The sequence below is a fragment of the Sminthopsis crassicaudata genome, chromosome 3 (assembly GCF_048593235.1).
Source record: "Sminthopsis crassicaudata isolate SCR6 chromosome 3, ASM4859323v1, whole genome shotgun sequence".
Lineage (NCBI taxonomy): Eukaryota > Metazoa > Chordata > Mammalia > Dasyuromorphia > Dasyuridae > Sminthopsis > Sminthopsis crassicaudata.
Genome location: NC_133619.1, coordinates 132,668,736 through 132,740,824, shown reverse-complemented (window position 1 = coordinate 132,740,824; position 72,089 = coordinate 132,668,736). Strand labels below are relative to the sequence as shown.

The 72,089-nt window shown below is 33.3% G+C and overlaps 1 long non-coding RNA gene across 2 annotated transcripts; it reads right to left on the bottom strand.

The window, feature by feature from the left end:
• Nucleotides 1-29,621: 29,621 nt before the first annotated feature.
• On the bottom strand, nt 29,622-49,293 carry LOC141564916 (uncharacterized). 2 transcript variants are annotated; one of them, XR_012488802.1, is made up of 5 exons: nt 49,026-49,293; nt 34,515-34,578; nt 32,914-33,082; nt 30,411-30,479; nt 29,622-29,720 (listed from the first exon to the last, which is right to left on the bottom strand). It is a non-coding gene; the product is annotated as an uncharacterized LOC141564916 (long non-coding RNA). The 2 variants fall into 2 exon arrangements; XR_012488803.1 differs by having other exon boundaries at nt 32,914-32,989.
• Nucleotides 49,294-72,089: the final 22,796 nt, after the last annotated feature.

Here is a 72,089-nt window from a genome sequence, read left to right as displayed (position 1 = left end):
CTTTTACTTATATCTTTGAATATTTTGCCTGGCATATAGACATTCATTTTATTCATTCATTATAATAATACTTCCATCTTTTGGTACTTTTAGCTTCTGAGTCAGACTTTGGGCTGATTTATATAATTAAAAAAAATTTTATTCCTTCTCTTCAGGGTGATTAATCACCAAAATTTTCCTAATATTCCTGATCCCTTATTATATTCTTCCTATTTATAGGGAATAGAGTAAGGAAAGGTTGGGATATTCCCATTTTCCATAATATCTAGCCAATTAGAAGGTGTCCATACATAAGGTATAACATATATATGTAAGTATGTTTATATAATGAGTCAAAATACGTTCTTTTGTATATAGGAGATTTTGTATTATATGGCTTTCTACATGTACCAGTAATTTCATTAATAATTCCAGCTGGAGATATTTTGATATTATTTAAGGGAGAGAAAATATGAAATGATTAAGCAGTTCAATTTTTGTTTAAGTAGTTATAAGAAAGAACTTTATTAATTAACAATTCCACTTTTACCCTCAATTAAAGAACAGCAAAATAGCTCAGTATGTAATTGAAAACCTTATGTACAACATTACCATACACTAATTTTGAATATCTTTGTCATTAAGATCCTCAATTGATTAAAGGGGCAAAAAAAAGCCCATAATAATTTAAGAGTCGCATGCAAGAAACAAAATATGTAAGAATTCAAGGGAGAAGAATTTAAGTTTATATATGATACTTGAACATAACATGATAGTTTTAACAAGATGAAGTAAGTTTTCTGTCTCAAATTTTTATTATTAGTCAATCATCAAAAAATATATTCATTATAACATGAATATTTTTAATCCTAAAATATTCATTAGCATCTGGGTGAGTTTAGTTGGCCTCGTGGGTAGAAATATTCATTTCCAATTCTCTAAGTCACATAACAGATGTCATATGTTGCACCTTAAATTTCAAAAATATCAAAATGATTTACTGTAAAACTCCATAGGCAGATTTATCCCAACACATATGCAAACTAAAAACTTATAAAATTTAAATAATTATGGTACATTTCTGACATAATTGATTTTGGGCCTGTATCTATTCCCTTAAAAAATTCAAGGAAGTGAAAAAGACAAAATTCTTTGATTTTGAATTTTGAATTTTTGATTTTGAAGCTGATTTTAGTTTCTACTTGATTGTTTCCCTTATTGTGAGAACAAATAAATAAAGTGCCAAATTTGATAATCATATATATCACAGAAATATATATTTGATAACAAAAATTATTGAAACATGTTATAACTCTTGTTCCATCAAAAAAAACCCTATTTTTATAAATCTGTAATGGTGGAATATGTGTATTGTCATTTGGTATGGAAGCAGAATACTTTAAAGTCTTTCTTGCCTAAATGCAAAGGTTTCTAACAAGATCTTTGAATCAATATTCCTGAGATTCATTAAATTCAGGGAGACTCATTACTAAATGATGGAATTTTTTGGCCATGGTAATTCTCGGGATAGTTTACTGACATGAAAGAGCCCATAGATTACATCAATGGTCAAAGCATCACAGTGAATGAAATATCAAATCTGTGAAGTGATGAAGGAACATAAAAATATTCAATTATCCTCATAGTTTTGATAATAGTTTATCAACTGTTTTCAAATATACTATTCATGAATGAATGAAAGATTTAAGTTTGTTTTTCATTTTATTGACATAATTACTAGTTCAGACTCCAAAGTTTCATCTTTATTTGGAAGAAGTAATGTAAACTTAAGTAGTTAATAAGTATACACTGTAAATACAAAGTGATGTTTTCTAAATATTTGTCAGTGACACATGCGTTTGGAATTTAAGTTGTTCTACCACCTACATGGAGGGAAAAAAAACATAAAAGGAAAAACAAGTCTTCAAAAGGAAACATTATGTTTCATTTGAAAAGAAATAATCCAGGCAGTGCCTAAAATCCTACACTATTACATAATAAAAATTAAAATTGTATTCCATTTCTAAAGGAAGAAAAAAAGGATTATATGCAAAGAAATAAATGTTTAACCCTTATCATTTCAAAACATCAGGATTTGTAATTATTTGGATGTTAGTACATGTACATAAATAGTAACCCCTTTATAAGATAGTAGATGACTTTACAATTGTAACAAAGATTCAAAGATATCATGATTGATAGGTACAGTCTTTGTCCTACTGCAATTGCCATCGAATGCTCAAACAGTATAAAATCAGTGCTGTTATTTATTTTACTCATAATATTTATGTGACTAAGTAGTATTGTTGAGCATAATGAGTTATTAGCATATTGAAATACATGACATATGCACCTTCAGTCTACAATAATAAGGAAATTTAAAATCACTACCAATATGTAGTAAATAATGACCTTATGGAAACCGGATCAAGGGAACTCTGGCTTATGAAGAGATTTTTATTGTACCTCAGAGTATTCACAGCATTACATTCACATAGGGACATACACAAAATATACTTCCTCCATACAATGAACCAATTTTAGTCATTTGTGTGTATCTTTACTTATAAATAGTTTATCATTTTACCTTCACTTTACTTGCTGGATTTTTATATGTAACAGAACAGAACAGAATGGAAGCATTTATATAGAACTATAAAAAAGAATCTGTCCATAATTGTATTAAAGCTAAAAAACAGAGTGGAACAACATTCTTTTAAAGCAACCATAATGTAGAAAATAAATTTAGTTGCTAAAGTATGTAAATCTAAATCTACTGTCATGCTATTAGATTTAAAAGGCTTTGATCTCTCTTAAGCATTCATGAAACAATGGAATTGCCTTAAAGATACTAACATATAGCCTGACAACCACTCCATGCCCTAAGCAACACTAATTTTATTCTTGTAAGGTTACTTTACTATCACTACTACAAACACATCTATTCAAAAGTATATGATGTATAGTTCTTGACTTTTAAAACTATTTATGTAATATATATAATTCCATTCAAGAGGATATACATATGACACAGCTGCAAAATTATCTTGGATTTCTCAGACACTCAGACATGCCATCAAACAGATTGTACATGGCCCCAGTCTACAAGGATTTCTAGCCACACAGAATGTTTCATAATTAACTGACCTTTAATGAGCTACAAAATGTTTTAAGATATTTTTCCAACCCAAACATGTTCTGAAAAAAAAAAAAAAAAATCAATGTCATTTTCAGTGTTTTTTAAATATTGGTTTATTGCAAAAATCATAGAAAGTTTCGTTTGGTATGAATAAGGAGATAGTTTGAAAATAGGCAGATAAGAAGTAAAAAAATCAAAACAAAACCTACTTTTTCAACACACAGCACATACTGACATGCCCAGAACTGGAATTCCTTTCAATGATGTTATTGTCTGTCAAATCAAAGCCTGCACTTATTTCATTTGTTTAACATGGCTTCCTTAAGTGAATTATGGTTTATATGATTTCATATGTAACAGATAATAATGAACAGATTACTTATATCATTTGCAAATCTATAAGCTAGTCACTTTGGAGATTTGTAATATATGGCATTTTCTCTCCTCACTAAATGAAACTGAGAATTAAAATTCATAAGTGGCATTTATCTTGATTTACATGTTCTACTTTTTCAGACAAAATAACAAGTTCTGAATTTTTCAAATAGAAGTATTACATGGGTGTTTTTCTTAGGTGGATCAAGTTCTCTTTAACCCCAAATAAAATAGTAAATATATAAATACATACATATATATGTATATATATATATATATATATATATACATATATTAAAAATAGAATTTTGAAATATCTTCTATTACAAGGGATGGAAAATCAGAGTAAGGAAATTTTAGGAAGAACAAAACCTGATATATATAAAAAGATATACAATGAACTAAAGGCATCAATGAAAATAGTCAATATTTTTATGATGTTTTTAAAGTTTGCAAAACATTTTTTTCACATTTCTATAAATTAAATCATTCAAATATCAATATCTACATTCTGTTTATGAAGAAACCGAGGCTGAAAGAATTTAAAACAGCCTTAATTGCCAAAATGTTCAGTTTCCATGCTGGACAGAGATTAAATATTCATCCTATTAATTAATTTTTATACTTAATCTAGATAAATCAGGTAAATGGTTGTTATTTGTAGAATTGCCCAGATTGTCTTTGAAAACAGTTTGAATAAATCAAGAAACTATTTTTTACTAAAGTATAAATATTTATAACAACATAGAATTCATCTCAATCTTGGCATTAGATGTTGTAAGCTGTGCATTGAATTCAATTAAACTAAAGCTAAGTTAAAGCCAGTTAAAGACATGACACAATCTCATGGGCTGCTACATTTCTACTGGGTAATTGTGAGTTCTACTGAGACACTTGTCTTTCATAGGCTCTCCCAACTCTATTTCATATTTACCATTCCCATTGTCTATTATATCCCTTCATTTTGTCTATGACTTTTTTCCCTAAATAAATCTACTTTTTTATATAGAGAATTGACTCTAATTTTTAAGAAATACCATTCTACAATGGATAAATGTTCAAAGAATATGAACATAGAATTTTCAGATGACAAAATTAAAATTATTTCTAACTATATGAAAAGATGCTCCAAAACATTATTAATCAGAGAAATGCAAATTAAGAGAACTCTGAGATACTACTACACACCTCTCAGATTGGCTACGATGACCAGGAAAAGATAATACTTAATGTTGGAGGGGATGTGGGAAAACTGGGACACTGATACATTGTTGGTGGAACTGAGAATACATCCAGCCATTCTGGAGAGCAATTTGGAACTGTGCTCAAAAAGTTATCAAACTTTGCATACCCTTTTATCCAGCAGTGTTACTATTGGGCTTGTATCCCAAAGAGATCTTAAAGAAGGGAAAGTGACCTGTATGTGCAAGAATGTTTGTGGCAGTTTGTGGCCAGAAGTTGGAAACTGAGTGGATGCCCATCAATTGGAGAATGGCTGAATAAATTGTGGTATATGAATGTTATAGAATATTATTATTCTGTAAGAAATAACCAACAGGATGGTTTCAGAAAGGCCTGGAGAGACTTACATGAACTGATGCTGAGTGAAATGAGCAGAAAGAGGAGATCATTATATACTTCAACAACAATACTATATGATGATCAATTCTGATGGACGTGGCTCTCTTCAACAATGAGATGAGCCAAATCAGTCCTATTTGTTCAGTAATGTCTAGAACCAGCTTCACCCAGTGAAAGAACTCTGGGAAATGAGTATGAATTACTACATAGCATTTCCAATCCCTCTGTTTTTGTCTGCCTGAATTTTTATTTCCTTCACAGATTAATTGTACATTATTTCAAAGTCTAATTCTTCTTGTGCAGCAAAATAATTATATAGATATGTATACATATCTTGTATTTAACATATTTAACATGTATTGGTCTACCTATCTTTTGGGGGAGGGGATGGGGAAAAGGAGGGGAAACTTTGGAACAAAAGGTTTTGCAATTGTCAATGCTGAAAAATTACTCATGCATATATCTTGTTAATAAAAAGCTATAATGAAAAATAATAATAAAGAAATACTTTTTGCCAAAGAGAATGATCATTGTGAATTCTTCACATGACCAAATACCAACTTTTGGTAAAATCTGTCATCTGGGTCTACATCATCCACAACAATAAAACAAAATCATTTTATCAGAAGATTGGCTACATAGTAATTATGTATTTTGACCAAAAAATTTCACAAGGCCCATATAGAGGACTTCCAGAAAGCTAGCCTGGGTATTACATGAAACAATTGAGGGAAGTATTATTTTTGCCTATGATAGCAGGGAAGATTCCATAGGTAACATATGAGCTGAATATTTATTTATTTTTGATGAGGCAATTGGGTTAAATGACTTGCCCAGGGTCACACAGCTAAGAAATGTTAAGTGTCTGAGGCCAGATTTTTTTAACTCAGTTCCTCCTGACTTCAGGCCTGGTGCTCTATCCACTGCACCACCTAGCTGCCTCAGGAGCTGAATATTTTTAAAAGTAAGAGATTTCCGTAAATAAAAGCTGGAAACTGCAGTGTTACATTTCATTGCAATATAAAACACAGGAAGAGAAATGTTGTAAAGTAAGGCCTGGAAGAGAAATTAGCGATAGATGGCTGAAGTCTTTAAATGTTAGTATATGGAGTTTATAGTTTATTTTATAGGCAGTGAGAGACCATTAGAGGATCTAAGGACAAAAATTATCACAATGGTGTTTTAGAAAGACTAATATGAACATTAAAAATAATTTTACAAAAGCCACAAACATATTGAGTTATCTAAATATATTTTCACCTTTGAATCAATCTTTCACCTGGAACATTTCTTAATTTCCTAGAACTTCATATATTTCTTGTTAACACCCCATTGGTAATATTAAAAAAAAAAAAAAAAAAAAAAAAGATAGATAAATGATTGATAATGACATTGTATGACTACATTCAAATATCAATATTATGATTTAGTTTAATAAATAAATTTATAGCCAGAAGGAAATTTAGAAGCAAACTAATCTAATCCCCTTACTTTAGATATGAATAAATTCAAACCCAGAGGTTTTAAGAGACTATCCCAAAATTGAATATGCAATAAAAGCATCAGAATTGCTTCAAAACAAACCAAAGTGGATGAATCACCCACTCAAAAAATGCAGCTGAGGTCAGTGCCTGACTCTGGAGCCAAATTCCAATTCAAGAACTAAAACTATAAGGGAAGATTCTGGGTTGATAGCAAAGTAGGTTGGTAAATTTCAAATTCTAGATTTCTCCCCCAAATAGAGCAAATTTATACCTCAGGATGAAGATAGACTGGTAAAAAATCAAGAAGACTTGGGGCAGGACAGGGGTCCTCCTGGTACAAGGGGAGTAGATGTGAAGATCTGAAGAGAGATCCTAGCCTTGGATTAATCCATGTGCAATGAAAACACTTCTGGTCTAGTTCTGCAGAAACACCAAGTGGGAACCTCTTAGGCTAGCTTCTGTAGGAAAGAGATTTCCATCTCCTTGACTTTGTGGAGTTGAGGAATAGAGTCGGGGGAGACTGAGTGAATCTCAGTTAATTGTTAACACCAGGCCTACCTGTGCTGCTGAGATGCCACCCTGAGCAAGAAGAAACAAGCATCCGGGTGACAACAAAATCTGTGGGAACATGAACATTTCTGGCTGTGGGCACTTGCTGGAGGGAGGAATCTCTTGGTCTGAGGTTCCCAAACATAGGGGATAGCTGAAGGGAAGCTTGAGCCATCATCTTCCCACCACAAAATTAGAAGTACTGACACTAATACCTCTTAAAAAAAAAAAAAAAATTAGAAAAGAAGAAAGAACCCCACCATAGAACCTACTACAGGAACAGGGAAGACCAGGGTTTAATCTTCAAAGGAGGACACTAAAGCAAAATAAAGATTATACTCCAATGAGTAATATCTCTCCCAGAGATCACCCCTCCCAGAAAGAATGTATAAAAGAACTCAAAAAAGTATTTAAAAATCAAATGAGAAACATTGAGAAAAAAAAAATTTAAAAATAAAAACCATCCAAGAAAAACAAGAAGATTATGGAAAAAATGTGAAACAACAAGAAAAGAAGGTAAAGAACCTTACTTCTTTCCTTTTCTTTTGGTATTTCCCCCCCTTTTTTTTACTTTTATGCTTGAATTCTGCTCCTGAAGTAAAGGGGAGTGCTGCCCCAAGTTCCTGTGTATCTCTGAGTCTTGACTCTGACTTAGGATCCCCTTGTGCTTGCAGTGGGTAGCTTGACTGCTCTCTACAGGAAAAACCTAATTTCCCAGAGTTTGCCTTCTGAGCTAAGACTAGAGACTGTCTCAGTGATCTGCTCCTCTTCTGAGCCAGAACTGAAGATCTTACTTTTTTTTTTTTTGCTTTTATTAAGACGCTCTTACCAACTTTCCCAGTCTCTCTGAGCTAGGCTGAACATCCTTTTCATCCCAATGAGACTGATCTTTCTTGAAATTTTTCAAGTCTGTCTTGATCTGGAGAATTGTTTCATTCAGTTAGACTATGTTCAGAGGCTTGGCTTCATGTGATTTTTGAGGGAAATGGAGAATTCAAGTAGTTTTCTGACTTTACTCCACCATCTTCTCAAAGAAGAAAATCTTGAAAATTAGAATTGACTAAAGGGAAGCCAGTGAAGCTATGTAAGACAAAACAGATTATAAAGAATGAGAAAATAGAACAAAATGTGAAACAACTTATAAGAAAAATGATTTGTTGTATAGCTCTGCAAAGATTCAGAGTTCAGAGTTGTCTTTTGTTAGCTTGGGGTTTAATTCAATTCAAAATTGAATGAGATTACTTAACTGAGAGTTTGAGTCACTGAGAGCAGTTCAAGGGACTAATCTCCAATTCAATAAAGGGTGGTGATTATGCTCCTGGCCAAGATCTCCAATTGAATAAGACCACTTAATTTAAGGGTGTTGTCTGGAAAAGATGTGATTTTCCCAGGGAAGAGCTTGAGACTCCCGAATCACCCTTCCCCCACAGATTAAAGGGGACATAGTTTCAGGGCCCCTCCAAAAGGTTAAATGAGACACAATTTACATTACTAACATATATTTATACTTTCTTAATCTGTGAAATTTTTGTTATATATTTTGAGTTCTCCCTGATGAACACTCCCTGTGTACATAACAATTTTGTTTTGTTTTGTTTTATTTTGTATTCCTTTTCTTTCTTTTTTCTTGTTCCTTTTTTTTAATAAAATAAATTTTTTAAAAAAATTAAAAAGAATTAAAACTGTACAGATAGGCAAACCAAAGACAGCAAAAAGTATTGAAAATGATCAGAAGTATAGGGATTTTGAAGGAAAACAAAAGAGAAAGTATCCTCATAATATTAATTAAAATCTTAAGGTAGAAAAAATGATTTTCCACAATGATTATATGAATGCCAAAAAGTCAAGCAAATAGTATTATTTATCCTTTTAGTGAAAATTTTAGGAATAGAAAGTGTATATATGTGTGGAAGAAGAATAACAACAAAATGAAAATGGTAAAATTTACCCAAGAAATATACTCTAAACAAATTAGACAAGACTAAATGGAAACCTGTGGAAAAATAACAAAGGGAACAAAAACAAAAAATAGAAAAAAAAAAAAAAAAAAGTAAATGTAATATAGCAAGCTATATTACCTTGCATTAATAAAAATCAAAAAAACAAACAAACAAAAAAAGAAAGTATGGCCCTAAAAACCTACAAATTTAACTTGGAAGAGAAATCAAATTATGTAATTCAAAATTCCTAAATGAAAAGTTACTGTATCTTTTAAGATTGGAGTAAAAAGTTAAAAATGATTGCCACTTGAAAAGAACCACAATAATAATAATAATAATAATAATAATAATAATAATAATAATAATAATAATAATAAATATTATAGCCAAAATCTAGAACTCTCATTTCAAAATAAAATGCTTTTACCATAAGCATCTGGAAAAAAATGACTTAAGTGATGATCAAAAACCACAATCAGGATCCAAACCCAACTGATTCAACTTTTAAAAAATGAGATTTTTGGAATCCAATAAGTAAGGAAAAAAAAAAAAAAAAAAAAAAAAAAAAAAATATATATATATATATATATATACACATTATATATGATTAATATATATATATATATACATATATATGATTAATATATATATTAAAATTTAATATATGTATATATGTATAGACGAGACTAAATGGAAACCTATGAAAAAATAACAAAGGGAACAAAAACAAAAAAATAGAAAAAATTAAAAATAAATGTAATATAGCAAGCTATATTACCTTGCATTAAAAAAAAAAAAAAAATTATGACCCTAAAAATCTACAAATTTGACTTGGAAGAGAAATCAAATTATGTAATTCAAAATTCCTAAATGAAAAGTTACTGTATCTTTTAGGAATGGAGTAAAAAGTTAAAAATGATTGCCACTTGAAAAGAACCACAATAATAATAATAATAATAATAATAATAATAATAATAATAATAATAATAAAATATTATAGCCAAAATCTAGAACTCTCATTTCAAAATAAAATGCTTTTACAATAAGCATCTGGGAAAAAATGAATTAAGTGATGATCAAAAACCACAATCAGGATCCAAATCCAACTGATTCAACTTTTAAAAAATGAGATTTTGGAATCCAATAAGTAAGGGAAAAAAAAAAAATATATATATATATATAATTTTAATATATACATATATTTTAAATATATATACATATTTTTTTTTACTTATTGGATTCCAAAATATATATGTACAACCAATAATAATATTTTCTAAAGTTCATTATAAGCCTTTATAAAGAATGGATTGAGAGAATGAACCTTTAAAGGAATGTAGAACTTTTATAACTTTTTATGAAAGATGAAAACTAAAAAAGGAATTCTGAAATTCAAACACTAAAGTCAATAGAAATCAAGAAATATAAATTAATTTCAACATTACAAAGGTATATGATAATGTAGTGCTAATATTTTAATAGAGGAAGGAAAAGAAAGAAGTATCCCTTCAAAAAATTCATGTTTACAAAGGCTATTAAGAGAAATAAAAAACAAAGCAAAATAAACAAAGGACTTAAAGACAAGATTGAATTGGTTTGGTTCTATTCTTTTGGACTAAAGGAAAGAAAAAAAAAAAAAAGGAACATGAAACTTCTTATTTCTCATATTTGGTATATATAAAAAGATTGTAACTCTGAGAATGAGTTGTGGGAATGGCCTTCAAAAGAACCTCATCCTTACCTGAAATGTACAATGGAGAATGTGATATGCACATAGTTTCAGAGTTTGATGTACACACATAACAAACTAAACAACAACAAAGTGGGAATGAGAGGGTAGTTAAGAAAAAGAGAAGGAATAGTCACAAACAAAATATACTTCTTCATCCTGAAGGGCCCTTGAAGGCCCCTGAAGGGCAAATTAAGAAGGAGTACTCATTTTGATGATAAGGCCCATCAACTGGGGAATGACTGAACAAATTGTGATATAAATTAGTTTAGATGTAGCAGAAGAGGTAGAGTTGATAATGCTTATGAAAAAAAGAAAGAAAACATAGCCATCTTAATATGTATAGATATGCATAAAGGAGAACAGAAGGAAGGTTAGAGAGGCAGAATAGTTTTGAAAACAATGGTTGGAATTTTTACATACTTAAAAATCAAGCAGAAATTATGAAATGGAGACATAATTTCATAAACTATCTCCTCATTTTGATTTGCTGCATTCAGGTAAATGATATTTTAGAAGAAGTAGGGCTTAAAAAAACATGATAAATTGTCTTCAAATATCCTACATAGGACTCTGTATAAAAGCAAAGACTTTTTTATGCTCTATCCTGTAATATATAAACTCTTTGTTTAGTAATTATTTTATTCTACAACTGTGTCTGGCACACATTATTTAGTTATTAAAAACTCACTGTTGCTATATTGTATTGTATTACTTCCCTTGTCAAATATTATGTGATAGCACTTATAAGACTTGTAGATGTTTATGATAGGACAAAGAATTTTTTCTTTCTGAATTATGTGCCTTGGTTTAAGAATTTAGAAGAATCCAAGCATGAATATGTATGAAGAAAGTAGATATTCTAACAATGATTTGTAGAATCAAATGCCTATTTTAATAATTGTGCACATATATTGTAGTTCTTTATTAAAGTACTGCTTCTAATAGTTTCAGAATAAATGCACTTCCAAAATGCAGTAGTGTTTTTTTGTTTTGTTTTGTTTTGTTTTTTTCCCTTAAGTAATCCAATGACATTTATTGAGTAGGGTGCTTTGTAAAGAATTTAATGTGGAAGCACTCAAATACTGGTAAAAGAATGTGAAGACAAAGATGACATCTTCTAGGAGGTCAAAATCTAGTCAGGAAGAAAGGGAAGGGATACTAAAACACAAGCCTTAGATGAATAATCACTTTTACAGAAAATTAAAGATTTTCAAAAAAGGCAATTCATTCAATGTTGTATATTAATTTCATACTAGATCCAGGACCTTATTCAAAATCCCATGCCAATACTTCATCAGTTCTTGAAGGGGACATTAGCATCTCAAAGATTATTCCAGTAGAGTATAAGCTCAGGCAGGTTGTCCTTTGTAAGAAAAGCCTTTGGGTAAAGAGCAAGTATGAAAACCAATCCAGTTAAAACATTTTTTCAGATAGATGCTACTAGATAATGAATTCTTCAACTCCTTCAACCACGAACTTAAGAAAAAAAAAGTTTTTTGTTGCTGTTTAGTCATGTCCAAGTTATTTTGACTCTGAATTATATTATTTGAGGTATTTTCATGGAAAAGATACTAGTATAGTTTGTTATTTGCTCCTCCAATTAATTAAGGCAAATTAAGATTAAGGCAAACAAGAGTTAAGTGACTTGCTTAGGGTAATACAGCTATTACATGATTAAGAGAGGATTTGAACTCAAGTCTTGAGTCCAGTCAGGTCCAAGGCTATATTCATTTCAGTCTTTGTTTCTCCTCTTTTTGCTTCCATCACTAAATTCAGCAAAAGAAGCAACAAAATACTAAGAAATGCAACATTTTTGGACCATTTTTAAAAATTTAACTTAATTGTTGGAACTGTGTCCAATGACCAATGATTTTTTTTAAGTTATTGGAAGAATAAATTCACAGCACACACACACAAATAAATATAGAAGGCAAAAAGAAGTAATAGCTAAATGGAAAGATTGTTCACAATAAGTAGGCTAGGTGATTCAAATACAATATATGAAAAGGAATGAATATAGAATTGTAAGGTACATATAGCCTATGAGGAGTTTTAAAAGCCAAGTAGAAGAGATATGTTTGTTCACCTTCCCTCCAAGACAACTGGGTTTAATTGAGTTGCCCCTGTCACAAAGCTAACAAGTATCAAGTGTTTGTGGCCAGATTTGACTCTAGCTCTCCTGATTCCAGGACTGTTGCTCTAACCACTGTGCTACCTAGCTGGCCACCAAGTAGAAGAATTTATATAAATTCTAGTTGAAAGATATGGAAGCAATATGGAATTTTGGCTATGGACAGGGGGGTGAAACAGACTAATACTTTAGGATACTTACATTTACCTTTAATCTGTATAGCCTTTTAGGATCCTCTAGCTTTATCACTTTGGTTTAATTTTTTTCTTAAAGTGTTCTCTGATCTAAAATGAAAAATTTTCTATTCTTCCTCAAGTTCCCCTGAAGAACTTTTAATTTTTTTTTTATTCCTATCACATCTTAACCTATACCTCCCTGTTTATACCTTTTTTAAAATATCTTTTTACACATGGTATAGCTCCCAAGTAGAATCCAAACTCCTTGAAGGTGGGTACTTTGTTATCTGTTGTCCAAATGCCTCACATGATGAATAATACACAGTAGGTATTTAATAAATATTTGTTGAATTGAATTGAAATATAGAATATGATAAAATTGAAGATGGCATGGTAGAAAATAAATGGAGATTGAGATTTGGGAAATTAATTAAAAATATAGATTTGAAAATAACGAAAGAGTAAGAGCTGCTTAAGAGTGTGGGAAATAATTTGCACAGAAAATGCAATTAAACCAATGAGGGATTATATATTTACAAAGAAAAAAAGACTTTGGATAAAGGAGAGATTGTGACAGAGAGACAGAGAGATTATTTTAGGGAAAAAATCATGTTGATAATATTTTGTCAACTGAAAATAGCAGTAGAAAATTTTCAGGAAATTGGCTTTACTCCTTTATTATATAGACACAGTTCAAGATATAGGGAACACTTGGCAAATGTTGTTCCTCTAATGGTGATCACAAATAACTTTCTTTTGTATGTTTCCCAAGAAGTAGGTGCCTGGGTACCTACAAATAATTACCCTAAAAGAAAAAACATATCAGGCGACTAAATTCTATCTAGCCTCTAGGTAATGGAGAATTCAAGCAACTTTAAGAGACTAATTAAAGAGAACTAAATGTTACCTTATTGCTATAATTGTGTTATTATTTTTCTAATGAAAATAGCATATTTTGCAAAAGAATATTGTTTAAAATGCACTGTTACACATCTAGCATCACTGAAGTTTTTAAGGCCTCTCTCTCCATTAACCATCATCAAACTAATGGAGATCTCGAAAAGTTACTATTGCACTTTGGCACAACTGTAATCTAACCACTTAAGGTCCAATTCTATTCCAGGTTATTTAAAGGGAATTCTCAGAGACTTTGTTCCATGCCCCTCATATGTTTCTTAAGGCAAGATCTGGCAAGTCTTACTCTATGGTATGTTGCATTTTGTATGTGTTTATTCATTGCCAAGGAAGAAAAATGGAAAAGATGTATTCCATCCGCTTTGGATGTCTGAAAGAACAAAGCCAGTTTGTCTCATCTTGTTAGGGCTGGCTAAGGAAGCCTGACTTTGTTGATTCTTTAAGCTTATGTCAGCTAATCTTTTGTGATTAAAGTGATTGTTTGGAGGAAAATTGCAGGGAAAGCAGAAGTCAAGGCATGTCTGAAACACTGTTAGAATAAAATGCTTGTAAGCATAGGGGGAAAAAAAGTAAATTGAAACAGTGTCAGAATAGCTATGAAAAGCTTAGCAATTTTAAACAAGTTTAAAAAAAAAAAAACCAAAGACATTCCTCTCTTAGAAATTTATGAATTGGAATGAAGACTTAGCAATTTTGTGATTATTGTAGTTTGATCAGTGTAAACAGTAAACTTCATAATTCAGGCCAAATGATAGAAGAATCATTTTTAGATGTGACTTCTCAGACTTTTCCCATTATCAAATAGATTAGATAAGTTTTAAGTCTATCCTGTAAATATGTAACCCTATGTAACCCTTTACACTTTTAAGACTCAGGAAAATGGGAATAGAAATACCTGTTTTATCTAACTCTCAGGGTTGTTGGAGAAGCACTTTAAAAAAACATTTTGAATCCTAAAATAAAAAACAAACAAACAAACAAAAAAACCTAGACCTAAGTTCATATATATAAAGAACAAGAGAACTCCTTCTAGTAGTGAAGATGGGCAACTTTTCTGCAGCTTAAAGAATTATCTTAGAGAAGTAGCTGGGGAATACAGTTGGGTATACAAATGTATCTAGTCCTATAAAGAAGTAGGAGGAAGAGGGAAGAGAATTATTTGAGGTCAAAGAGATTAAGTGGCTGACTATAGTCTCACACCACTTTAAAAATAAAGCATTATATAAAATTTAAGGTACTAAGTAAATGTGAAGTAGTGGGAGATGGAGAAGGAGGAAGAAGAAGGGGAGGAAGTAGAAGAAAATGTGGAGAGAAGGGGGAAGAGAAAAAGAAGTGCTAATAGTATTGATAATAGTAGTGGTAGTAATAAAGCAGTCAGTAATATTTAGCACAACTGTAAGTATAAATACATGTTTTTAAATTCTGTAATTGATCTTGTGGTGTAGTAGTTCAGAAGACTTTCTGGTTTTTTGTTTTTTTTTTTTTTGGTTTAATATTTCTCCTTAGGATAGATTACCACTTCTATAGTCATTTCTCTTACTTTCGTCAGATATACTCTCCTTTTTGCCCTTACCTATTTTTAAAAGAATTCCTATATATCCAGCATATTTGCTATGCCTGAAACCTTCTAAGATACAAACTTTGATCCTCTGCTTATGGCCTCAGGGGAAGGAAATTAACTAGATGTCCCTCCTTGTAAAATACTTGATACTCTTCATAAACTTCCTTAATCTGCCTTGAGCTTAGATTTAAGAATGAGGAAGGGAGGGAATAAGAATTTATTAAGTATTTACTATGTGCCAGCTGCTATTCTGGATTTTTTTATTAAAAAAACAAAACAAAACAAAACCCTAATCTGAACTCTGGGAGTTAAGTAATATTAATGTTTTTATTTTATAGTTGAGGAAACTCAGGTAATCAGAGGATAAATGACTTGTCCAGATTCACAATACAATGTTATCTAAAACTAAATGCCTCTGGTCAAATTTGAACTTGTGTCTTTCTGAATATAGGCTCCGGATTCTACTCATTGCTATCTAGCTTTCACTGATAGGCAAACATCACAATCATACTTATCAACTTGGTAAGATTTTCTTGACCTAAAGAACATTGTGCTAATAGTTAGGCTTTTTAATAGGCTTTGGAGTAAGGGTCTTTCTTGTTTTTCTTCCCTGCCCTTCCTTTTCTTCCATTGTAGGGATCAGTCCCAGCAGTAAGATAAGACACTTTGTGGACTACCATAGTTTTGGAGATGTCAACTGCAAAAATGATTTGGGGTGAAGGAGATGCCACTTTAAATATCCTCCTCTTTTTTGTTCCTGCTTCTACCTCTGTGATCTTTTCAGATCTCTCCAGTTAAGCCAACCCTTATTTAGGCTAAAAGAATTATTTTTGTCTGGTTCATCTGCTTCTTCAGTAAAGCTCCTTTAAGTCTTAGCAACAGATCTCAAACTGTGGTTTAATTATATGAATAATTGATCTTAGAGATAACAAAATAAAGAGAATTACTCTAACATGTTAGAAACTCATTTACTAAAAATCAAATCAAGTTTTTTTCTATGAATTCTATATATTTTTCCTACCCATAGAATAGAAACTCCTTGAGGCTGAATACTGTTTACTTTTAATGATTGTTCAGTATACTATGATGCATGTCACTCCTCAAGAGGATCTGGGTGCTCAATCATGTCTAGTATAAAGGTGGTAGATTAGGCAGTGCAAGAGAGTAGTGGATGAATATCAGGATGATTTGAGTTTAAGTAATACTTCTGACATATATGACCCTTTTTAAACTGTTCAGTGGTTCAAATAACTTTAAGGTTGTAAAATGGAGGAAAATTGTTTATCATATCTGATAATATCTTGTACTTTTGTTACTCAAAATGTTTAAAAATATTGTACTTGTGTTCATGTCATATCAAAACAGTGTGCATGCGTGCATGCAGACACACATTTACATGCATACAAACATATTTATTTTGACTGAATTTACCCAAACATTTGAATATTAATAAGAACAAGGGAAAGTTTGAATTTTTAAAACAAATCTTACTATTAGTATGGGTTTAAAAATCAGATTATTAAAGTGATATCTTTCTATCCAATTATTAGAATAAATTGAATGGTTCATCAAATCTATTAAAGGTGAATTCCAAAAGAGTTGAAAGTTTTACATATTGCCATAGTCTACATAATACAAGATTATACAGTCAATCAATATTTGAGGTCCAAAAAATAATTAAATTTCTTAAAGCCATAAACAGATTTTTGCTATTAAATAAACTTTATTGTATAGCCTTCAATCAATATACCAAAATGATCATGCCAACATTTATTATACTTCTTTCTTCTTCTAACTGACATGATTGGATATGCCATTTTAATAACTATTTGTAAATCAATTAAAATTGAACCCCAGGGTAAAAAAAGAGTGCTGAACATGAATTTGAGTCTGACTAATACTTCTTATGCTTACTACCTGTCTGACCTGCACTAGTCTGTAACATCTAAAGATCTGTGTATCCTCAGGACCTAGTTCAACACCCTTCTTCTTTATGAAGCCTTCTTTATTCCTCTACAAAAGCAATATTTTTTTCTTTAGAAATTTAATAGCCCTTTTTAAAATGCCTGCCTTAGGCATTTGTATTTTTTTATATTATAGTTATTTTTGTTCATATGTCTTACTAGATTTTTTGTTCTGCAAGAACTATATTTTATCTTTTTTTTTTCTTTATCAATTTCTGTCATTTATATTCCTTAGACACTTATAAATGCTAGATGCATTTGGAGAATTTACTTAAAAAGAGCAATTCAATTAACAATAATATTATCTAAAATCTCTTCGTTTATGCTTTTCCCACACCCTAGCCTCAAATTTCACAATTGCCAAGCCAAAAAATAAAGCTGAAAGACTTAGTCTGTGAAACATGTCAGAACTATGAAGAAATTAGGAGCTCAAACTCTAAGAGTATGTTGCTTTCAATCTATGATTATTATTATTATTATATTTTTAATAAGGGTGGGTAACTTCCAATGTGGAAACTTCTGGAAAGCAGATCCACTATTTGTCCTGAATTGATGGCTTTTTGGAGTTGCCTAGGACACTGAATGGTTAAATGATTATCCTTCTTAATGCAAGCTAAAGGCCAGAGTTAAACCCAAGTTTTCCTAATTATGACAACCCTCCATCTGCCATACAATTTAGTCTCTTATCTCAGGTAAATAATAACTCATAATAACTGATATGATACAGTGTCCAGTAGAAGGTAGTCAAAGGTTGTCAGAAAAGCAAATGTTTAGTACACTTGGAAGTTAAAAATATAAAATAACAAACTATCAATCTAGCAACAATTTTTTTTTTTTTTTTTTTTAGGTGATTGGTTGGAGATTTTTTGGCAGGGTGGCAGAGGGAGGACAAAAGGAGGAATTGTTGGCTTTCTTAGCCAGAAATATGTTTATCAAAACTTAACTAAGAAAATGGAAAATATTTTCAGATTGAATAAGAGGAGCAAGGTCAAGGAGACTACCATTAAATAATAATAATGAATGCTTAATGTTTTTTGTTTTTTTTTTTTTTACCAGGTATGAAAATTAAAATGTCAACAAACATTACTGATAAAGTACTCAGGAGAATAACAGCATCAGTAGGAAAAAAGTACAAAGAGCCTGGGAGTCAGCAAGCCTCTTGAGAAAAGCTTGATTTATTTGTGACATGTTTGCAAAGTAGCCAAATCAAAACAGATCAAGGGAAATCTTTTATGGAACATCCTGAATCCAGATAAGTTTTTAATTAACCAAATGAATGTGCCAATGGCACTAATTCCTTAACAATGAGGATAGGAGTGGATTAACCCTAAAACTTACTGTAACTACATATTTAATTAAACATCTGTAACCTACATAAAGTGAAACTAATGCACAGGAAGTGGTTTTATATATATATATATATATATATATATATATATATATATATATATATATATATATTAAATAGCAATAAATAAAGAAGACAAAGCAGATATAAAAGTAAAAGAAAAACTCCTGTCAACTTCATCTCTTGTGATAATTCAGGTCGACAAAAATATGACAAAAGAGGAACTTTGAAGGATTTCACTTGACTTGGCAGTGGAATTTTGATAACATTATGTGTGACACAGCATTACTGAAATGTACTTTGAAAGCAAAAGTGAATATAGAGTATGGCAGTGGTAGTGGAGAATTTTCTATCATAAAACATTTCAGATCCATTCATACATTTTTCACAAATTTCCCATATCTGTTAATCATTAATGAGATCTTGGTTAAAGCAAAGTTCCTACCTCAGCTCATCCTTCTATAGATGATTGCTCAGAACTAATGTTATGTGAGTCATGTTATATAAAGACTAATTTAAATTTAAGGTTATGTTTAAGGTTGGTTGGAAATAAAAGCCTTCAAGAAATTATAACTTCAGGATTCCAAGGTCTCCAAGAAACATCACAGTAAGACTTTAGTGGAAGAAAATATCATAAGGTGGATATGTAGCACACATGAAAAATGTCAGACAGTTAATGTTTATGTTTTACCCCATTTATTTATTTCAAAAGAAATAAGAGAAAGAAGATTGACATCATTTCATGTTACTAATTTATGATAAGGGATAAACATTAGCTGGATAACTGAGAAGTTTGAATGAAGTAAATTTTCATGGAGGAGTGATTGAGTTGAGATAGGAGGAATAATAATCTAGAAATTCATTTGAAAATATGAGAATGGGATCATTTCAAATGAAATGATCCCTTAAGAGCTAGGTTTCTTCTCATTGTAAGTCCTCAAGAAAAGTCAGATATATTAATTGTAGAAGGTAGATAGAAGTAGAACTAAATGGTCCCTGAGGTACCTTACAAGTAACTTTAAAAAGGTTATATAATCATTTATACAAAGTTGATGAAAATTATTATTATATATATAAATGCTGTATTACATAACATTATTTGATTAATAATACGAAAATATGTCTTTTTACTTTTTTTAAACAAACCTGTGACTTAATTAGTGTAGAGAAATACCAGTATGAAAAATTCCTTCCCTAATGCTGCCCCCAAGTTATCTTAAACTTGGAGAGTTGCTCAAGATAATGTAAGGCCAGTTATCTATTAAAACTAGCTGATAGAGTGGATAGATAAGATTAAGTCAGGAAGACATGAGTTCAAAAATGTCTCAAATATTTTTCAGATATGAGTACCTGAGCAAGTCACTGAGTTTCTCTATTTCCTAATTTATAAATAGTGATAATAGCTCTCTTCCAATGTTGTGGTAAGGATCAAATAAATTAAAGTATATAAAATATTTTGTAAATCTTAAATCACTACATAAATATTAGCTATTACCACATGTTACTATGTATATGTGATATACAGCAGCATAGATATATGCAGAATTATCTGTTTTTCTCTCAGTATTTGTATTTTTTGTAAACACAAATGCTATCTCACCATTGATATGAAAATGAATTCTTCAATATTGAAAACATGATTGAAGCATTATTATAGTACTTCCTAAAGCTGCCACCCAGTTATAACCTTTTTTTTTTTTTTTAATAGGAGGCATGATAATAATAAGTTGAGGTACATAGCATTAAAAAAATTAACCAGAGATGACAGGAAAACATAATACAAATGTTGGAGTGGATGTTAGAACACTGGGATATTGATGCATTGTTGGTGGAGTTGTGAACGGATTCAACCATTCTGGAGAGCAATTTGGAACTATGCTCAAAAAGTTATGAAACTGTGCATACCCTTTGATCCAGTAGTGTTACTACTGGGCTTATATCCCAGAGAGACATTAAAGAAGAGAAAGGGACCTGTCTGTGCAAAATGTTTGTGGCAGCTCTTTTCATAGTGGCTAGAAACTGGAAAATGAATGGATGTCCATCAATTGAAGAATGACTGAGTAAATTGTGATATATGAATGTTATGGAATAGTATTGTTCTGTAAGAAATGGCCAGCAGGATGAATGCAGAGAGGCTTGGAGAGACTTACATGAACTGATGCTGAGTGAAATGAGCAGCATCAGGAGATCATTATACACTTCAACAACAATACTATATGAGGATGTATTCTGATGGAAGTGGCTATCTTAGATCATGAGAAGATCCAAATCACTTCCAATTGATCAGTGATGAACAGAACCAGCTATACCCAGCAAAAGAACACTGGGAAATGAATCTAGGAGAGGGGGTGGAGGGAAGGAGAGGAAAAGTTGAAACAGAAGTATTTGCATGGGTCAATGTTGAAAAATTACCCATGCATATGTTTTGTCGCTAAAAAGTTATAATTAAAATTAGTCAGTGAGATATATATATATATATATATATATATATATATATATATAATATACATAAGAGTAAATTAGCAAATGTTTTATGAGGAAAATCCTTGTATCAATGTAAATCATTAAAAATAAGTAACAATTCTGCATTTTATATGCATAGAAAATTTCCTTGATACTTAGAAGTTAAGTAACTTGTTTATGTGTCAGGGATGGAAATAGAAAATAATCTTTTCTGTGCAGAAGGGTATTTTTCTATTAAATGCCTTACTGGCTTTTGCAACATAGGTGTGACATATACAATGATTATAAAGTTTTTTTAGCCTTTATGCTATCACAAACTCTATTATTTGAACTATTATCCAGAATAGTTACATTGAAATGACCATTGAAGAAGAATTTATTCTCATTATATGTGGCAGCAGCTGTCTTTAAATCAGATGACAATAAGACTGCATCTCCCTGTGGCTGTCAACCAATGTAGAATTAATCAGTAATGTAAGGAACCCATGAGAGTTTTTATCTTTATTGTCAAATAATCCTTTAATAAATCTGAAACTGATCTGATATTCACCATAATATGAGAATATTTCTTGTGGTTTAAATTGACTATTAAGAATAATGATCTCATTTATCAGTGCAGAATAACTATTTTGATAAGAAAAAAAATATATATATATATCAGAAAAACTTAAATATTATTTAAGAAAAATGTGTTTCTAAAGTCATCCAATACAAATTAATACCTAAAGCCATCCATTACAGATTATTTTGTATCACTTCATTTTCCACTAAATCTTTTTTTTACTAATGTTATATATTGTATCTGTATACAAGCTGGAGAAAGAATGATTATACACCAAGGAAAAATTATGATAAAATTATTTTATTCCTTTTTATTTCTTTTTTCAGAAACACCATGTATATAAATATATAACATGTAGATAAATACATAGAAAACCACAACAGTTATCTCACTACAGCTTTTAATATGAAATTCACTTTGAAAATTATGAGGCAGTTTCTGTCAAGTAAAACTCATTTTTGATTTGCTCTGTCAGCATCAGGACTCCTAAAAAAAAAATGTCTCTTTTGGAAAATCCACACCAGCCAAAGAGTCAGGAGAAAAATTCATGATCTTTTACAAGATACAAAATCTTATTAGAATAAATGCACTTCCAATAAATAACAGTTAATAAGCTGATTCCTTCTGTACTTAAATTATATATTTCAAATATATTTGGTTCTCTATAAATAAAATCATTGTTCATTAACAGATTGGAAACTTGATCCAAACTAGATGCAAAAATATGCTGAAATACTGTATATATCAAATTCCATAAAATGAGTATAAAAATAAATAAATAAAATGTTGTGTTCAGCCAGAGAGGAAAAGTATAAATATAGAGTTAGAAAACATGCATATGTCTCCTTGTGTGTTTTTGTATTTAGGTGTATTGTAATTTTGTTGTTAGGCAAGTGACTTTAACTATCTGAGCCCCAATCTCCTCAAATTATACTTTGTAGTCTGCAAATTTCAATGTACTATATAAAATTGAAGTATTTTCATTATCATAATTATCATGATCAACAGCAACAGCAGTGGTAGTAACCATAATGTGGTTCTTGAAAGGGCTAATTTAGCTAATCAGTTTCCATTACTAATTAAACATAAAAACAATCTTCTTATTTTGAATACATGACTTGCAATCACCACCAAAATATAAAATTAGTTCTTTAAGAAAGTTTGAAGAAAATTAATGGTGCTTGGCATCAAAAGGATATATACACACACACACCATACACACACACACATATAAACATAGCAGTCAAAAGTTTTATTTGTTTTAGAAGCATCCACTGTAAGCATGAGGAAGAGATTAGTAGTCTCTTAATTATCTGGATCCTTATTCAATTTTCTTCTGGGAAACACCTTCAACGGGTGATTCTAAGGTTGTGATACTTCTAGAAAGAACACCCAAATTCACACCCATATACACACTCACACACACACACACACACACACACACACACACACACACACACACACACTTTATTTAGCAAAGATTAAAGGTCTCTACTTTGAGTAAATGTTCCAAATAATCAAAACTTACCTGCTTGAATCATTTCTATTTGTTTGTTTTTTAATAATTCAGGAAAGAACTTTTTCAAGACCTTTTATTCTCCTTCTATAAAGCTTTATTCTCCCATATACTGCCTCATTTTTTCCTCCTTCCTTTTGTTGAGGTGTGAGAAATGAGGGGAGAGGGCTCCCCAAGCCAGTGTCTCAGGTTTTTTGTGTGAAAGCATTAACAATCCCAATCTGTAGGAGAGAATTTTGGCAAAAAATGGGTTTATTATACTGAGAAACAAATTCTCAGTGGGCCTTCCTTTTTTTTTTTTTTTTTTTTTTTTTTTTAATTAATTTTATAATTATACATTTTTTTGACAGTATATATGCATGAGAAAAAAATTTTTATAACATTATCCCTTGTATTCATTTTTCCAGATTTTCCCCTCTTTCCCTCTACTCCCTCCCCTAGATGACAGGCAATCTCATACATTTTACATGTGTTACAGTATAACCTAGATATAATATATGTGTGTAAATCCAGTTTTCTTGTTGCACGTTAAGTATTGGATTCCGAAGGTATAAGTAACCTGGATAGATAGACAGTAGTGCTAATATTTTACATTCAATTGCCAGTGTTCCTTCTCTGGGTATAGTTGTTTCTGTTCATCATTGATCAGCCTGGAAGTGAGTTGGATCTTCTTTATGTTGAAGATATCCACTTCCATCAGAATATATCCTCATGCAGTATTGTTATTGAAGTGTATAATGATCTCCTAGTTCTGCTCATTTCACTCAGCATCAGTTTATGTAAGTCTCTCCAAGCCTCTCAGTATTCCTCCTGTTGGTCATTTCTTACAGAGCAATAATATTCCATAGCCTTCATATGCCATAATTTACTCCAACCATTTTCCAATTGATGGATCATCCATTCAACTTCCAGTTTCTAGCTTACAACAAAAAGAGCTGCCACCAAACATTTTGGCACATACAGGTCCGCTTTCCCCTCCTCAGTATTTTCTTTGGGATATAAGCCCATGTAGTAGCACTGCTGGATCAAAGGGTATGCACAGTTTGATAACTTTTGGCGGCATAGTTCCAGATTGCTCTCCAAAATGGCCGGATTCTTTCACAACTCCATCAAAAATGTATTAGTGTCCCAGTGTTCCCACATCCCCTCCAACATTCATCATTATTTGTTCCTGTCATCTTAGCCAATCTGACAGGTGTGTAGTGGTATCTCAGAATGGTCTTAATTTGCATTTCTCTGATCAGTAGTGATTTGAAACACTCTTTCATATGAGTGGATATAGTTTCAATTTCATTATCTGAGAATTGTCTGTTCATATCCTTTGACCATTTATCAATTGGAGAATGGTTTGATTTCTTATACATTAGGATCGATTCTCTATGTATTTTGGAAATGAGACCTTTATCAGAACCTTTAACTATAAAAATATTTTCCCAATTTGTTACTTCCCTTCTAATCTTGTTTGAATTAGTATTGTTTGTATAGAAACTTTTTAGTTTGATGTAATCAAAATCTTCTATTTTGTGATCAATAATGATCTCTATTTCTCCTCTGGTCATACATTCCTTCCTCCTCCACAGGTCCTGAGAGGTAGACTATCCTCTGTTCCCCTAATCTATTTATGATTTCATTCTTTATGCCTAAATCATGGGACCCATTTTGATCTTATCTTGGTACATGGTGATAAGTGTGGATCCATATCTAATTTCTACCATACTAATTTCCAGTTTTCCCAACAGTTTTTTTTTTTTTTTTTCAAATAATGATTTTTTTATCCCTAATGTTGGTATCTTTGGGTTTGTCAAAGACTAGATTGCTATAGTTGTACCCTATTTTTTCCTGTGCACCTAATCTGTTCCAATGATGTACTTGGTCTATTTCTTAGGCAATACCAAATGGATTTGGTGACTGCTGCTATATAATATAGTTTTAGATCAGGTATACCTAAACAACCTTCATCTGACTTTTTTTTCATTAATTCCCTTGAAATTCTCGACTTTTTATTCTTCCATATGAACTTTGTTGTTTTTTTTTTCTAGGTCACTAAAATAGTTTTTTGGGAGTCTAATTGGTATAGCATCATTGGGCCTTCCTGATAAGGAATTAGCAAAGGAAGGTTTTTAGCAAAGATGGGTTTACACTGAGAAACAAAGAATTAGGAAAGGTTTGGGATACAGCTTTTGATTATATTTGGTTTCTAGGGCCTGGGGTAGGGAGATAATTTTTAATTCAATAAAGGGTGGTGATTGTTTCCCAGACCAGTGATTATCAGATCAATTGGGAGTGGGAGATTCTGAAGGGAACCAAATAGTTTTGCCAAGGGAGATTCAGGAGGGAGGGGATCATTTTAGGAATTACCCTAGGCCAGGTGGCTCACCCTTCACAAATATCAGGGAGACTGAGTCCTTATTGCATCACTTTGAACACTCTGAATATTTTATTATTTTTCCAACTTGCATTTCCACTCCCCAATTTGGCTCTTAGCACATGTTATCTTTTGTAAAACCCTTCTCCCCATCTAAATTTTAAATTCCTCAATGATCAGAATTGTCTCTTATATTGTCTTTTTCTATTTCAAAGCATCTAACATAATGTCTAAATATATTAGGTAGAAAATAAATCATAGTGTTCAAAGGAACTATATAAATCCTTGGCTTCTTAAACAGAATCCTATCAATATATTTCTCTCTTACTTTGGTAGCTCAGATTCATCACTGCAAATATTAATCATTGTATTATGGTATTATGTATTTATTTTTCCTAAGAGACATTGAAGTGTGTGAGTCTCTTTTTTTTTTTAGAGTGAATGACCTTATACTTCTGTCTCTTCAGAATTTCACTTTGTTTAAATAATTTACATTGTTAGGTAACAGATTCCATTTCTTTCTATCAGAGTACTTTCAAATATATTGTCATTTGACCCATCAAATACATTGGCGGACTTTGACTTATTGTTGTGGAAGTTAAAGAAAGGAAATACTTTTTGCCATTTTGTGTAAAATAAGAGTAAATAAAAATTTGACCACTGAGCTGAGCTAATCTATGAGTAAAATACATAAATTGAGTTGAGCTTTAATATATAGCCTTTGCAACATTATCTTTATTCTTTGGTACTAATTTTCTTATAGATATGTGTATACATATGCATTTCTCTCTCTCTTTATATATATATATATATATATATATGTGTGTGTGTGTGTGTGTGCATAGATATATGTATATATGTGTGTGTGTGTGTGTATATATATATATATATATATATATATATATATATACATATACATATATATATATACAAAAAAAAAAAAAGAAATTGAATTTGAGGATAGCCCTCATATTACTAAACCACCTCGCTTTTTTTTTTTTTTTTTTGTAAGGTCTGTTGTTCTTTTTCCTTCCTTCTCCATGAGGACCTTGACATCAGGGAGGTAATGCCATGACATGCAAAGGAATTGGATTTAAATGAGAGAAGACTGTGCAAGGTCAGCTGCCTCACTTTCCTTTCAAGAACCATCTTGGTCCAATGGCCAGATATAGATCAAGAGGACTGGAGATGGCCCTGAAGGAAATGGAAGACTTGGCCTTTTCAAACTAAGGTCTTCAACAGGTCTCAGTTTGACTGTGGTTTTACCCAGTCAGTGCCTAAGGCTAGGTAGTAATTGAAGCAAAGAACTTCCTCTTTCAGCTAGTCCAGAAGAACCTAAATAATAAATAAACTAATGAATGAATCTAGGAGGGAAAGATCAAAAGAAAACCTTTTGGTTTCTGACCAAAGCAAAAAGGACTGCTATTTAAATTCAATCTGAGTGAATCAAGAACCAAACAATGACCAAAAGAGGATTGACCTAGGACCTAATGGTGCAAATAGAATTTAGAATCAATTAGATTGACACTGATTTTGGTTTAGGGCCTGGTCCTCAAGACAGAAATCTAGCCAGTAACCCCAAGATATTATAGAAGAGTACAGAGGTGCAAAAGAAAAAAAGTCTACCCTATGTAGACAGAGGGAGGGAAAGAGAAAAGGGATGGAAGAAGGGAAAGAAGGAAGAAAGGAAAGAAGGAAGGAAGGAAGGAAGGAAGGAAGGAAGGAAGGAAGGAAGGAAGGAAGGAAGGAAGGAAGGAAGGAAGGAAGGAAGGAAGGAAGGAAGGAAGGAAAGAAAGGTATGGGACAGTATCATTCACAAAAACAATCAGAGAATTTTTGTGCCACAGTTTCCTTTTATTGTTCTGCCTCAGTTTCTTGAATTGTTCTGTCTGAATCCCCCTGGTGGTTACCTCGTTCCTATTCATTAGGACTAAGATAATTAGGGCTCTGAAGATCTGGCCACTTTGGCAATCCAAAAGATAAAACTCCAGATGTCCTATTTCAGAAACCTAATTTACATCATTTATTGTCTCTACTTGAATACCTCCTTCACTTCCAGTTTGTAAGAATTTGTGGTCCTCACCCCACAACATGTCAAAACCCTTTTTATGGTCAGTTCCTGGAAATTCTTGCTCACCCATGCTCTACCCTCTCTGCCCCTGTCTTGTGCCTCCTTATCACTAGAACCCCATAAAAATCATTGGAATCTCACATTCCATGCAGAAATCTTTGAGATAAAAGTCCAATTCAGCCCTGAGGGCAAAATGGATTCTGCTCTGCTCCCAGATAATCTCTCTCTCTCAGAAATTCAAATAAAATATTAAAAACTCTCTGATCTCTATCTTTCCTCAGTTTCTCCAGCAATACAGAATCTCAGAGGAAGAAAAAGCAAAAGTTATAATCTCAAGAAAAAGGGCATCTTCCATTTGACAAGGTGTTTGTCAGTAAAAAAGTGCAAAACAAACTGCAAAACACAAAATTAAAGAAGTCCCTGAATACAGAAGCCCTCAAAGCCCCCATCCCCAAGTCTGACTTTTTCTCCACTTGTTTACGTGAGTACAGGTTTACATTCTAATCTAGAAAACAAAAGAATACAATTCAATAATAATAAACTTCTCAGAAAAAAGAATTCAAAGTCATCATCACTTTTAAAAGAAGTACTCAAATGCTAATTAAGAGGACATGGGAAAACTGGAGAGGACAAATACCTGCAATTTTTAGCTATAGCTCTATTTGTTATTATAAAGTTTCAAGTCATAAAGTTATTTTCCTATGAGGGTGTCTTCACTCAATTAATTCTTCACAATCCTTCTCCTTTTATTTATTTTTTGAAGACTTCTCATACCATTTTTTGATACATTTACTCAACTAGCTTATTCTCAGTCTCCAATCCTTCTAGATTTGGCTTGTCTTCTTACTCTGCTGGGGTCCAAACTTGTCTAACTGAACCTTCCTCTCCAGGTTGCTCAATCTTTACAAACTAGGGTTCTGTACACCCAACCATCTATTACCCCAATCATTTGGGTACCCAGGAATTAGAGTAAAAATGTCTATCACTAACGTCAGCAACAACAAAAATGTTAAACAAAAGACAGATTGCAAACTTCCTACATATATTCTCAAGAATCATATATCCACCCAGTGGGATTTTACCAGAATGGTTTGAATCCACAATCCACTCAGTGGGAAAAGTAACTAATCTCTTAGTCTGAGTGTGGTAAGTCCAGCTTTTCTCCTTGGTTCTCTTAGTGGTATCTGGCATCAGCAAGATTTGGAAAGATCCCTTCCAGGAAGGAGGACATTTTTCTTCTTTCCATGTCTAGATTAGCATCCAATCCTGAGGCTGAAATTTGTGTACAGGAAATCCTAGTGGTGGAGTCTGAGCAAATTAACTATTTTGTAACACAATCAAATGTTTTGCCAGAGAACCACATCTAATGCTATTGAGCTACTACTTGATCTCCTGGTTCATTCTTTCCATCTTTCCAGAGGAAGGAGGGTGCCAAAGAGTATGAAACTCCCAGGTAATATTCAAGGCCTTTGCTAGGGGTTGGAGAACCTTAGAGGTAAAATGATCTAATGGTCCAAGCCTATACCCTTCACTATCCCATATCTGGGAATATTTTTTTTTTTCCAATAAGATCTGACTAATAGCCTAAGCAGTAGTTTGAGTCACTGGGAAGGCCTCTAGCCATGAAACAAGATGGTCTCTTACAACAAGCAGGTATCTGAGGTTGATGTGGTTAGTGGCAGTGCAGAGTTGAGGTGTGAGAATCCCCTTTTGGTCAGGCAGGTTCAACATGAAAGAATTCACAAACCCAAAATATTAGACTGGCAAAAAAGGAAGTTTATTGGCACTGCAGAAGTAAACTTTCCTAGGAGGCTGACTTTCTCAGTGGCAAGGTCTTGGCAGAGAGATCAAGGTCCTAGCAGTGAAATCCTGGCAGAGAGATAAACAGAGATGTTAACAATGAGAAGAGGGTCTCTCTTCACAGTGGACAGGGGTCCTGTAGGCAGCTATGCCACTTCAGATCTTCAAATTATGAGTTTAAAATTTCCCTTTTTTATAAGAGATCAATTGAATGAAATTCCTTCAGTGTTGTCACTGCTCCCAGGCCTAGATTTCCAATTGAATGAGACCATTTAATGTTGTGCTAAGTAGGAGTGGTCCTGGACTCAAATCAATGGAAGGTGCAGCTAGTCCTACCAAGATAACAGAATGAAACTACTTTATCTTGATTCCCTAAGGTGGGCCTCTCCCAAAGGAGAGTTTCTCAAGAGTTTCCCCATGGCTTCCCGCCCAAAGTCAGAGGAGAATTTCAAGGTTCCCCCCCATTAAGGTGACCTATCAAAGGCAGCTCAGTTAAGTCCACCTGTATGCTCTGAAAAGTTTTAATTCCAGGAGACTTCCTTCTGCTAGTGCCTGATATAGAGCAAACATATTTGTCCTTTAGACAAATAAACCAGTCATCCACTAGGTGACATGCAAGGGTATACAGGCCAGGAAATACGAACCAGGTAAAGACTGCAGTGGACAGGTTTTGGATGTCCCAGTGGCTTCCCTGCAGTAAAATCTGCCTCATACTTGCCTTATTCAGCACTTCTCATCCTTCAGGGAGGTACCATTTACCTTTACATTCCATCTGGGCTCCTAACTCTCAGGCAAGGCATTTCTCTTCTTCTGACAAAGTTGTAACAGCTAGACTTGGGGGAAAGGAGGGGATCAAAACAAAAAGGTGGTCAGCCTATTCAGGCTCCTCATTCCCTGCCCTTCTTACTTCCTCATCTGCAAGACGGTTTCCTCTTGCTTCAAAGGACTGAACAGGTTGATGCCCATTCACATGGACAATAGCAATGGTCTCAGGCAGTAAAAGGTTTTTCAAGGTTTGTACTAACAATATAGTGTAGGCTAATTCCTTATCCTTCTTTTCCAATAACTTCAGGGCTTGATTTAGCATAAATGTTTACTCCTCTTACTAATTAAGTGCCCCAGTGTTTTACTTCCCTTTCCAGAAATTGTAGCTTTCTTTTTGAAATTCTGAGCCCCTTCCTTTTTATGTAGTTTAGCAATTCAATAAAGGCCTCACTGATCTTTCTCTCTCTTTTTTTTTTCTCTAGTGATCAATAAATCATCAACATATTGCAAGATCTAGGTACCCAGGGAAGTTCTAAATTTCCCCAAAATAGTTTCTAGCACTTGTCCAAACAGATTAGGGGATTCTGTATATCCCTGTGATAGAACATATAACCTATACTGCTATTTTCTTTCCATATCTGGATCTTCCAATTCAAAGGCAAAAATATCCCTGCCTTGGGGATCTAGTGGACAAGCCGAGAAGGAATCTAAGTCTACAACACTAAACCACTTATTGGTTTCATAATTCTTTTCCATTATTGCATATGAATCTTATACTACTGGATGAAAAGAAAGGAATTTTATTAATTTCTTTAAAATCTTTCATTCCAGCTTGTCCTAAATCTAAAACCTCAGAAAGAGCTACAATATGGGTCTAGAATCTATCTATCAAGAAACCAATTCCTCTTTGTCTGATCCCACCCTTAAATTTATCAAGAACTCTGGGATGGGTTCTTTCAGTGAGCCCCTGACACTCCTCTTTTTCTATGAGGGAGTAAATCTTTTGTTCCCTCATCCTATAGACAATCCTTCTGTATGTGCCTTGTAGTCCCACAATTGAAACAAGTTAGTGCAGTTCAAACTGGGCTGCCCATTCCCCTTCCTTTTTCTGACTCTACTGGCTGGGATGCAGGGCAAAAAACCTCTCCTTCCCCCGCCTCTACCAGTTTGTCCTTGATTTTTCATTACAAATTTAGCAATTGTTTGTACCATCTGAAGCATAAATTTAGTCTGTTCTTCCTGTTATGAGGGTCTGTACCATAATTTTTCTTTCTTCTCCTCAGTCCCTCTGTCTACATATATCTTCTGGGTCATTCTTAATAATTCATTTAAGGGCTTGGTCTGCCACCCGTCTTGCTTTTGGAGCTTTTTATTCATATCTGGCCATGAACTATTGACAGCCCTAAGCAGACTTTATACTGTGATATAATTTTCTCCTAACCCTGAATACTTCCTCATACTTTCCTTGAGTCTATTTAAAAAGGCTGAGGGGGAGTCTCTTCCTTTTCTTGCTTAATTTCTGTAACTTGGTTCATTATTTTGACTTTGAGGGACCACATTTCCACTACCCTGAACAATCATCAGTCTTAGATCCCTCATACTTTCTCTATGAGCTGGATTGTTATGATCTCAATTGGGATCCTGAAGGGAGAATTTTTGTTGTCTCCTGGGGTTTCTCTGTGCAAGCAGATGGGCATTATCCCAAGTCCTTATTGCAGCTCTCCTAGTCTGCCACTGCTCTTCTCCAATGAAGAGAATTCCTAAGATTGACATAAATTCTGGTATAGATAGTAGTGATGGGGGTTGAGGTCCCTTTAAGATTCCTTTCTGATTGCCCAACCCCCATGGCTGACCTTGATTCACAAATCCTGGTCAAAAGCTCCCTTTTTAATATCCTGGCCCAGCCCCTACCATCAGCTCAGCTTCCCCCAGTCCCCACCGGATCTGAGCTAACTGAAAAGCCCGCCAAGAACTTGGGGGTACCGCCCACAATCCCCTTCTAGGTATAAAAGAACCGAGCTGGAACTCCCTCTTTGCAGGAGCCCTCCCTGCCAACACATGGTATCCTTCTGACCATGTAAGGGTTCCTGCCTAATTGTTAGTCCTGTGTTCCAGCTCTCAGCATCCTGATGCTATATCTATATCTATATCTATCTATCTCTATCTCTATCTCTATCTCTATCTCTATCTCTATCTCTATCTCTATCTCTATCTATATCTATCTATATATACATCTATATATATATATGTCATTGAGAACTCACATTGTTTGCTGGATTGTTGGAGATGATAGTCTCATTCATCCCTGGAACCAAAATATTTCGTCCTAGTAAATTTCTCCCTTTCAAATAAAATATTAAATATTCTCTAATCTCTATCTTGCCTCAGTTTCCCTGGCATTACACACTGGCTTAGCTCCTGGGCCTAATTAGTCCTCTATCTTTGTTAGCCAATTTCCATTTTTGCTATGTCCAAGTGTCACTCTTTGGAACTTTACCTAATTGGAGTGGGAGATCCTGAGCTGAGTCCAAAGACCATCAGAGAATTCTCTGGAAGGTACCTGACCAAGGATTCTGTACAGGAGAGACTTCTTATGAATAGGAAATATCCCAAAATGAGGACGAAACTATGTGGCACAATATCATCTACAAAAACAATCAGGGACTCTTAAATAAGAAAAAGCAAAAAGAGGTTTATTACAATCTCATGCGAAAGGGCATCTTTCATTTGACAAGGTCAAGAAGTGCAAAGCATAAACTGTGAAACACAAAATTAAATAGGTCCTGAAGCTCCCACCCCCCAAGTCTGACCTTTTCTTCAATTGTTTGTACAGATTTACATTCTAATTGTGGAAATCTAACAGAGAAACAAAAGAATACCAGTCAATAATAACAAAGTCCTACAATAAGAGAATTCAAAGCCATCATTACCTTTAAAAGAAATACTTAAATGCTAATTAAGAGGTGGTGGGAAATTAGGAGGGGTCAAATACCTGTAATTTTTAGCTATAGCTCTATTTGTTTCTATAAAGTCTCAAGTCACAATTAAAGTTATTTTCCTATGAGAGTGTCTTTACTCCATTAATTCCTCTTGGAAGGAAGGAAAGAAGGAAGGAAAGAAGGAAGGAAGGAAAGAAGGAAGGAAGGAAGGAAGGAAGGAAGGAAGGAAGGAAGGAAGGAAGGAAGGAAGGAAGGAAGGAAGGAAGGAAGGAAGGAAGGAAGGAAGGAAGGAAGGAAGGAAAGAAGGAAGGAAGGAAGGAAAGAAGGAAGGAAGGAAGGAAAGAAGGAAGGAAGGAAGGAAAGAAGGAAGGAAGGAAGGAAAGAAGGAAGGAAGGAAGGAAAGAAGGAAGGAAATCTTCCAACTGAACAAAACCAGGCCAGGTTTACTCACATAGGTTGTTGACCACTGACCTTTTCATTGTGGCACTTAAAAATTCTGGCAAACTGTTGATTGTAACTTCCTCTTATGATCCTTAAATTCCTTTACTTTTTAATGTTGTGGTGCAAAAAGGACATCAAAAGGTTGAAGGTCTCAGACTGGTGTCACAAAGGTATCTCAAAAGAATTTGCAGGCTTGAACCCTTCTCCGAGACAAGGGAAAAAGTTTATTGTAACTATAATGCCAATTGAAACAGGCTAAGTTCCAAAATAATTTAGCAAAGGACCAGGAGTAGGAAGACAAATTTATCCAGTTCTACATGTCACTGATATGCTAATTTTATGGCCCAGAGGTAGAACTGAGGAGTGGTCTCAGGAATTTGGTTATCACTGACCAGCAGATTATATTTGTGACAGTTAGCAATGTTTGTAGGACTATCCTAAGGCCAAGAAAATTTTAGAATAATTGATAGACAGATTATTACAACAATAGCACACTAAAGTTAAGGAATTTTAGGATTATTGCTACAATTCCCCTAAAAGCTGTACTCTATCATGACCAACTCTTTTATTCCGAAGGAGATACATTTATATATATCTTATGAATATGCATACATACATATATTATGTCTATGCATATTCATAGTAATATAGTTTTGATATGGAATTCAATAGGCTCCATGCAACAAAAGAATGCCTCCTAATCAAGATAGACATTTACCTCAATAGGAAACATCTGGGAGATTAGCCAGCCAAGAATTTCCCAGATGACTATCATCATGCTCCTTTAGGGGGAAAAAAGGTATAAATAGAATGTTCCAGGACTTAAAGAAATTTCATAGGTATTGTGTTTCCTGAAGTATGGTGATAAATCCTGATGAAATATATTTCATAGTAGTTGTATTATTAAAGGAAAAGTTTTAAAATGACTATGTCTTGAACAATTTGAAAAGTGAAGAAAATATAAAGAAAAAATTATGAAAAAAAATTCACATGTGGTCTCAATGACAAACTATCATCAAATATATTCAGTCCCCTAAGGCAAAAATATTTCAACTTTATATTATATAGAATAAAAATAAATTGGAAAAATTATTACAAAATCAAAGATAGTGTTAGTCGTTTCTCTCTGTGTCACTGAAGAACAACATCAATATTATCATAAAAAATTGCAATATGCAAATTCCTGAATTTTAAAATAGGTTAAAAAATGGCAAAATCAGATTTGATTAGACTATCATTAATACAGGATTGATGTGGAGTCTCCTATATCACTGCCATGATGGATGTTCTTCTGTAAAAAGAAAGATTGAATGTAAAATTTATATAACTGGGGGATCAATGGATTGAAAGGCTTTCCTAAAATGGACATTAACAAAATCAATATTGTCAAGTATTTGACTCATTATACTGGATTGTTTAAAATCAACAAGACCAGCAGACCCTACAACATGCCTGGCACAATAAGTTATTAATATAAGCACACAAATCTTGGTAATTTAAGCTATTTAGGACTATATAATTATCCTCCTGCAGAAACACACACACACACACACACACACACACATGCATACTTATTATGAAATCTTATTATGAAAACTTTTCATAAATATTTTACCAGAAACCTTTATAATTAGTTGAGACATTTCAGAGGATCAACACTGAGCAAAAGTCATTAACCTTGTTGGTCTCTTGGGAGTAGGTAATTAGTTCTCTAGCATCTGGTATTCCAAGTCACTTTAAAATAGAAAAAGACAATCTCTTTTCTAAAGATGAATTTGCAAAATATTCACAAAATCACTATTCAGGTCAAAATATTAAAATTAAATTCATTTGCTTGACATTTTTAAAAGTGGAATGATTTTGGCATGTCAGTATTTTAAATGTTTTCATTAAGATGTTAACACAAATTTTCATACCTGGAATGCAAAGTCCTCCTGGGGCAAGTGTCAGGAAATATATCTTCTATGTAGGATAGAGTAGACTGTTGTATATCACAAAATGATGGAAGGGAAGATTGTCTTGTTTTCTCCAATGAGAATATTTAGTAACTATGTATAATAAAGTATTTATTCTTAACTATATCCTTACATTTATTCTCCATCTTATCTCTAGAGGTTGGTGATACAACGGGGGAAAAATGCCCTATAAACATTGGGAAAAAATAAAACACCAAAAAAACAGATAAATGCTGAAATAGGACTTGTCCCTGAAGATACCTGAGAGGGTCAATGTCATGTTCTATATCACAAAAGATAGTTCATTGAACTGTTAGTAACTAAAAAGCTAACTTAAGGTAGAATCAAATGGAGCACAAGCCTCATACTTAAAAGACTATTAGAGCTGGAAGAAAACTTAGACAAGGTTTTGTCAAAGTCCCTCATCTTAGGAGAAAACCAAGACATGATTGTGTTAGAAAAAGGGATAGAATTCAAGTCTTTGACTGATATGGATATATGTTTAACATGATTGTACATGTATAGCATTTATTGGATTGCTTACTGTCTTGAGTGTGGGAAATGGAAAAGAGAAAGGAAGGAACATTTGACCTCAAAATCTTACAAAAATAAATATTGAAAACCATCTTTACATACAATTTGAAAAAAAAATACTATTAAGTGGGGGGAAAATAAGTTCAAATCTCTGACTCTTGATTCAGCTCTGCTTCTGCTAAATTATTCACATTTGTAATCCTTCATTCTGTCAACACAAATCTACTGAATACTGTAACTCAAATACTGTGGAAAGTTTTGGAGAAATAAGAAAGAAAAATACCTCTGTCTACTGTCAAACATCTATGATTGTAATGAAATACTCCTGTGCTACAAGAAATGATGGGCTTATGATTTTAGAAAAACATGGCTAGACTCACATAAAATAAAGAAGAACAAAGAGAATTAAGGTTTTGGTTAGCAGAGCCAATTTTGAGTTACTAAGTCAAGTAGCTCACATTCAAACATACGAACAACTAGTATGAACATCATACATATAGAGTAGGTGGTGGATGATAATCTTTGAAGGTGCTGTGCCACAGTTCCCTAAATTGCCCTGCCTCAGTTTCCCCAATTGTTCTTAAAACTTAACAGAGCTCTTAAATAAACAAAACAGACAGACAAATCATACAGAACACAGAACACAAATCACACAGACACAGTTACAACATTAAACAAAACATTTAACACACAGATTAGGGACTATCCAGAAACCTTAGAATAGGGTTCTATTCTATTAGGAATTCTACTGGGGCCTCCAAATGTAATGCCAGAGAAACTGAGGCAAGATAGAGATCAGAGAGTTTTTAATATTTTATTTGGATTTCTAAGAGGAAGAGATTGTGCTGGGGGCATGTTGCACCCAGGGCTGATATCCAAAGCATTCAGCAGTGAATGTGATTCTCAATGACATATATATTACTCTAAGCTCAGGTAGATAAAGGCAGGAGCGCAGTCAGAACATTGAGAGTGAGAATCTTCAGGCAGGGACAATCAATCCAGTTCTGACAGGTTGGGGGATAGGACCATAAATTCTTATAAACTGGGAGTTAAGACATCTGGAGTCTTATTTTCTAGAATATCAGATCTCCATAGCCCTAATTATCTCAGTTCTAATGGGCAGAAAAGGGGTGTTGCAACCAGGGAAACTGAGGCAGGACAATAAAAGGGAACTGTGGCACAAAAAAGGAAGACATCATCATTGAAAAGACTTATCTCAAATGGTATCTAAAGAACTTTATTAAGTATCTTGATCTACCAGTGACTTTTCTGTTTTTCTGTTATCAATCACATTGTTTTCCTTGATACTCTCTTCTCTCTAAAGATCTTTGTGACACTTCTCTATCCTTTTCTTTCTCCTAAAGGTCAAACTAGTTATTTCTAGTCTTCTTTGTAATATCCCTTAAGTATGAGGCTCCATTATGATCCCTTTTTTGTCCTCTATTCTATTTTACTTGATGATCTCATTAGTTTCCTTGAACTCAAGTTGTCATCTTTATGCTGAAATTCTAAGTTCTACTTTCCTAGTCCTAACTTCTCTCCTAACTTCTACTTTCAAAATTCCAACTTATGGTGTCGACTAGGGAGCTGGAATTTTGAGAATGGAAGTTAGGAGAGAACATAATCTATAATAATCTTTAATTTAAAATTTCTAAAACTTAACTCATCATCCTTTCCTTTCTTTTTATTTTTCCCTATTAAGAAGAAACTACCATCTTCACAGTCATCAGTTCTCTCAATTTAGGAATCATCCTCAGTTCTTCACTTTCACTTACCATCCACAAATACATTCAATTTTGAAGTCCTGTCATTTCTATCATTGCAACATATTTATTCTCTCTAACATGTTTTTTCCCTTCTTTCTCCTCATACTGCATCCACTCTGGTATGGCTCTCATCTCATATCTGGACTATTACAATAGACTAATGGTTGAACTCCTTGCCTTGAGTGTTTCCCCACTACATCTGATATTCCATTCAGGTGTCAAAATTGGTCTTCCTAAATTACAAATCTTATTCTATTACTGCCCTATGAAATAAATTTCAGTGGGTTCCTATAATTTCCAATGTCAAAAAAAAATCTCTAGTTATTATTTAAAGTATCTGGCCCTTTTCCAGTTTTTTAATACTTTATTCTCCCCTCCCCCATATTCTGCAAAACAATGACTTTGGCGTCTATGTTCTTTGTAATACAAGACAATACATTTTCCAAATCCAGGAATTTTTCCCTTTATGTCAACCAGATCTGAAATTCTTCTCTACCTCTTGGCTTTATTTTCTCAGTTAAAATGCCACCTTCTTCAAGAATCATTTTCCTTCCCCAAATGGTAATTTTTTTCTTCTGTTGATTAGATCCATTTTACTCTTTATGAGTCTTAAATGTGCATAGTTATTTGCATGTGGTCTCTTTCATTAGACAAAGGGCATCTTAAGAGCTTGGATTGCATTTTGTTTTTCTTTGTTTCCCCAGAGTTTGCTTCAGTACTAAGCAAATAGTAGGCACTTAATAAATGCTTATACAGTGACTGAGCAGATTAGAACTGAATCTTGAAGGGAATCAGAGGAACCAGCAAGTAATGACAAGGACAAAGAGCATCCCAAATGGGAGGAATAGCCACTTGGGAAATGGAGTTCTTCTATTTGAAGAACATTTAAAAGGTCAGTGTAACTACATAGCAGAATATGCAGAAGGGAGTAAAGTATAAGGAGGCCAGAAAAAGCGTTAAAGTTATAATGGACTTTAAATGCTTCCCTTAGGAAAAAATGAAATTCAAGACATTAGAGTTAACTGAGTCAGTGGTGACATATTTATTTAAAAATGTGTTTTACAGAAATCATTTTGGTAGTTGAATAGAGGATAGAATGAAGTAAAAGGACATTGAAAGGCAATTGTAATAGTCCAGATGAAGCTGGAAGAGCCTTTATGAAGATGGTAGTGATGAGAGTTAGGTAAGGGGTAACCCTTTTGGTTTGGCTCAAGGATACATAGTTAAATGCAGTCTAGTGACGGTGCAGATTCCCTTGTAAAGGAATTTACAGGCCTGAAAACCTAAAAATCAATAAAAAGGTTTATTATGGGGTTTGGAAGTAAAGTTAAAGTCTAGTTAGTAAAAGGTGAAGGTAGAGACAAAGGGGCACCGGAAATAGGATTCCAGTGGACAGAGATTCTTGGCAGCCAGGCTGCCATGTTAGGAACCTCTGCAAAGCAAGAGCTGGGATTGGCTCTTTTATAATGAGAGATTTAGCCAAAGGGGTCTGTGGTTGTTATCCCAAGTTGGCTCAGATCTGGGAGGGGATTGTGAGAGCCCAGATCTCCTATTGGAATTCAAAGGGATACTTTTGACAGGATTTGTGTCCTAACTTCTTGAATTGATAAATGGAGGGGCTGGGAATCAGGAAGGAATAAATCAGTCTGAAAGGATTAGTTTCTTAAAGGGAGCACAACCCACATCATTAGCTATGTTGTAGAGAGGATAGCAGAGATGCAAAAGGAAAGAAAAAATAAGACCTAATAACATATTGTATATGTGTAATGAATGCAACAGAATATTTATGATTGACAGTGATCTGGGCAAAGGGATAATCTGTTATCTTGACAATAGTGTGTATGATGGAGGAGATGGGATGATATGTTCTGTTTTGACATTCTTGAGTGTGAGATGTCTATAAGTTATCCTATTTGAAATGTCATAGAAGTAGTTGGCAATACAAGTCTGGAATGGAGGAAAAAGTTATATAATAAAGGTCAATAAAATCTTAGAATTTTATAAAAAGGTAGAAAAATTAAACTGCAAGAATTGATGAGATCACCAATTAAGAAATTATAGAAGGAGATAAGGAGGCCAAGGAGAGAGACTTGAGGGAAATGTATAATTAATGCTAGCAAAGAAAACTAAAAAAAAGTTAGAGATAGATGAAAAACCAAGAGAAAATAGCGAGAATAGAGGAAGAGCAAGCTAGAAATGAGGGAGCAGCTTGATTATGCCATGGGATCAAAGGAAAACAGATACAAAAAAAGAAAATTAAAACAAAATATAATAAAAAGTTGGAGAGAAAAAGATTCCCGAAAAATATAGTATAAAAAAATAAAGATAAATGTATTGTCAAAGGCTACAGAGAAATAATAATGATGAAGACTATGAAAAACCTACTAGGTTTTATGTCAAAAAGATCTTTAGTACTAAAGAAGAGGAATGAGACTTTTTTATTTTTATTTTTTCAGAACAGAAAACTGCCTCATGACTCAAGCAATACAAAGAAGTAAGAGAGGGAGCCCTTTGGTCTTTCCAGATTGATCCCAAACTTCAAGTTCATTTTCCTTCCCCTGCCTCTGGGGGGGGAAAAAAAAAAAAAAAAAAAAATTGAACATTATGCAAGGGCAAAGCTTTGAAGGGAAAAAAAAAAAAAACCAACAAAAAAACAGGAGATGAAGAAGGAAGAGATTTTGAAGAAATGTCAGGATCTCTAGCCCAGTTATAGGGCAGTGTAGTTAATACAAGGGTCTTAAATTCTTAAGTATACCCAATCTTTCTTCACCAAGGGGTCCCCCCAAAAAACAAAAAACCTGACTCTTTCCTACTTTCCTTTGTTCTGTCCTTTGGGGGGAAAAATGATGAGGATATAACAAAATTTCAGAGAGATTTTAAAAAGCCCTAAATCTAAGAGGAATGGATATTACAAAAAGTCTTGGTCTTTGATTAGTGATAGATTTTTTTGCCTCCCTTTCCTTGACTCCTTTCCCATTGTTTTTTCCCTACCTCAGTCCTACTTTAGTTCTCCAAAGAGACCTATTATTGGAGTTGGACAAGCCATTTTTAGCTTTCCATTGATTTTTGGCTTACCTTAGCTTTCCATTGATTTTTGGCTTACCTCTCCTTCTTAGTAGACAAACCAAAATGTGGAATAGCCCTTGGGTTATTGAGTTGAGCCTCCTTGCCTACACCTAGGTTGAGGAAGAGCTTGGATTGGCTTCCCTTGGTCTTTGACTGAGAGAGCTTGTGATATTAAAACAAAAAACAAACAAACAAAACCTACTCTCCCATTAGAAGCCTGTTCCTATCTCTACCAGCCACAAATCCATAATGTCCTTCAACAACAGTTCCAGCCTCTACTCTACCAAAATCTACACAAATACTACCTCCTGGGCTAGTGTTCTGCTACCTTTCTTAGGTAAATTATCAGCAGTCCTTTAAATTTCCAGCACTGGGGTAAATTTCTAGGTCCAGAGCAAATGGGGCACTCTTTTCATTTTATAGCTTTCATCTTAAATGGGTTGAATGCTTCCAAAAAACAAAAGCTTTCAATTGTACTTGTGTATGCTCCACTAAGTTCTTAGTGTTGTTGTTTTATTTATTTTTTTCTCTCTCTTAAAACATTTTGTATCTACTTATTTTTAAACAAAGAGTTTCCTCATGGTAAAATGTGAACTTGAGAGTGGAGGTTAATTTTTGTCTTTTTTACCACCCCACCTCCCCATGCCATGAACATAGTAGCTTCTTAATAATTATTTGCTCGAGTGAATTGAGTAGAATAGAGTCCTGGAGGACTGAGAGACAGATTCATTTATTCACACCACTGTAGTGCAGGCTCTCTTCCTTAGCTTCTCCACTGAAACCAAGACTGCAGAAGTCTTCTAAAGCTGGCCTGGGCCCCAGGCAAGGAAACTAGATTATAAAGGAAATGATAAAGAATTTGGACTGGCTACTCTTGTGGTGATTATTCTACAGAAAAGAAGGCTGCTCCAAGACCTCCAGAAAATCAAACAAGAATTTTACAATTCCTTGCTGGAAAATAGAAGAAATTAAAGAAGTGTCAGATTTTATATTCTTTTGGAAAAGGATCAATGCAGACATCTGCAGGAATGAAATTAAAAGCCATTTGTTCCTTTGAGGAAAAGTTATAGCAAATCTGAACAACATACTAAAAAGCAGAAACATTATCTTGTCAACAAAGATCTGTATAGGCAAAGCTATGTTTTTGTTTGTTTGTTTTCCAGTAGCAATGCATATCTATGGGAGTTGAATAAAGAAAGTTTAGCATCACAAAATAGAAGCATTTGTTTTGTTGTATTGAAGAAGCCTTTTTAGAGTCACTTGGACTTCAGTGAGATCAAATCAGTTAATATTTTAAAAAATTAATTCAGATTATTTACTGAAAGATCAAATACTGAAGATGAAACTTAAATATTTGCCCATATACTAAGAAGTTGAAATTAATTTCAAAATATAATGATGTTGGGAATGATCAAAAACAAAAGGAAAAGAGGATAGCAGAGGATGGGACAGATATCTCTACTGTCATAGATACAATGAACATGAACTTAGAGAGATTTGAGAGATGGTGAAAGTTAGAAAAGCCTGAAGAGCTATTATCAATGAGATCATGAATAGTTGGACAGGAATAAAGAGTATTAGGCTGTTGTTAATATGTAGGAGAATTGGGAATGTGCCAAATTAAGACATTGCTCTGATAGAAGAGAGAAGCTTAATCTCTTATTCTTGTTGTCAAGATTTGTTTCTTTTTAAAGAATATATCAAATGAATCAAATTAATGTGGACTTGGGAATTGCTTCCATGAACTCTTCCAAGTTATGAGCCCACAAATATAATTTTGTTTATAAGTATCTACAATTCAAAGTATGCTAAGACTGGAGCTAAAGTTAAAAGTTGAAAAACAGTTGAAAAATCGATAATTATGCCTTAATCATATTAATTACATTAAAAACTAGAAATATAATAAAATTGACATTTAGGATATAAAAGTTCATGAAGCATTTTCTACATTATCTAAATTATATAATTAACAATGCCTGTAATTTATGATCAGATTTTTTTTAAATCCCAGTTATCTTTATTATTTATGTGACCTCAGGAAAGTTATTTTATTTATTTCTTCTGTATATCAAATTTTTGCCTGTGAAATAAGAATATTGGATTGGATGACATCTAAGGTTCCTTCAATTATTTCTTAATCTATGATCCTAGGAACACTCTGAAGTATATTCTAAAGTTGTTATTATCTCCAGTTTATAAAAGAGAAAACAGATTTAGCTTATCTTTGGTCACACAGCTAGTATCAGAGGATATTTTGACCCCAGGTCTTCTGCATGACCAAGATCTAAAAGCTTAAGTCTTATTTATTTATTTATATCAATATTGTGGGGGATCATTATAACAAAATCAAAAGTATAATTTTGTTTTCTTGATTCTGTGTATTTTGACTATTAGACATGCATGGAGGAACAAGCATAACTATTAGACATGCATGGAGGAACAAGCATATATATATTTATGTATATATCTTTCTGCCTATTTATCTAGCTATCTGTAATCTATTAAAGAATTAAAAAAAAAAAAAAGATTAGTCAGATAGTGAAAATGGGTCATTACTATTTGCTAAAGCCTAACATTACAGTAGGATTTGTCTAAGAAATTATCATATAGCCTGGGGAAATGTCATTTATTGACAAATTAAAATGAATTGTCACTGAAAAAGAGTAGCATAAAGATTGTTTTGTTGAAGTAAATGAAAAAAAGTGTGAATTCTTTAAATATTACCAAAAAAAAAAAGAATTTTAAACACAGTTGACAAATCATCCATTCCTCTGTATACATGTCAATATTATTTCAAGATTTAATTAATAGGACTTCTTAGGATTTGCGTATTCAATCCTAAAAGAAAAGACAAATACAATGAAAACTTCTGACATATATCCTTCTAAGGAGAAAAGATATGAATGAGATAAACTCAAAGATCTATCACAGGTTACAGGCTTTAATGATAATATAACTCACTCAACAAAGCTTTTTATTATCTTTTATGACATGTTTTATGATCATATACTTATACAAGATATGCCAAAAATCTAGGGCTGATTAAATGAAAATAGCTTGAAATTGCTATTTTGGATTTTGAAGATTTTGGAGACATGTAAGATCAATTGTTATCACTTTACATTTCATCTTAAATCTATTTTTATTCATTTGTTCACATAATGTTGGATGTGGAATGTCATAAATTTGTGGAACTTCTAGGGAGGAAATTCTGTCTATGAATACAGGCTTGTCAACTATATTACAAATTTTGTTCTTATTTAGATGTTGGTTGAGGTAATAGTGAAGTTGAGTGACTTGCAGAAGTGATCAATATAGTCTTGTTGCCATTTTTAATGATTTCCTGGTTCTGCTCATTTCACTTAGCATCAGTTCATGTAAGTCTCTCCAGGCCTCTCTAAAAACATCCTGCTGGTCATTTCTTACAGAACAATATATTCCATTAAATTCACATATCATAATTTACTCAGCCATTCTCCAATTGATGGACGTCCATTCAGTTTCCAGTTTCTTGCCACTATAAAAAGGGCAGTCACAAACATTTTTGCGCTTGTGGGTCTCTTTCTCTCTTTTAAGATCTCTTTGGGATATAAGTGAAGTAGTAACACTGCTGGATCAAAGGATATCCACAGTTTGATAACTTTTTAAGTATATTTCCAAATTGCTCTCCAGAATGGCTGAATTCATTCTCAATTCCATCAACAATGTATCAGTGTCCCAGTTTTTCCATATCCCCTCCAACATTTGTCATTATCTTTTCCTGTCATCTTAGCCAATCTGACAGGTATGTAGTAGTATCTCAGAGTTGTCTTAATTTGCATTTCTCTGATCAATAGTATTTTGGAGCACCTTTTCATGTGACTACAAATAATTTCCATTTCTTCATCTGAAAATTGTCTGTTCATATCCTTTTGGCCATTTATCAATTGGAGAATGTCTTTTACTATTATAAATTTGACTTAATTCTCTATATATTTTGGGAATGAGGACTTTATCAAATCCTTTGGATGTAAAATGCTTTCCCAATTTAATGGCTCCCTTCTAATCTTGTCTGCATTAGTTTTGTTTGTACAAAAGCTTTTAAACTTAATATAATCAAAATTATCTATTTTGTGATCAATAATGGTCTCTAATTCTTCTTTGGTCACAAATTCCTTCCTCCTCCACAAATCTGAGAGGTAAACTATCTTATGTTCTTGTAATTTGTTTATAATCTCATTATTTATGTCTAGATCCTGAACCCATTTCATCCTGATCTTGGTATATGGTGTTAGGTGTGCATCTTTGCCTACTTTTTGCCATACTAGTTTCCAATTTTCCCAGAAGTTTTCATCAAATAGAAAATTTTTATCACAAAAGCTGAGGTCTTTGGTTTTGTCAACTACTAGATTGCTAAAGTCATTGACTATTTTGTTCTATGAACCTAACCTATTCCATTGATCAACTTCTCTATTTCTTAGCTAGTACGAAATGGTTTTGTGACTGCTGCTTTATAATATAGTTTTAGATCTGGTACAGCTAGGCCACCTTCATTTGCTTTTCTCTTCATTAATTCCTTCAAAATTCTTGACCTTTTGTTCTTCAAGATGAATGTTGTTGTTATTGTTTTCTGGGTCAGTAAAATATTTTCTTGGGAGTTTGATTGGTTAGTTTAGATAGTATTGTCATCTGTATTATATTTTCTCCACCTATCTAAGAGCACTTGATATTCAAACATTAGTTAAATAATTTCCACAATATACTAGGAAAAAATGCTTGAGGTAGGATATGCTAAGTAATAGAATTAAAATAGGATTACTTAGGGTTAAAATCTAGAGGGCATTGATTGACATTATGAGGAAGAGGGTTACTTTAAGTTTCATACAGAAACAAATTGGCCATGTTTTGAAACCAAAAAGGAAAGAAACTTAAATTTCACCAGAAACTAATTTTGGGATTGGTAATATATGCTGGGTACTAAATGTTACATGCAACATCAATTAAAATATATAAACAACACAAACACCAAAGAATGATCTTATATAACTGAGATTACAGTAGTGACAGGGACTTTTTGATAGGAATTTATGTCTTTAATTGTACAAAGTTACCAAAAAAATCTGTCCTATCATGATTATATGCACCTTATATTGAGAATAGGTTGACATCATTTGGCCCCCAATGAATCAGTCCTTGATGTGACAAAAGTAGACAGTGGAGGATGCTGAGGGAATATGGCACAGAATCTCCCCTCCTCCTCCTCCTAACTAGGCAACTATAGCAAGAGTGCTTGTGATCCCTATATTGGGTATAGAGTGTTTAGTCAGAATTTGCACTTCTGATGTTAGAGCCTGCTGAGCCCTTTTCAGGACTGCTAATCCACTTTTGGATCCACCTATACCCAATTTTCACCCGTGGCTCCAAGAAGCTATAGTATAAGCAGCAGTTACACATTAGTGATGAATCAAGTAGACCTCAAATCTACTGCTGAGTTATAGAATGTCTATCCCAAGCATGTAAAGACTTCCTGTGGTGGAATTGGCAAGTGAAAACAATTCATTCTAAAGCTTTGAAGATAGCTGAAGCATGTTCTGTCGTGCATTGATAGCTTGATCAGACACTAAAGACATCAAAGTCATCCACTGCATACTGAGCCCTCACCAAATGTCCTGACTTTTGTCTTGCTTAGGACCTTGTGCAACTTTTCCTTACTTACATCCAATTCACCCAGTGATGTCATTAGTCCTTTTCAAAACAAAGGATAAACAACAGAGAATGATGATACATTTTGTAAAGAAAAAAATAAGTTTTTGTTGAAAGAGTGAAGATAATTTTTATTAATTTTTACTACATCATTGAAATATTATATGATCTTTTAGATGAAATCAATTTATTATTAATGTTTACTAAATTGGTCACAGGAGATATTTTACAAAGAAACAAAAAAAATCCAACATTTTATTGATAAAATCTAATATGTAAAAAATAAAGCTATAATTAAAGTGTCATATGAAAGAAGTTTGAAACAAATTAAATAATATAGAAATTTATGTTATCATAATATGATGTAATCTCTATTTAAGGGCCTCTATTTTGTTTTTCTCTCAGACAGATATGCATACATATATACACATGACACATATACTTATATACATAGATAAGCATCATGGATCCTAAAATTATTACAACTGACCACAAATTTATTTAATATGTATGTTTTATTCACTAATGCATTCCCATTTGCAATTATGTGACACTGCACCTGGGCTACATGATCAGCCTTTGGCATTCAAGTAATACAGCATTTATTCCTTACTACCTCAATGCAGAATATTTTTAAACAATGACAATATTTTTTTAAAAAGAGACTAAGTCCAAGTCTAAGAAAAAAAAAAAAAAAGTAAAAATAAGTAAAGAAAAGGAAGCTTTACAAAAGTGTTTCCCATATCCTTCAGCACTGGCAATCTCCAAATTGCCTGGGACTCGAGCTTATTAAAGATTATTTTTGAGTAACTTCTGAGGATCATAGCTCACTAACTTGGTTTATACTGAAACTGCCTTCTTAATTAGAAAAAAAGAAATTATGATACATTGGTCTAATGTCTATGAGATGAGGGTAATTGGAATATTTTTCCACTGCATGAGTATTTGGTGGATTATGATAACAACAAACAATAGAATTTTTAATTTCATATCTAATGTCTGCATTCTCTGCCCTGAAAATCAGAAAGCATGAAATGTTTTCTTCAAGTTATAGTCATGCAAAAAAAATGTACAATTTAAAATATCTTATGAGACAGAACATAGATCTCTTTCAGTAGAGCTAAATTGACAGCAATTTTTGTTACTAGCTGGTGTAGTTTTTGACCCAGACACAAATGCAGCTCTGGAATCTTTAGGGGAGGGAGAATTAGACAGGGGTATTAAATAGAAAGAATGTTCTATCCATATTGCACAGAAGGATTATTGTATTTACAAATCTAAACATTAAGAGGGTTTCTTCATAAAGAAGCTTAATTGAATCCACACTCTTTTCTATTTCCTATAGAGTTTGCTCTATCTTAAATTTTCCATGAAGTAAAGCAAGGTAATATAAATATATGTTTAGCAACAAAATGATATTAATAATAAGAGGTTTAAACACAGATGTCCAATATATATATTATTTTATTAAAAAATAGGATATCATAATCATTTAAATATAACCACATCTATTCAAGTGAACATTAATATTTAAAAGCTTTTTAATAGTGAAAAGAAGTTTTAGGTAGTAGTAAGAGTCTCTATTATCACTTCAGGTATAGTGTAGATGATGTTTATGTTGCTGGAAATGAATGAATGGCTATTACTTAAATTCGTATTTGCATATGTACTTTCTGCCAGTGGTGTGACAACCTCTACCAATTTGATCAGCTAACTCTCTCCTGACTCACCCAGACACCTGGAGGAATCCTGATAAAATGTAAAAATAACTCCTGATAATTGCTCTAATTTCTTCTTCATTGGTGGATAGTTCTCCCTTCTCATTTTTGAGACTAACAATTTGATTTTTCTCTTTCCTTTTTCTAATCAAATTAAAGCTTTATCTATTTTGTTTGTTTGTTTGTTTTCATAAAACCAACTCTTAGTTTTATTTATTAATTCAATAGTATTTTTTAGTTTCAATTTTATTGATCTTTCCTTTTACTTTTAGAATTTCAAATTTAGTATTTTATTGGGGCTTTTAAATTTGTTCTTTTTTAGTTGCAAGCCCAATTTATTGATCTTCTCTTCCTCTATTTTATGCAAGTAAGCCGTTAGACATATAAAATTTCCCCTTATTACTGCTTTGGCTGCATCCCACAAATTTTTGTATGTTGTCTCATTACTTTCACCCTGTTGCCACAGACCCTCTTCACTGAACTTCTGAGCTTTACCTGTTGTCCTCACCTTAGAGGTCCAGAAGCATCCAGCAATCCTGCTGATTCAAAAATCCCACCTTGCTGACACTGGGGTCAAGGCTGGAGCTGGAGAAGAACTGGGTCTGTGCTGGCATTGCACAGAACTGGGCTCTCACTCTATTCCATAGACATTTTCTCCTGACCTTGCAGGTTCTCTTTTGTATCTCTAAGCCAACAGATCTGGAAGCCACCAATACTGCTGCTGATTCAGAGTTGAGCCTAGTCAGGGTGGAGCTAGAGTCTGGGTTGATGGCTGCACTGGCATGCCCACCACTGGAACTAAATGTTGGACTCTCACCCTGATATAACAGACATTTTCTGCTGAGCTTTTAAATTACATTCTGCTGGAAAATACTCTACTCCATCTAGATGCTCTAGAATGTGTTTAGAGTCATTTTTTAAGAGAATTTGGAAAATTTGAGGGAGAGATTGGGCTAATTCATGCCTTTACTCCATCATCTTGGGTCCGTGACTGAGGAGTGCCATCTTTACCACCTTTTGTATGGGAGGAGGAGAAGAAGAAGGAAGAAGAAGTAGAAGAAGAGGAAGAAATTGTCTATAATATCATCTGATTTTGAGAAAGAGAAAACAGTCTTATACTTTAACTTAGGGGCTCATTTCATGGGATTATTTTAAATTCTAGATGTAAATCTTAAATTTCCTTTTTTTTTTTGTTTACTATAAATAACAATTTATTCTTTACATTGATGCAGATTAGTTACTAAAGTTTTTAGGAGAGTTCTTGGGGCACAGTCAATTGCCTTAGTTCTCCATTTGGGATGAATGTGAGGCAGGGCTTAAACCTAGGGCTTAAATCCTGATGCCAAAATTGACCCTCTATCTATACCTAATCTATACCTATCTATTGACCCTCTCTATATACCTATTCCTTCCTCTTGAGAAATAATTAACATAGGAAATATACTTACATAGTTTATTTTTACCTTTCTTTTAAGCATTCTATGTAGTTGAACTTCCTTTCTAATAGGACACACTCTTTCTTCTGTGTTTTCAAGACTGTTCTTTATTCCCTGGTACTTGAAATTTAAGTATTCCCTCCAGAGTCTTGCCAGAGGTCCACCTTCTAGGGAAATGCATGACCTTTGGCTAGACTGAATGAGGAATATGTCTTGATAATGTGTATGAAAGACTTAAAAGGATTCAAAGAAACTAGTACCTAATTTATTCTTAGAGAAAGCTGATATTTATATAATCTGTATATAGTATTTAATAAAATTTGATTACATGTTGAAAAGCATAAATCTAATTGGTATTTAGTATATACAAACATATATATAAAATCATAAGTCATCTATAAGCTTATATCATATATCATAGTCCCTTATATGTTCAGCCTCTTCTGAAATCCAGGCCCACAGCAACAATGACCTAATAGATACCTCAACTTGTATATTACATAAGCATTTTAAAATAAACATATTCAAAATGGAATTCAATATTTTTCCGCACTCCACACTCCCATTCACTCCTCTTCAAACTTCCATATATATATATTGCCACTTTAACCTGATGAACAAAGAACTTCACCTTCATCCCTCCCCCCCCACACACACACATAGACACATCAAAATCCCCTGAGAAATCCTTCACAATAAGACCCAGGTTCTCTTATCTCTCCTAGGGAGTTGAAAATCAACTAGCTGCCAACTCCTTTTTCCTTTCCCTCCATGCCTCACTCGCAAGCATAAGTCAGCACCATTTTGCAAGGCCAGGATTCTTATTACATTCTCCTAATTCCTACTAGATCCATCATATCCAGGGCCATCTTTAGTTGTACTGATCTATATCTGGCCCCTGTAGCCAGATGGTTCTGAAAGGGAAAGCGAGGCAGGTGACCTTTCACAGCCTTCCCTCACTTAAATTCAATTCACTTGCATGTCACAGCATCACCTTCCTGACATCATGGCCTTCTTCAAGAAAGAAGGACAAAAACAAAACAAAACAAAACAAACAAACAAAAAAACACACAATAGCAACAACAACTAGGACCAAATAAGAATGTTTCCCTGGTTTAGAAAAAGGTGCACAATTCCTTTGTGGCTTCAAAAGGATGTTCCCAATTCTATCTGACCTGTTTCATCCATCTTCCTTGACTGTCATTTTATCTTGGAACTTCCCACAAAGTTAGTTTGCTTTGCCTTCTTGTTGTGACTTCCAAGTTTCCTTGCTTGATTTTTCGTATTAAGAATCTCCCTAAATGTTAATGAAGACAACTTATTTCTGTATTGAGCAATACTATAATTTTAATCACACAGGTTGTCAAATTTGAAGTCATGATCAATTTTTCAAACTCATCCAGTTATAAATATACAATCAGTTATGAAGTCTTGTATTTATTTTTATCTTATTTTTATATACTTAACAAGCTTACATGCTATTTTCTCTGTAAAATACATGTTATTTTCCTTATAAAATAACAATAGCTAACACTTAAATATCAATTTAAGGATCACAAAATTTTCATATCTATTATTTATTTGATCAATCCTGGCACATAGAAACCTAAGAATTCTGTCAAATCCTTAACTACAAACTCTCCAGGAAAAAAAAAAAAAGTATCCACTTTTCAAATTAATATACATTATTAATCTTATTATTTTTCTTTATTACTTTCTTAATTGTAGGTAATCAAGAAAAAATAATTCAATCCTCAATTATTAATATTTGTTTCTGAGATATAAAAGCTCACATTGAAATTTTAACAATTGTTTCTGAGAGCAGATGCCAGCTGACTCCAATGCAATAATGATGCTATTATTGTGCTAATTTTACAAATGAACAAAGTTGAGAAAGGTTATGTGACTTATCAAGAATCACATATGAGTCTGAGGAAGAATTTGAACCTATTTAATCCAGATGTCAACTTTAGTACAATACCCTACCTATTGAGCTTCTCCTATCTGTTTAACTCTCTTGAAGTCAAATAATGTTTCATAGGCAGTGACTATCATTAGCATATATTGAGCAATTAATAAATATTCATTCAATTTTTGGTGGCATTTCTTTTCCCTTGGAGGTTGAAGAGAATTCTAGGATCATCATATTTAGAATCAGAATGAAATTTTAAATATTTAACCCTTCTTAATTTCTAAATAAAGAAACTATAGCCAAGAGGAGTGAATTAATTGGCCTAGAGTTACACAAGTAGAATAATTCAGCAGCAGGACTGAGATTTGAATCCAGGCACTTAATCCAGTAACCTTCACACTATGACATTCTTGTAATTTTAAAAGGTTATGTGATTTTTTCCTCCCTTTAAAAAAGTAGTATTGATTTGTGGATACAGAAAATAGAATACTGTACTAATTAACTTTTTCTGAATAATTTTTCTTTGATACAAAATCAGGTTCAATGATGGTAAAGGGGCATATATAAAGAAAAAATTGTATTGTTAAATCTATCTAGCTAACCTAAACTTCAAAAATATATTTAAATAAAATAAGTTTAGTTCTATTAAAATGTTGAAAGCAGAAATATTATAGATATAAAATATTTACAAGCATATTTGAATTTATTATAATTTTTAAAATTAGTACATCATAACTGAAATCCTCATAAAGCAACTAAGAAAGAAAAAAAATGATGATTAACATTAATCAGTAAATAAGAATTTGCTGATTATAGGCCAAGCTTAAAAAAAAAAAAAAAAAAAAAAAAAAAGCATTCTCAAGTACTCAGCCTTAAAAAGTTTATATTATAATGGGAGAAATACCTAGGAATAAAGAATGAGATTATAAATAAATTAGAGAAACATAGGATAGTTTACCTCTCAGACCTGTGGAAGAGGAATGAATTCATGACCAATGAAGAACTAGAGATCATTATTGCTCACAACATAGAACGCTTTGATTATATCAAATTGAAAAGTTTTTGTACAAACAAAATCAATGCAGATAAGATTAGAAGGGAAACAATAAACTGGGAAAACATTTTTACAGTCAAAGGTTCATATAAAGGACTCATTTTCAAAATATATAGAGAATTCATTCTAATAAATAAGAAATCAAGCCGATCTCCAATTGATAAATGGTCAAAGGATATGAACAGATAATTCTCGGATAAAGAAATTGAAACTTTTTCTGGTCATATGAAAAGATGCTCCAAGTCATTATTAATCAGAGAAATGCAAATTAAGACAACTCTGAGATATCACTACACACCTGTCAGATTGGCTAGAATGATAGGGAAAGGTAATGCAGAATGTTGGAGGGCATGTGGGAAAACAGGGACACTGATACATTGTTGGTGGAACTGGGAATACATCCAGCCATTCTGGAGAGCAATTTGGAATTATGCCCAAAAAGTTATCAAACTGTGCATACCCTTTGATCCACCAGCATTGCTATTGGGTTTGTATCTCAAAGAGTTCTTAAAGAAGGGAAAGAGACCTGTATGTGCAAGAATGTTTGTGGCAGCCCTCTTTGTGGTGGCCAGAAACTGGAAACTACGTGGATGCCCATCAATTGGAGATTGGCTGAATAAATTGTGGTATATGAATATTATGGAATATTATTGTTCTGTAAGAAATGACCAGCAGGATGATTTCAGAAAGGCCTGGAGAGACTTACATAAGCTGATGCTGAGTGAGATGAGCAGGACCAGGAGATCATTGTATACTTCAACAGCAATACTGTATGGTGGTCAATTCTGATGGATGTGGCCTTCTCCAGCAATGAGATAAACCAGATCGGTTCCAATAGAGCAGTAATGAACTGAACTGGCTACGCTCAGTGAGAGAACTCTGGGAGATGACTGTGAACCCCTGATTTTGTCCGCCTGCATTTTGGATTTCCTTCACAGGCTTGGTGTGCCCTATTTCAAAGTCTGATTCTTTTTGTTCAGCAAAACAAATGTTTGGTCATCTCTCTCTCTCTCTCTCTACATATATATATATATATATATATATATATATATATATATATATATATATATATATATATATATATATGTATATATTGTATTTGATTTATACTCTAACATATTTAACATGTATTGATCGACCTTCCATCTTGTTGGGGTGAGAAGGAGGGGAAAGGTTGGAACAAATGGTTTGGCAATTGTCAATGTTGTAAATTTACCTATGCAAATATCTGGTAAGTAAAAACTATTTAAAAAAATGTATATACAAAGTAGAAAAAACAAACAAACAAACAAACAAAAAAAAATTAGGGACTTCATAGCCCTTACTAGTAATATTACAAACAGGTTTTAACTATGACATTTGTTGTTCCTTCTTGATCTAACTTTGATCCTGTGATTCTTATGGTACCTTCTTCAAAGTGCTATATGGTAACTAATATTATGGTGGTTAAACTAAAAATGAAAAGTGACTACTTAAAATTAAAGTAGACATCTTCTTTTATCATTAGCAATTCACATCTATTATAACTAGATAGGAACCAATACTGAAATACATATTTTTATATGTATTATTGTTTTTTTTTTTAATCCATATTTGAAAAATGGCTTCTGTTTTGTTTTATATAGACATATTCATGAAAATCACTTATAAATTAGAGTTGATTGAAAAGAGAATTAAATTTTGGGAAGTATTTCCTCTTGCTTCTACTACAATAAGAGCATTGTTGAAGTCTGTTGGGTCAAGGAAATTTCTTCTTTCTATTAGAATAAGGCCACTGTTACTATCTGTAGGATAAAGGAAAAAGAGACCCTAAGAAGGGTCTTATGAAAGGATTCCAAGAGGAGAATAGTGAATTCTCTCTCACTAGAGATCTTAAAGCAAAGACCAAATTAACCACTTTTCATAGATGTTGTAAAAGGGATTTTTGATCAAATATCATATCCATAAGCCTAAATGACCTTCACAATATATTAGAGATTTATGTACGTATCTCATCTATTTTTTTCTGTATAAATATTACTTCTAACAATAATTTATTTATATGCAATCTTCCAGAGAGAAGAAAACATTTAATTTTCTTCCTACTTCTTTCTATATGACATGGATTAATCCCACAAAGCATAGTTTAATTTTACAATTTTTGTTATGTAATATTTCAATAACATGGTGAATTTTAAATGGACTTTTTAAGTAGACTAGCCTGGCGACCAAACTTTTTCCCATTGAAAAAATGAAATGCAAGTTCCATATAACAGATGTACATTCTTAGAGAAAAATTATTTTGTTGAAGCTTCTCTTTAATAAGCAAATTTTTCTTCCAATTATATATTTGAAGGATGATATGCCATAAATATAAGGTCCTGTCCATTATTAAATAAAAATGAATTTGAGAAGGGTATTTGCCTGGCTGTTCAATCACATGTCTGGAATCATAATTATTTTAAATAGATTGACAAATTACTGTTATATTTATTCTCAGCATTGCCCAACAACTAAAAGGCAGTTTACTAATGCAAACAATGACAACAAAAGATAATATGTGAATTTCTTATGTTAATATTTCTGATGCCATATTTATAATTTCAGTGGAACATGAAAATAGTTTATTTCTTTTACAATTTCTTTTTAAAACTTTGAAAACTACCAATGTAGAACCAAGAACACTATTGTGTCATTTCAGGTAGCTTCATATGATAGGAATGTAAAAGGTTTTTGTCTCAGATATTTTTTCTCTATTATTAACATTCATAATCTTCAATTTTTAATTAATTTACTATTTTCCCTTCTGGTTTTCCTATGATATTTCTTAAAAAATAAAAATAACCAGTGCCATAAGAGTTACATATTTTATATTTCTGTATTTGAATATTTTGCAGACAGCAATGTGAAAAACTAGAAAGAATTTAATTTTTTTTCCTGGAAGGATCAGATAATTTCCTCCAGAAAGAGAACTTAAATTTAATACCAATAGTGCTAATTTGATATTAAAAATATAGAAATTTTGATGAAATAGCATTTGTTTCTGTCAGTCTCATGTATTTTCCAAATTTATCAGACCTAAAAAATTGTTCTTAATAAATCTTAATAAAAATCTTGTCCTTAATAGGTTTTGTGACCACAATGGAAGAGCCAAGTTGCAAAAGAAAATTAGCAAATTTTATAGCTGCAAAGGAAACATCCTGCCTTCCTAATTCTGCTGATATTTAATGAAACTGATTTTTCTCTTTCAACTGATTATTCCTATTCACCATGGACTAACTGGCTGATTGATTAAAGTTTTTGAGTGCTTTTCATATTCTTAGGGGGAGAATGATAGTAACAATTATTTAGACCATTACTAATTTGATAAGTTGCACTGTAATTCCTCGCACCACAAAAATAAGCAAGACTTATAGCTGGAAGAAATGAAGCCATAAACTATCTGAAAATGGTATTAGAAAAGTATATGTAGGGGCAGCTAGGTGGCACAGTGGATAGAGCACCAGTTCTGAATTCAGGAGGACCCGAGTTCAAATCTGGTCTCAGACACTTAACACTTCCTAGCTGTGTGACCCTGGGCAAGTCACTTAACCCCAGCCTCAGGAAAAAAAAAAAAAAAAAAAAAAAAAAAAAAAAAAAAAGGATATGTGCGTAGATCTGCCCACAGGAAGATTTCAGTACCAGCCCAAATCCTGATCATGAGTGATGAGCAATGAGGCATAACTCATGAGAATAGTCAAATAGGAGTCTGTTTATTCAAAAAATCCTCAGCTTTATATAACCTATGCTTACATAATAAATTTACATAACTATAGGATACTGCACATGCACTAACTATGGGATACTGTGCATGTGGGACCACATAAATAACTTGCTATTGTGAGCAGATGTTTCCTTGACAGTTTAGTATAATTGCTTCAAGTACAACACAGGTTGTCTTGGCCTCTGACTTCCAGGAAGGCAGAGATGCCCTTAGAGATGATGTGGAGCCAAACCATACACTGTCTGCAGTTTTCCTTTCTGGACTAAAGGATCTTATACTTCGCCCAGGGTATCCCACTATCTGTGGCCCTCAATAGATATGTGCAGAGAGTGATGTCTGTCTCCTTACTTTTATATGAATACAATACATGTATAGAATCATATGAAAGGAAAAATAATGTTGTTAGACAAATCAAATGCTATTAGATCTTATAAATCCAGATTGATCGTTAATCAATAAATACTTATCAAATGTCAGATACCATATAAGGAAATACATAGCTTGCTCAGAAAAAACAACAACGACAACAACAAAATGTGAAGGCAGATTTGAACTCAGGTTTTCCTGGTTCCAGATACAGGGTTCTATCTAAATCATCATCTGCCTGCCTCAATGATTTTCAATTCTGATAGAAATAGGAGGTAGTCTATTGGAAAAAATAGAATAAGAATTGGAACTAGGTTTTGTTTTAACTCTTCATTAGGCAAATTGTTAAACCTCTGGGCCTCTATATCCTGTGACTATCAAATTAGAGAATAGTTCTAGGTTTTCTCAAATGATTTCCTTATTAAAATATTAATTAATAGGAATTTGGCATGATCAATGAAATCTCCAAAATACCAGTTAAGGACAATTGTACTTCATGTGCATGTGACTTATGTGTCAATTAGAATTAACTGAGGCATAGTTGCACAAAGTCATAAGTCTTATTTTTTCTTCCTGTATCTGTAAGTACAAGAATCTAAAATCTAAAAATCTTAGTACAATTTTAATTTTAATAGTTTGAAATTCTTAAGCTATTAGTAGTTAATTATGTACTTGTTATTCTACATATTATAATATGTGTGCATAATTTATAGTTTATATGATACTACTTATATAGTAGTTTGTATAATGCTACATGGTGACAAATATTAAAAGTAATATCTTTAAAATTATAAGCCATTGATGAATAGGAAGCTGCTTAGAACTACTGTTCTCACTTGTTCCATATGATAATTAAAGATACAAGGTGGAACAGTAGGCATATGCTGCTCTATTAAACTGACTTTACCTTAATGGATTTTTCCACACTCTTGAAGTTCAGGGGAAAATTTTTGGAGAGGAAAAATAAAATTGACATTTTTGTGGGTCTATTATTGCAACTTAAAGTGATTTTATCTATCATCCATCTGCTTTCATATCTGGCTTAAATAAAAAACATGTAAGAAATGAAATTGTCATTCTAAAATCATATGCTTTCAGAAAAGGACCATTTTGCCTGCAAACACAAAAATATATCTCCTAAATTACCTTCAGTAATTACCATCCTATGCTCACTATCTATGTAAATGGCATATTATTAGAAGGATTGGTAGACACAGGTACAGATCTTACAGTCATTAGAGTGACTGGCCTAGTCACAGGGTAAAGATTAAGGTAGAGACCTACATGTCTAGCATAAGAGGATCAAGAGCTACCCCTTTGAGATGGACTTTTGAAGGTGAAACAGGAGTTTTTACTCCTTTTATAATTGAAAAATACCTATCAATCTGGGTAAGAGACATTTTACAACAATTAGGATTACAAAAGAGTACTTTGGTTTTTTAAGCAGGGCTGCTGTTGAAGGCCTGCCAATACTTTCACCTATTCCTATCCAATGGAAAACTGATACACCAGTGTGGATAGAATAGTGGCCCTTAGCTAGCGATAAAATTCAGGCCTTATTAGATATAATACAGCAGTAACTTGACCAAGGACACTTACAACCTTCTCTAAGTCCATGGAATTCCCCTGCATTAGTTGTAAGAAAGAAATCTGGAAAATGGAGGATGTTGACTGATTTAAGAAAGGTAAATGAACAGATGGAAACTATGGGAACTCTTCAACCTGGACTTCCATCTCCTACTCAGTTGCCTTAAGAATGGCCTCTGTGGTTTATAGACATTAAGGATAGTTTCTATTCTATCCCTCTAGATAAGGAGGATATGAAAAGATTTGCCTTTTCAGTGCCCAGCCTTATAAAAGATATGAATGGACAGTTTTGCCCCAGGGAATGAAAAACAGCACTACTATGTGTCAAATGTATGTTGCTGCTGCTCTTACTCCAGTAAGAAAAGCATTTCAAAAAGTAATGTTATTACATTACATGGATGATATATTGGGATGTGCACCTGAGAAACAAATGTTAGAAGCATGTCTACCAAAAACCATACAAACATTAAGGAATTATAAATTGCACATAGCTTCAGAAAAGATTCAAAGACATGCTCCTTTTCAATATTTAGGATGTGAAGTATATCCTAAGGTGCTTACAGTACAAAAACTCTCCTTCAGAACAGAGAAGCTAAATACCTTAAATGACTTCCAGTAATTGATAGGAGATATCCAATGGATGCATCCCATGCTAGGCTTGACTACCTGTCAACTGGAACCATTATATGACATTTTAAGGGGAGACAGTGCTTTAAATTCACCACGCCAGCTTACAAAAGAAGCTTAAGAGGCTTTGAGACAAGTTGAACTGGCTTTATCCAATGTGGTTGAAAGAGTCACTCAAAAACCCTTGGAAATATCAGTTTTTGCTACACAAGAGGCACCCACAGCAGTCCTTCATCAAGGAGACAGTGTAATAGAGTAGGTGAACCTCCCAGCACAACCAGAACAAAGCCTTATTCCTTACCCAGTGCTTGTGGCTAGAATTTTATTAAAGACCATTAAAAGAGCAGTACAGTTATCTGGGATAAGACCTGATAAGATATACAGCTTTTATACTAATGCACAAGTTAATGTGTGCTATGAAACCATCCCAGAGTGGCAAATTTTATTAGCCATGGCTCCAAATTTTACACACGGGTCTCCATTAAAGATAACCAGACTGTTACATAATTGGCAATGGATTCTTGAAGAAAAGGTTTCTAAAGTTCCTCTTAAAGGACCAACTATCTTTACAGATGCATCCAAACATAATATTTGCGCTGTATATTTTCATGACTTAACTATAAAGAGAGTAATCAGAACTCCTTTTCAGTCCACTCAGCAGAATGAATACAATCCTTTTAGCTCTTATTACCCAGGAGATATAATATCTGATTCAACCTATTCAGTAGGTGTGGTACAAAGAATTGCCCAAAGCAGAAATAAAATTTGTAGCTTCCAATATATGTCAGCTCTTTAAGGAACTTCAAGAGCAAATGAGAAAGCACCCAGGTAATATTTATATCTTGCATGTCCAATCTCATAGTGAACTTCCAGGTCCTATTGTTGATGGTAATTCAAAGGCAGATAACCTTCTAATCATGTTGGCCAATACTCCTTTATTTCAAGGGGCCCAAGAATCTCATTTTAAACATCATCAGGCTGCTTCAGCTTTACATTTACAATTTGGAATAACAAGGGAGCAAGCTAGGAGCATAGTAAAAGCCTGTATAGCTTGCCTTCTTTTCTATGCTCCAAGCTCCCTCTAGGGAAGAACCCTTGTGGTTTGAGACCTAATGAAATATGGCAAATGGATGTGACCCATTATAAATCATTTGGTCATCTGTCTTTTATCCATGTTGTGGTAGATGCCTTTTTCAGGATTCACTTTTGCAATACCAGCAGCAAAAGAGACAGCCCGTGTGGTCACTGAATTCCTTATATAAGCATTTCCAATTATGGGTGTGCCACAAGCAATAAAAATAGATAATGGACCTGCATATACTTCTAAACATTTTGCACACTTTTGTGCACAGTATCAGATTTTGCACACCACTAGCATACCCTTTAATCCTCAAGGACAGGCAATAGTAGAGAGGAAAAACAGAGACCTCAAGACGCTCCTCCAAAAACAAAAGAAAGGAGGAGCCACAGGTAACCCTAGAGAACTTCTAACTTTAACTCTTTATACTATTAACTTCTTGATTTTTGATGAAGATGCACTGGCTCAGGCAGACAGGTTTTATAACCCACCAGAAGGGCAGTGTCCAGTGCGAGCAGCTCCATTATCTTTAGATAATCACCAGGTGATGTGGAGAGATCCAGAAAGTGATGAATGAAAGGGAGCAGATAGATTAACTGCTTGGGGGAGAGGATTTGCTTGTATCTCTACAGATGGAGGAATCAGGTGGGTGCCAACGAGCTGTTTTCGCCTTGTCTGTCAGAGAGAGATGGAATAGACTCTTGAAACAAAGGAGAAGACCCAAGAAACACCAGGTGGTTCCAATGCTAACTGTGCCCACCACTGAAAGAACCTAGAAGCTATGGCATTTGACTCATGGGCATCAAAAATTGTTGGACTTCAAAACCCTCAGGAATCATTGGATTCTCTGAGACATGATTAGACTGTTGTAGGACTTGAAAACTCTCAGGAATCATTGGATTCTCTGAGAAATGATAAGACTACTGTAAGACTTCAAAATCTGCAGGAATCATTGGATTCCCTAACATATAAAAAGACTGTTTTGCAGGACTTCAAAATTTTGCAGGGATCATTGGATTCCCTGACATGTGAAGTTATGGACAATAGATTGGTCTTGGATCATCTCTTGGCTGCTGAAAGAGGCATATGTGCAATTGTTATTTACATACCTTTCTTCTAAGACTTCTGGAAATCTTTTACAAGACCATGTTGATTTATATTGTTTGTCATATCACTACTTGCACGTACAATTCATGTTTGTTACACCACATTGAGCCTGCACTGGCTGTTGGGAGAGTCATCACTGCTAGCCTGTGCTTTATTGCTATGTGCTTGTGTAATACCTCCCAGGCTGATGGATTTATGCATACCTGTTTCTAGTAAGACCCTCAGCCGCGAAATCTGCTAAGAATTTCTGGCTTGACTCCTCACTTCTCTTTGGTGTTTTTCATCTTTCTTCCTGAGAAGTCAGGGAGGGCGTGATCATCTCCTTTTTAGTTTTCACCTCCCTTCCTGAGAAGCTGGGGGGGGGGGGGCGTGATCACCTCCTTTTCAGTGTTTTCATCTTCTTTCCTGAGAAGTCAGGGAGGGCATGATCATCCCCTTTTCTGGGGTTCTCATTTCCTTGAGAAATCAGGGATGGTGTGACAACCCATGTTCTAAAACAAAAGAAAGCCTGGCTGAAACTCTTAAAAGGTGTGCTTGAATCATACAACTAAGCACTTAAGGCTAATTACCTATTGGACAATAACTCTATTAGCATATGTTTGGAAAAATGGCTTTTCTCACTATTCCATGGTGTCTATATCTTTTGGTGTATACAGATAATCCTAGGAGGGATTAGAGGGTGGAGTGAGAAGCCAGACTCACTTTGCAGAAGGATCAGGAAAGGGGAGGTTGGTTGAGAATTTGTGGCAGTTTTGTGCATCCCCTTCACTTCTCCAGTTAAAGACCAAGGACTTTTGCTTATTCTGACTCTGGCTGATTCTGAGTACTCCAGGGAGCTACCTCAGAAATGACATAGCTTGAAGCATTTGAAGTGAGATATAAAGTCAGGATGCAATACATCCTGAATAAAGTAAGTCATTCAAGAGACTACATTGCCTTTTAAGGTAGTTTCTTTTCTAAGGAAGGCTGAGCATCGTGGGCTTGGAAGAAGATGGAGAGGAAAATAGAAGACCAATTTGTTAATAGTGGAATGCAAGTTATAATATAAATTAGGAGATTGAAGTCTGTTTTCTACTGTTCAATTGATTATAAAATTAGGCAGTCAAATGACCTTATCTTCTATAGTTACAATTATAGATGAGTATGTCTCAATTAAAATTCTAAAATGTGAATTATTCAGATATATTTTATTATGTATTGATATAAAATTAATTTTTTGGTGACAGTTTCTTTTTTTATTGGATCCTCTGTTTATTTTTGCTCTGGAGCATATGTGTGTGTATGTATATGTGTATGTGTGCATATTTAGAGAAAAAAATATACAATGTACAAATATATGAATGTATTTATGTCTATCCATATATCTATCCATTCATTTATCTATCTATCTAGTGAAAAAGCATTATATAATGTGTGCTGATTTAGAGTTCTTCCCATGTAGTTGGACATGTGCTTGGCCCTTTCTGGTATAATTTAAATATAAAGTATATGCACAACCAGTTTCCTGTAATAATTCCTGATCTCCCATGACTGAATCTGAACATGACAAACTGAAAAATAATACAAAGAAACCTGATTATAGAAAGGTACTATGGTAACAGGGAAGATCATAACACAACCCCAGAAGAAGATGGCAATGACAAACTACCTACTTGTGAAGCATTAAAGGGGGATATGAACTGCTCTTATGTTCAAAAGGTCCTCTTAGAAAAACTCAAAAAGGATTTTTAAATTCAAGTATAAGAGATAAAAGAAAAAATGTGGGGGAGAGAAGAAATTAGAGCTATGTAGAATTATGAAAACTTAAGAAAAAACCCAAAAGCTTGGAAAAAGGAGAACAAAGAGTGACTGAAGAAAATAACTCCTTAAAAAATTAGATTTGGCAAAATGAAAAAAAAAATACTGAAGAAAAAAATCTCCAGCTTCTGAGTTAAGAACTTACTATTTGACAAAAATTGCTGAGAAAATTGGAAAATAGTCTGGCAAAAACCAGACATAGACAAGTATCTCATACCCTATACCAAGATAAAGAGAAAATGAGTTTATGATTTAGACATAAAGAGTGATACTATAAGCAAATTAAGAGAGCAAGGGATAATTTACCTGTCAAATCTGTGAAAGGAGGAATTTATGGTCAAAGAATAACTAAAGAACATTATGAAATGTAAAATAGATAATTTTGATTACATTAAATTAAAAAGTTTTTGCACAATTAGAACCAATATAGCCAGAATTAGAAGGAAAACAGAAATCTGGGAAATAATTTTTACTGCCAATGTTTCTGATAAAGGCCTCCTTTCTAGAATATATAGAGAACTGAATCAAATTTATAAGAATATAAGTCATTGCCTAATTGATAAATGGCCAGGCGATATGGACAGACAATTTTCAGATGAAGAAATTAAAGCCATTTGTAATCATATATTTTTTAAATTTTATTTATAATTTTTGACAGTATATATGCATGAGTAATTTATTTTATAACATTATCCCTTGTATTCATTTTTTCAAATTATCCCCTCTCTCCCTCTACTCCCTCCCCTTGATGACAGGCAATCCCATACATTTTACATGTGTTACAATATAACCTAGATAAAATATATGTGTGTAAATCCCATTTTCTTGTTTCACGTTAAGTATTAGATTCCGAAGGTGTAAGTAACCTGGGTAGATAGACAGTAGTGCTAACAATTTACATTCACTTCCCAGTGTTCCTTTTCTGGGTGTAGCTGTTTCTATCCATCACTGATCAACGGGAAGTTAGTTGGATCTTCTTTATGTTGAAGATATCCACTTCCATCAGAATAAATCTTCATACAGCATTGAAGTGTACAGCGATCTTCTGGTTCTATTCATTTCACTCAGCATCAGTTGATGTAAGTCTCTCCAAGCCTCTCTGTATTCCTCTTGCTGGTCATTTCTTACAGAGCAATAACATTCCATAACCTTCATATATCATAATTAACCCAACCATTCTCCAATTGATGGACATCCATTCTTCTTTCAGTTTCTAGCCACTACAAAAAGAGCTGCCACAAACATTTTGGCACATATATGTCCCTTTCCCCTCTTTAGTATTTCTTTGGGATATAAGCACAATAGCAGCAATGCTGGATCAAAGGATATGCACAATTTGATAACTTTTTGGGCATAATTCCAAATTGCTCTCCAGAATGGCTGGATTCATTCACAACTCCACCAGTCTCCCAGTTTTCCCACATCCCCTCCAACATTCATCATTATTTGTTCCTGTCATCTTAGCCAATCTGACAGGTGTGTAGTGGTATCTCAGAGTTGTCTTAATTTGTATCTCTCTGATCAGTAGTGATTTGGAACACTCTTTTTCATATGAGTGGATATAATTTCAATTTCATCATCTGAGAATTGTCTGTTCATATCCTTTGACCATTTATCAATTGGAAAATGGTTTGATTTATTATAAATTAGGGTCAGCTCTCTATATATTTTGGAAATGAGACATTTATCAGAACCTTTAACTTTAAAATTTTTTTCCCAATTTGTTACTTCCCTTTTAATCTTGTTTGCATTAGTATTGTTTGTACAGAAACTTTTTAGTTTGATGTAATCAAAATCTTCTATTTTGTGATCAATAATGATCTCTAGTTCTCCTCTGGTCATACATTCCTTCCTCCTCCACAGGTCTGAGAGGTAGACTATTCTCTGTTCCTCTAATCTATTTATCATCTCATTCTTTATGCCTAAATCTTGGACCCATTTTAATCTTATCTTGGTATATGGTGTTAAGTGTGGATCCATATCTAATTTCTGCCATACTAATTTCCAGTTTTACCAACAGTTTTTTTCAAATTATGAATTCTTATCCCAAATGTTGGTATCTTTGGGTTTGTTAAAGATTAGATTGCTATAGTTGTACCCTATTTTTTCCTGTATACCTAATCTGTTCCACTGATCGACCAGTCTATTTCTTTACCAATACCAAATGGTTTTGGTGACTACTGCTTTATATTATAGCTTTAGATCAGGTACAGCTAGACCACCTTCATCTGACTTTTTTTTTTTTTTTCATTAATTCCCTTGAAATTCTCAGCCTTTTATTCTTCCATATGAATTTTGTTGTTATTTTTTCTAGGTCATTAAAATAGTTTCTTGGGAGTCTGATTGGTATAGCACTAAATAAATAGATTAGTTTGGGGAGTATTGTCATCTTTATTATAATCACTAGGCCTATCCAAGAGCAATTAATGTCTTTCCAATTATTTAAATCTGACTTTATTTTTGTGGCAAGTGTTTTGTAATTTTTTTCATATAATTCCTGACTCTCCTTTGGTAGATGGATTCCCAAATATTTTATGCTCTCAACATTTGTTTGGAATGGAATTTCTCTTTGTATCTCTTGCTGTTGCATTTTGTTGGTGATATATAAAAATGCTGAGGATCTATGTGGATTTATTTTGCATCCTCAACTTTGCTAAAATTCTGAATTATTTCTAATAGTTTTTTAGCAGAGTCTTTGGGGTTCTCTAAGCATACTATCATGTCATCTGCAAAGAGTGATAGTTTTATTTCCTCATTTCCTACTCTAATTCCTTGAATCTCTTTCTCGGCTCTTATTGCTGAGGCTAGCATTTCTAGTACTATATTGAATAGTAATGGTGATCGTGGGCAACCTTGTTTCACTCCTGATCTTACTGGGAAAAGTTTCAGTTTATTTTTATTGCACATTATGCTTACTGAAGGTCGTAAATATATGCTCCTGATTATTCTAAGGAATAGTCCATTTTTTCCTGTAGTCTTAAACATTTTTAGTAGAAATGGATGTTGAATTTTATCAAATGCTTTTTCTGCATCTATTGAGATGATTATATGGTTATTATTAATTTGATTATTAATATGGTCAATTATACTAATAGTTTTCCTAATATTAAACCAGCCCTGCATTGCTGGCATAAATCCTACTTGATCATAGTGTATTATCCTGGGGATGATTTTCTGGAGTCTTTTTGCTAATATCTTATTTAAGATTTTAGCACCAATATTCATTAAGGAAATTGGTCTATAATTTTCTTTCTCAGTTTTCGATCGACCTGGTTAAGGTATCAGTACCATGGCTGTGTCATAAAAGGAGTTTGGTAGGACTCTTTCATCCCCTATTTTTCAAATAGTTTATATAGCATTGGGGCTAATTGTTCTTTAAATGTTTGGTAGAATTCACATGTGAATCCATCTGGTCCAGGGGATTTTTTCCTGGGGAGTTGATTAATAGCTTGTTCTATTTCTTTTTCTGAAATGGGACTATTTAAGCAATTTATCTCCTCCTCTGTTAATCTAGGCAGCCTATATTTTTGGAGAAAGTCATCCATTTCACTTAAGTCATCAAATTTATTGGCATAAAGTTGGGCAAAGTAACTCCTTATTATTTCTCTAATTTCCTCTTCATTGGTGGAAAGATCCCCCTTTTCATTTGTAAGACTAACAATTTGATTTTCCTCTTTCCTTTTTCTGATCAGATTTACCAAAGGTTTATTTATTTTATTGGCTTTTTCATAAAACCAACTCTTGGTTTTATTTATTAATTCAATAGTTTTTTTACTTTCAATATTATTGATTTCTCCTTTTAATTTTTGTATTTCAAGTTTAATTTTTGGTTAGGGGTTTATAATTAGGTCTTTTTCTAGCCTTTTAAGTTGTAAGCCCAATTCGTTAATCTTCTCTTTCTCTATTTTCTTCAAATAAGCCTCTAAAGATATAAAATTTACCCTTATTACTGCTTTACCTGCATCCCAAAGATTTTGGTATGATGTCTCATCATTGTCATTATCTTGGGTGAAATTATTAATTGTTTCTATAATTTGCTGTTTCACCCAGTCATTCTTTAAGATGAAATTATTCAGTTTCCAATTACTTTTTGGTCTATTTACCCCTAACTTCTTACTGAATGTAGCTTTTATTGCATTGTGATCTGAGAAGAAGGCATTTATTATTTCTGCTTCCTACATTTAATTTTGAGATATTTATGTCCTAATATATGGTCAATTTTTGTATAGGATCCATGAACTGCTGAGAAGAAAGTATATTCCTTTCTATTGCCATTCAGTTTTTTCCAAAGGTCTATCATACCTAGTTTTTCTAATGTTCTATTTACTTTTTAATTTTCTTTCTTATTTATTTTGTGGTTTGATTTGTCTAAATCTGAGAGTGCAAAGGTTGAGATCTCCCACTATTATAGTTTTACTGTCTATTTCTTCTTGCAACTCTCTTAAGTTTTCCTTTAGAAAGTTAGATGCTATACCACTTGGTGCATATATGTTTAGTATTGACATGGCTTCATTGTTTATTCTACCTTTTAGCAGAATATAGTTTCCTTCCTTATCTCTTTTAATTAGATCAACTTCTGCTTTTGCTTGATCTGAGATAAGGATGGCTACCCCTGCTTTTTTGGCTTTACCTGAAGCATAATAGATTCTGCTCCAACCTTTTACCTTTACTCTGTATGTATCTCCCTGCTTTAAGTGTGTTTCCTGTAAACAACATATTGTAGGGTTCTGACTTTTGTTCCAGTCTGCTATCTGTCTCCATTTGATGGGAGAGTTCATCCCATTCACATTTACAGTTATAATTACTAATTCTGTATTTCCTGCCATCATATTATCCCCAGATTATGCTTTTTCCCTTGACCCCCCTGAACCCCTTCCCCGATATTTAATTTACAGACCCCAATTGTAACATTCAGCCCTCCCTTTTTTAGTATCCTTCCCCCCTACTTTCAAGTCCCTTCCCTTATTCCACTTTTCCTTTTCCCTTTTCTTCTCCCCCCTTTTAAGGAGGTGAGAGAGAATTCTGTGAAAAACAAATATGTCAATTATTTACTCTTTGAGTCTCCTCTGATGAGTAAGATTCACACAATGTTTCTTCCCTTCTCTAAATTCCCTCAGATATGGTATATTTTCTATTCCCCTTCCTGTGATGTAGTTTCCCTCTTTTTATCACTCCTTCCCCTTTTTCTGATCCTACCCCCTTCACTTTACTACTCCCCCCCTTTTTATATCAGTAAAATCAAATTATCCATGCAGACTTTCTATATATCCACAACAGAGATACAGTTCTCAAGGGTTCTGTGTACCTTTTTCTGTTTCTCTTCAGTCTTCTGGATGTAGATCAATTTTTTTGTTTAAGTCTGTTTTTTTTTTTTTTGTTTGTTTGTTTTTGTTTTTTTTTTTTTTTTTTTTTAGAAACAAATGGAATTCCTCTGTTTCATTGAATGACAATCTTCTTCCATGGAAGAAAATGCTAAACTTAGCTGGGTAATTTATTCTTGGTTGCAATCCTTGATCTTTTGCTTTTCCGAATATCAGGTTCCAGGCCAATTGATCTTTTAATGTGGAGGCAGCCAGATCTTGAGTGACTCTTGTTGTCACCCCTTGATATTTGAATTGCTTTTTTCTAGCCGCTTGCAATATTCTTTCCTTTGTGTGGTAATTCTGCAGTTTAGCCACAATATTCCCTGGAGTTTTTTTTTTTTTTTTTAGGGTCTTTTTCAGAAGGTGTTTGATGAATTCTTTCCATGCCTATTTTCCCTTCTGTTTCTATTATCTCTCGACAGTTCTCTTTGATGATTTCCTGTAAAATAGAATCTAGGCTCTTTTTTTGGTCATAGTTTTCGGGAAGTCCAATGATCCTCAGATTATCTCTCTTAGATCTATTTTCCAGGTCTATAGATTGTCCCAGTAAATATTTGACATTATTCTTCAGCTTTTCATTTTTTTTGTTTTGTTTTGTTTGACTGATTCTTGGGTTCTCAATAAATCATTCATTTCTATTTGTTCCATCCTGAATTTTAAGGAGTTATTTTCTTCATTCACAGTTTTTATTTCTTTTTGTATATGCCCAATTTCGTTTTTAAATGAATTATTTTGCTCTATTGAAATTTTTCCCTTTTCCCTAATTTTTTTTTAAAGAATTATTTTCTTTTTCCCATTCAGAAATCCTAATTTCTTGAGACTTTTTTTTTTATCTTTTCCAATTCAGAAATCCTACCTTCTTGAGAATTTTTTATCTTTTCCAATTCAGAAATCCTTCTTTCCTGTGATTTTTTAACCTTTTCTAATTCACAATTTTGTTTCCCTGAATCTCCTGTGAATTCTTTATTTTTTACAACTCAAATTTCTTAGCGTTGTTATTCTTTATCATAGCTTCTCTTTCCTTTCCCCATTTTTCTTCAAACTCTCTTAACTTTTTAATAGTCTCTTCTAGGAGAGAGTTATGTGATGGGGGGCAGGTATCGTTCCCCTTGAGGCTATTATCTGCTGACTCTCTGCTATTAACTTCTTTGGGGTTGGATACCCACTCTTTCTCTGTGTAGAAGGAATCAATGGTTCTTTTTAGCTTTTTATTCATGGTTAAAAAATCTTTTGGGGTCAGTTCTTGGGGTAAGAAATAATTTATTTATTTCTTTACCAGATTCCTCCCAGACCAGAGGGATGCAGTGGCTCCTGTGCCTGAGCTAAGAGAGAGCTCTGGGAGAGAGTTCCCCTCCCCTCCCTGGAAGTGCCTCAGAGGTGATTAGTATGACTGTGCTTTGAGGGTTGCCCAGTGAAAGACCCTGCTGTGTGTCCTAGAGACTTCCCTGAGTTTTAAGAGTGAACAGTAAAGGTGACACAAATTCCAGCCCATGCATCCCGTGGGGTGTGGATATCAGCAGCTGACGTGAAAAGCCCCTGCACTCAAACTGGAAGTGTCTGGCCAGAAACCGGGGTCCCTATTTCAAAGGTTCCGTTTCTCTGGGACTTCCGAGGCTGAGTTCCACAGCCTCCAGCCGAGCCAGGCACTATGTGAATTAGATGTTGCCTTGGGCCGTGTCCCTGCTTTTCAAGGTCTTAACTACCCCAAGGTGAAGATCCGGAACACAGATGGAGGGTTCACCGCAGTGCTGAGATCTTAGGTCACTTCCAGATTGGGGTAGTTCTAGGATCTGGCTTTTTATTTTAAAGTGGCTTGATTTCTCTTCTGAGCTGCTATTTTATAAGCGGAGAAGAGCTAACAGCCTGTGCCAGATTCCTCTATCTCAGTTGCTTCTCTATTCCCAGAGTTCTCCCCAGTGTGATCAGTGCAGTGTTCTAGCACCTCACCCTGTCTGTGCTGGCCTTTTTTCTTCCTCCCCTGGGAACCAATCCTTTCCGTTGAAACTCCATATTTTATTCAGCTGGTAATTTGTGCTTCCAGTCCTTGTGGTTTCTATCAGTCCAGCGTTATTTTTGAGGCTGATTTAACTAATTGATATTGAGGGAAGAAGGGAGCTCACAAAATCATGTGTATCTTCTCCACCATCTTGGCTCCGCCTCTGTAATCATATTTTTAAAATAGTCTGAATCGCTATTGATTAAACAAATGGAAATTAGGACAACGCTGAGGTACCACTTCATACCTCTCAGATTGGCTAATATGACAAGAAAAGATAATGACAAATATTAAAGAGGATATGAGAAAACAGGAACACTAATGCATTTCATTGTTGGTGGAATTGTGAAATGTTCCAATTATTCTGGAGAGCAATTTGAAACTAGCCTAAAAGACTACAAAACTTAGCATACCCTTGATCCAGCAGTGTCTATATTGGGTCTCTATCCCAAAGAGATTATAAAAAAAAGGAAAAGGACTCACATGTGCAAAAAATTATTGCAACATTTGCAATGGCAAGGAATTGATAATTGAGTGTATTCTGATCAATTGGGGCATAATTGAATAAGTTATGATATTTGAATATAACAGAATATTGCTTTTATATGAGAAACAAGCAGGCATATTTCAGAAAAGCCTGGAAAAAGTTACATGAACTCATGATGAATGAAATGAGCAAAACCAAGGTATCACACATAATAACATCAGAATTGGGTAATGATCAACTATGATGGATTTAGTTCTTCCCAGCAAGTCAATGATCCAAGACAAGTTCAATAGACTTAGGATATAAAATGTCATCTGCAGCCACACAGAGAACTGTGAAGTTGGAATGTAGATTGAGATACTGTAATTTCAACCTTTTTGTTTATTTGTTTTTTCTTTCCTATCTTTCTTCTTTTTTGGTCTGATATTTTCTTGCACAACATGACAAACAGGAAAATTTGTTTAAAAGGATTGTGCATTTTTGGAAAAAAAAAAAAGAAACAGACATACATTGCATCCCTTTTAATGTTGTTCATATATTGTTTTGCTAATACCACCTAAAACTAGCCAAACATTTAGATTTGAACTGTACTAAATTGTCATTTGTGTGGTCATTATAATTTTGTTTTTCATCTTCCTAACAAGACATAGTTACCTTGAGGGTGGTGTGAGGGATTTGAAATATTCAATTATTCACTTTTTAAAAGATTTTTAAAGACAAAACTTTGATGGACTTTAACAAACCCAAATAATCAGACTTCTGCAATGTTTAAATTTTTTGTTGCCCAAAGTAGAGTCTATCCCCTTAATGCCAGATTTCAACTAGTTATCAGGTGGAAATAATTTGCTAAACATCTATACTAGAAACAACAGCAACTGTACAACAAACAAACAAAAAAACCCTCAATTTATGGATATCATCAATATGTTTTGCTTTATTTTGTTTTTTTGACATGGTGAAAATGACAAACAGTTCATTCTTGACAAATTTCCATTCTTGTCTATGTACTCCTTATATCCA